Here is a 60948-nt window from a genome sequence, read left to right on the forward strand (position 1 = left end):
GTGACGCGTGTTCGGATTGGTGAATGAACTCAATCCGTTTCAATCCTACCTGTACCTATAAATAAGCGCAGTTCAGTGCATTGATTCACCTGTTTCTAGTAGCCTCAAGATGTGGACCGACGTTCAATCTTCAACCCTTGTGTCAACAATGATGTTCAGGACGGACATGCTCATGTATGTCCGGTCCAAGTGGACTGTTGTTGATAGGATAGATACAAGTCTATGGATGAGGAGAGTTTATATAGAAAGACAAGGATGTCTCAAGAGGGTACTTGTGTATGGACCGGCAGTTAGAAGGAGTTTAAGAAGAAGAAGAAGATGTGACAGATGCCATCTATGTTAATATTAATATTAACATAAACCCAAAGGCCCTTTTCAGGGCCAGCCATATTTCTCGAAAAGAGATAGCCTTTCCATTGCCTACCCCTTTTTTTATTTTATTTTTTATTTTTTTTTTTAAAAAAAAATAGAGACCCTCCCTGTTTCAATTTTACATAGACCCTATACAGTCCCAGGGGTTTTTGGCCATGTTAAATTTACATAGACCCTATATTGTCCCAGGGTTTTTGGCCATGTTAATTCCCATAGACCCTATATTGTCCCAGGGTTTTTGGCCATGTTAATTCCCATAGACCCTATATTGTCCCACGATTTTTCTCCATGTTAATTTCCCTTGACGCTATATGTTCCCACGATTTTTCTCCATGTTAAATTTCCCTTGACGCTATATGTTCCCAAGGGGGTCTGTAATGCTAATTCCCATTGACGCTATAATATCCCCCTTCACTACTTACATGTCATCCATTATTTCACATCAGAAATGCACACTATATACACCTTGGATGGTAGCATCAACTTCAGTTGGGTGGCTAGATTTGTATATTTGGGTGTCGTCAGCGTACAACTGGTGAGACACTGGATAATGATATATCACACCTGAGAGCGGCTGAGTGTATAGAATGAGAACAGGTCCAAGAACAAACTCTTGTGGAACACCACAACACAGATAAACTCTGCTGGAATGTATTTCATTTGCAGACACAATTTGTGTCATGTAGACCAAGCAGGACTTGAACCACAGTAAGGCTGTATCATGAATGCCAAATACACGCTGGAGACGGTGAAGTAATACATAATTGTCTATTGTGTCAGATGCTGCAGACAAATCAATAAGGGGCGAGGACTGTAATCTTTCCGCTATTCAAAGCAGAATATCATTAACTACCTTTAGAAGAATAGTTTCAGTACTGTGTCAAGTGCGATATGCAGATTGTACTTTGCTAAAGAGAATTTTGGATTCAGATGACATACAGGATGGGATAGAACAACCTTTTCTAAGATTGTTTTCTATGGATGGGAGATTAGAAACTGGGTGGTAATTCTTTAAATCGTAATGGTCGAGTGTTGGTGTTTTCAGAAGAGGCTTTACAATGGCAGTTTTGAAAAATGATGGGAATTCCCCGGATCAGAGAGAGGTATTAATAACATCAGATAGTGAAGGCAATACTGGATCTAAGCATTCAAGCAGCAGTGATTTTGGAATTGGATCAAGTTCACTTGACGTTAGTGCACTCTTCGTCACGATTGTACGTACTAAATCCATAGAGACAGGTTCAAATGCTGCTAAGGGTTGCCCTTGAATTATGTATCCCAACTGTATGGTGACGACGAGTCAATTGAAATTGTGTTGTCAAGCTTATCTCTAATGATCTGTACTTTGTCACGGAAGAATATTTGCAAACATGTCCGGAAGGTCAACTAGAGATAAGGTAGTGGTTAGTGGTGTACATTTGTTCCTTGACATTAGCATGTTAGTAATCTCGAAGAGCTCTTTGCAGCTGGAACTTTCCATGATCTTAGCACAGTAGTGGGCTGATTTCGCTGCATAGACTATGTTTGTGACGTTCTTCTTAGCGGCTTCATAGATTTGCTAATGAATAGTGAGCCTGGTGGAAAGCCAAAGCCTCTCAGCTTTACAGCGGTCTTTTTAGCAGTGCAAAGCTGGTCCCTAACACTGATATACTATGGATAACAATTTTGAACTGATGTTCTGCACATGGTGGCTGGGGCATCTTTGTCAAGCAATGAACGCAGGCAGTTATCAAGTTGTTCTGCGGTAGGAGGTAAGCACGTTGTTTGGTTAGCTTGGATGTCTGCATTAGTTTGGTTCTATTTATCATACGGATGTTTCTCTTAGTAGCAAATAAAGGTGGAGGGTTAGGGACTGATACGTCAAGATGGCATATAATGCAGAGGTGATGTGATATAAGTTCGTGTGATACCAGGGAGGACCGTAGAATATTATTATCAGGTCTATGAAGAATCCAGTTTAAAATGTGACTGTTTGAGGTTGAAAACATTAACGGAATCTAGGAGTTTTGATGTGTTTGGGTTTCCAGGACAGTTAAAGCGAAAGTTGAAATCTCCAAGAATGATCAGGTTGCCACCTATCGAATTTCAATACTCCAGGAGATTCGAAATCTGCTCCAAAAATGAGAGATACAGTGAACTTGTTGTTTCCACTAAGAGGAGGGCGGTATATGCAGAACAAATGGACTGACTTTTGTTCCAGTGTGAGTGTAGTTTGGACTAGTTAAAACGATGTGCGGTAGAAATTGAAAGGTGTGGTGTGGTTAAGACGTTTGATCACGGAGTTCTTTATGATGACAGCAATTCTACCAGCGCGAGAGTGGCGGAGGAACGACTTGATTTAGTAACTGGAGGGTGCTAGATCCGCGCACTTGGGCTCATCGCCTATGTTTTTAGCCATGTTTTTGTCAGGAAAAATACGTCGATATATTCTGATTGTTGATAAAATTAACTATTTTTATGCGCTTTTCCGGTGGTTATACGGATTGGGCATTGACTAATGCAATACGCAGAGGTATCTCTTGGATGGTTGACACAAAGGTTGACGATTTTATAGGGATTTTAATTACTCTATCTAAATTAACGGTCGAATTTTTAAATTGTTGAGCCGGAAAAGGTATAAGGGAGATAACTAAGGGAGAACACTGGAATTCAAATATATATATATATATATATATATATATATATATATATATATATATATATATATATATATATATATATATATATATATGTACACTATGAATATAAATTTTCCATTGTTGAAGGCTATAAGATAAAAGCAGCAATAAAAATGCAGCTTCATACCATTGTTTTGTGTTTCCTTACCCATGTTATATTATCAGCCACTGTCATTGTTTGTCCTGTATTTTCAGTTTTGTGTATCACGTGATACGCATAACACATTTATATGACGCGTCGCCGATCTCTGCTGTTGCGTAGCCGGGTACTGATTATTCACGCTGGAAGATTTACAATAATACAATAACACGCTGTTTGGGTACCAGTTTCACTGAGGTGAATCAGGTCAGAATGAAAGATGGAAGTTGGCCCGACACTGACTGAAAGGTGACCTGGTTTCATATGCATGGTTGGTTAAACTATTTTTCCATTATTTATCAATATATTTTCATTATGTTCACGTCCTGTCTAGGAAGATGACCAGATAATGGAACCTTATCTACCTGAAAAAGTATTTGCTTAATGCTGGCTTCTATTTCATCTGAAACTGATATAAGGTTATCTGTTATTGATGAAGACTCAACCATTGTCTTGATCGAATACCTGGACTGTTCATGGGCTTAAAAAATGCCACATCCACGAGGTCATATGTAGGAAACAAAATAAATAGGTCTTGCTATGTGAAGGTGTTTTCTCTTTGAAAAAGCCCTTCTCCATTGTCAAGTTATAGTTTCAAGATGACTACCTTGTACCAACATTATTAAAGTATCAAAAACTCCAGATAGACAGACAGAATGAGAAAGAGATAGAGACAGACAGACAGAGAAATCGCTGATAGCCCTTTATACGTCTTATCCGAAGAAATCCTGAAAGAATAAATCGTGATTTTGCCAGAATCTAATACGCACTTCAAAATCGTAACACAGCTAAATGCAATGCAAAACATTAAGTAATTAATATTTACTGGTTTCAAGTTTATTTTATTTTTAACTTTCGTTGCAAATCTAATTCCAGCAATTTATTTGGAGCACCAGTCTATTGTCGCAAAATGGTCATTGAATACTATATCTATTTATCTATCTATCTATCTATCTATCTATCTATATGTGTGCGTTTTGCGTGGTTCTCCAGATCTTTTTGTAATAAAGACATAGCGAGAATATGCTGGGAAACATCAACAATGAAACCTTGCAGCTGTTTATCAATGTTTTGAAGACCAGTGAGTATTTTATCAAAGAGCTGCAATTCATTGACGATGTCATTTTTTTAGTACAGTGTTGCTGCTAACAATAGATATGATATCTTCGATTTATAAAGTATATATGAAAAATATGTTTTGGGTCTGTGTAATAATTAGTGTTTATTTATCTCTCAATGACATGGAGTTTTAACAGTGTTTTAAGCGATGAAATCAAATTAAGTTTCTTTGCCTCCACAACTTTGAAGGAAAACCACTCAGATAAGTTTGTTTTGCACATATTTACTTTTAAGAACTTAATGCGTATTTAAATATGTTAAAAGGCACACAAATCACCCAAAAGTTCAGCGGGAAAGAATAATAGTATAAATATCACATATGGCGAAAGAGTGGTGACATGTATTTTTATTTTTCTGCCCAAAGTTTGAACGAAGTTTTCTTTGTAATATGTAGAGGGTAATGGTCACGTTTTATATGCGGGCATATCTTTTTTCGGGGTAATCGGTCGGCTGGATGTTTGATGATCGTTCAATAAGGAGATCATATAACTGTGAACAGTTAGTTTTAGTGAACATTGGACATGTTTTAGAACAGAAAAATTGGAATTAGTGAAACATGTAATGATGACTCTTAATAAACGTTTTGTCCTAAATGGGAGACCTACTCAGATTATCATCGATGGAATGATAATATATACATGGTGGACGGTATGTGTGGTCTTATGAAAGCTTTTTGTAAGGGCTTTTGTCAAGGTAAACTCAGCTGACATGGATTCGACTCACACCAATGCTGGTAGGGGTTACCTTTAATCACCAATTAAGGCGCCAATGATTGTTAAATTCCTATACTATTAATACGTCATAATGGACAACAGAATATCTTTTAATCCGACTGTAATGAATATTTAATCATGCTTACTTAGCTTAATTACATACTGGCATAGCGGAAATCATCTAGCGACAATTAGGTTTAATAATAATTATCTCTTTGTATCAATTTATGCCCTGTCATCTCTCTTAATTACGGATATTTGTAGCCATTTTAGTTATAAAAGAGCCATTTTACATTGTTTACTACCTTAAGTGCTTTTGGTGGAAGAAGGCACGCGAACGCACTATATTGCACTGTTCCAGTGAATCCCATTGAGAAAACCAGCGATGTGTACGAATGAAATAGGAAAATTAATAAATAACTTTCACACATAGGAAGTGATGTTTTCTCTTGTTTCGTAAAGAAAATAGCAAAACGAACAAGGTAAAATGGCGTAGAAGAGATAAATTATATTTCTAGCATGTAGCCAAGTGATCTAAATTATAGATTGACTCGATCACTTTAAGAAAAGTGAAAATAGTCATGGTTTCAATTGCATAGTTTTATCTGATGTAGATCAACCTCCAGCTCGTATCCATCATCTAAAAAATGACTGAAAACATCATCGACCATTATATTATGCATGATAAGACTTGTCATCGAGAAACGTTCCAGGGAATGATGATTTTGTTATCGTCACTATTATTTTACATAAAACATAATTGGAAGGTCGACCAGCTGTTACGTGAAATACTTTATCAGTCAAGTTAGTCATACGACGGTACATATGATTATTATAATAATCTCCATATTTTACTCAACTAATACGTTTACGTCCATACAATCGTAAAAGGCCAAAGAATCATAAGCAAACTTGATCACTAGTTCATTTGTTTACATGATTGTACACATAATAGCTTTGGAATATGTATGGGTTCTCAAGGTTACAAAATGACAGCTTTTGTTTTTAGCTCTCATATTTTGGCAACGTAGTCTTCAGGTTTGTTCCCCCTATGCGTTTGGTCTCTGCATTTTGCATTTTGCAAGATATGTACGAACAGCTTACACCAGTAACGTAGGTTCATGTTGTATTGACCAATTATCATTTGTATGTCGATCGCTTGGCACACGTTTGGAAAAAGCTTGACTTTGTGCGTTCTCCAGCTCATTCTGCTTGAACTTTGTAAAATGGTACGTCTCTGATAGATATGCGATCGCCCTAGGCATCAATATGCTTTTCTATGTTATTTTTAAAAAAATATAAAACTTGGATTCAGAACCATTCTATTTGCAAAAGGATACGAATATTTCTCCTAAATAACTGGTTCAATGATCAGAACGGAATGTTCAATTACTGCGTCACTCGCGTTTTTTGTGGACATTGCGAATATCACGTTAATTCGTATGTTTGTTTGAAAGTTTCTTTTCTGACTCTGTGAACTCGTCCACATCGCTAACTTTATCGTCTATATTTTTAAATGGAGGAAACAGATGCTTTAGTTCTTTCACAAACAAATTTAATCAACCAAAAGCTATATCGTCTGCTACGTCAGTGAATATGGTTTGTTTACAAAGTTGCTCCTAATGCGCTATTCTTTTTTTAGACACACGTGTCGCACATGTGCGTGCAATATCACGGTATTCAGTATCGTATAATACTGCACAATTCTGACAAGGTAAAGTCAAAAGTAAGCATAAAATAATATATTAAAGGTAACTATACAACTAATGTACCAAACTTTCCTCTAGATAAAAAGAAAAGCTATAACATGTTTGAATGTCTGAGTTACTAATGATTTTTAGCCTTCGTAATCACAAGACCCATATACATATATATATATATATATATATATATATATATATATATATATATATATATATATATATATATATATATATGTATCTATGTGTGTGTGTGTGTGTGCGTGTGTTCGTACGCATATATAAGAGGGGTGAAAGCTATTGTAAGAAAGAATGTGAATGAAAACAGAGTAACCGTGCTAAGAAATGAACAATGAGGTATAACGCATAATACAGAAATTTTTGAGGCTGAAACCGCCATAAACAGAAATACAGAAAACGGTGCTTGCTGCATTTCTGGCAACCACAAAAAGATGGGTGGGGCAAAGAACAAAAATGTCTAGCATCAAAGAAAAGAAAATATCAATGTTGACCAAAATTAAACCGATGAATTATGTAGTGCCGGGGCAGTAGATAACACTCATAGTTAGGGTATATCCAGCATTGGATGGAGGATTGGGAAGAAACTTTATATGTGGTTTATGTGGCTGGGTGCAGAATGTTTTTAAGCAAATGGTCAAGCGTATTTTCTAGCTGGGTAAGGTTGGACGAAGCGGAATGCGATGAGGGTGGGAGTCTGCATATCATGGCGTGGAAACTCAAAAGCTGCTGGCGAGAAACGACATTAGCGAGTCAGATAGCCTATACCCAGTATATGTTTCGCCCTGAACAAGATATTTAATTTAAGGTAAGAGAGTAAAATTCTGCGAATGAAATGCATGATTTTTCTGTCCTTAGAGGATTACATGTTTATGGTTTCAACTAAGACTTGATTGTCAGTGTGGAAATATTTACATTTTTCGGATAAGTGTTCTCCCCAGACCTCAACTGCCGGAATGGTGGAGTATAATTCTAGAAACGTTACATTTTGATATGCTCATGTCTAATCCAAAATGCCGTGGAAATAATGTGTGCCTATAGTGGTTGGTGTGACCGACGATTTTACAAATTGTGATTCTGAAAGCCTCCCGAAGACAGAAACGATTTGGACAACGTTACCTGTATCCACAGCTGTACCTGTAAGTGAAGCCATGGTTTCGACAATGGCGCGAGAGACAATGCATGTTGCTGGTGTGTTGTCTGTTGCTACGGAGGGTCCAAGTTGATACCCAGTTGGTGGACCATTTTCCGTGGACGACCTGAGCATAACTACCAGCTTATCAAATTTGTTAAGGATCCCCTGTGTCACTTGGGCGGTGAGCCTGTCGGAGACGTATTAGGGTTATAACATTAAGAAGATGGGGGGGGGGGGGTCCATCCATGCCATTTCATTGGATGTTCCAGATTGAGGGTTGGCGGCCTTTTGTGTTGACAATGGTGCCTTCTTTATGGGCTTCTTCACCGCCTCTTGGATTTTGGACCTTGATGATTTGGACCTTGATGACATGGTTCTCTTCATTGCCATTTCCTAAACCGACGCAGCTTTCTTTGTAGGGTCATTCTGAATAAATTCAGTGGGTAGCAATCATTGCAAATGCATAACCCTTATTGTAATATTATGAACATCACTGTTCACTTTAGTGAGATGAGGCACGAACTTGGTAGTAAGAACAAAACTGAAAAGAGGAACAATATTTGACCATTATGAAAATTACAGGTCATTGTTTTGAGGTGCTGAATGCAACATAAACCCTATACCAACATAACAATTACAGATCAGTGGGCCTAAACGAGCTGGGCAATACATAGCCCTCTGACATGGAACGATATGGTGGAAACAGAAATCATAAAAGACTAATCAAGTGTCAAGTAGTGAGGTGCGGGATGTACCTTACATTGATCAATATAAAGTAAAAGATGATAAAAGTAAAGTGATATCCGTGTAACATGTTTTACACGTCAATGAAATGTCGTTTTTGTGCAATTCATAACATTTTAATCCAAGTACCTAATTATAAATAGCACAGTGAAGAAATTGCAATATCTTAACGATGTCATATTGCCTAAGGTTTTCCTTAACACATTGCTGACGTACAAAGGCCAGGTTGCAAAATCCAAGACAAAGTACATTAATAGATGATACAATCGGGACTCTCTCTCTCTCTCTCTCTCTCTTCGTGTGATCCAATTAACAATAAATTAAACCGCAACAACAACGTTATGGTATATTTACATAATTATGTGAGTTAAACCGATCTAGTTACCAGCTGGTTTGTACAAAAAACGTGAAGATGCAAATTTTCAAACTTTAGGAGGATAATACTAATATGAAAGTCATACAAGTTTAAACATAAGGTGTTGAAAATATATTTTTCGGTTTTGAATATTCTCCAAAAAGCAGCATGAGGAGGAAAACGCTTACGAGTATTGTATACTCCAATACAGAGCCACACCCGATAATTCGTGCGAACTATCAATAGCAAGAACAACAGTAGGTGATATACATAACATTCCACAATATAACTAACTTGACGCTGGATAACGCTTTGGAAAACAGCAATATCGAACATTCTCATTACGAATGTATCCTATCTAAATCACAGTTGGAACAATTACCGGGACAAATCATAAACAAATTTAAAAATGATTTTGACACATAAAGTTCTGCAATGAATGATAAATAAATGCTAATACAAATGCTGTGTCAGTTGTTGGAGAAGAACCACATATAACAAATAAAATAAATGTATATGAAACAATACCCGTATGTCTTCTTCCGTTGTAGGCCGTCACAGAAAGGTTCGTCATATCGTTTCAGCGTAAGTAGCCGTCCATTTGTGTTATCATAATTCTGGCGTGAGACATCGTGAGTTGGTAAGGTAACCAATCAGAATCCTTGCAGGGCCGAGAAAATTTGGCATAGAGAGGGCTTTCTTGGGTCAGCATGAAATCCCTGTTTGATAATGGTGTATGTGTGTGTATGTATGTGTGTGTTTTACCTTGGGGTGGCGATAGGCGCCTAGTATGCTGTACTGTGTGCAAGTTAAAGATGTATATGTTGTTTAGTATGTGTTGTTTTGTGTGTTTTCCACTCACACTCTACACAAAAACACACACAGATGTATACATTTTCCATCGAGTGTGCTCATTACTTCTTCTTGTTTATTATTCTTCTTTCCCTGATCTTCGTTATTTTTGGTGCTTATTACTTATTTCCAGTACAATAACAAAAAACATTTAGCTGCACTGACAGTGAGCAGAATCCATTCCAGAAAAAGCGAGGATTTATATGAAGTTTTTGCCTAGGTTGAATCTTACCTAGAAAGGAAAAAAGGATCATTTCGAGAATAATGAGACAAGTTTTGACTTGTAAGAGTACAATTTCATTTGGTATTATAATGAATAACGAGGATCTATATGTAGTTTTAGCTCAGGTTGAACCATACCGAAAAGACACAAAAAGATCATTTCAGGAAAGATAAGAGAAGTTTTGATTTTTAAGATTACAACTGCATTGGACTATTATATTGACCAGAACAAGTTCATATGAAATAATAACAATTCCAGAAGAGAAACGAATGAGGTTGTAGAGACAATATTTTCAATGCTAAATTTTCTCATGAAATACGTCATCATGAACAGTGCAGGTTCTTAAGAATACATTATTTTACTTTGAACGAAATGAGAATAACGAATGGTCAATATCATCGAGAATATACATGATACTCCTTCTCAGAATGCTCACATTCCTTATAAATATATGCATCTAATCATTGGTTTAGTAAATGTCGAGAATATAAATGACTGTACGATCGTATTTGGCACTTAGGTTAACCTTTACACCATGGACACTGAGATAATTCCACAAAGTTAGTAAATTTAAAAATGGTAAATATACTGATATGTTACCTTACATGGATAGGAAATGAGTCATTATTGCGGAATTATACTAAAGAATTAGTCGATAATGGTATCGCAGCAGTTAACAGACTACAAGAATTTTCTATATTAATATATATATATATATATATATATATATATATATATATATATATATATATATATATATATATATATATATATATACACAGATAAACTGTTCGATGATTAATATATCTGGAATAAACTTGAGAAACGTACAGTTGATATCAATGCCCAAAAGAAGGAACAAACGTGCAGTTCATACATTATCCGAAATAATTATTATAGAATCCCCATTCTGTATACAGTGGCGTAGAAATTATAATTTAACTCATACGACCAAGAAATGCATTTTTGACTTCGACGCGTGTTACGGCATGACACAAAGAATATGCCCGTATGAGTACTTACAGCAACTTAACAGCAACGAAGGTCCGAATTTAGTATTTCTTACATCTTTACTTGTTTGAGGTATATCCAAGTTATCACCTTCATAGGGTGTAATAAATCATGTGATCAGCAGGTCTGTAACACTGGTCAACAGTGAAATCATTACTGACTTGAAAAGGCCCTAATCTGTAGTATTTTGGTGTGCCGAACACGAATATAACCGTGAAAAATTTGTATTGGCTCTCGTTTTGAAGATATTCATATACCTCATTTTCTATGTTTCACTGTGTAAATTTCTCCAGTAGGACTGCAGCAACATCCGGAATAATGATGTAACATTGCATAATACCATCATGCTCACATCATCCACAGTTGATTGCATCATTTTCTGATGCAATGCAATACTAATGCCATGCGGCTGCTGAAGTAAGTTGACGTCAGCAGTGTACTATACATGTGTAGGCCTATTATACTAATGCCAGGCGGCTGCTGAAGCTGACGTAAGCAGTGTACTATATAAAGCCCAATCAGATAGGTTCAGCATTTAAAATATTTTAGACGTTGTGCGAGACAGTTCAAGCTACTGTTACATAAAACTTATTATTTTATCCATTTACGTACAATAAAGAACAGTAATGCCTCGAAAGTGTGTTAATACCGCGGACAATTTTTGCTATATTTGTGGGGAAGTGACATTTGCCAACCAGAAGAAAAGTATCAATTCTCAAGTGAAGAAGGCATATCATCTTTACTTCGGATGCAAGGTTGGTGACCAAGACAAGCCTTGGGCTCCGCATATATGCTGTGCTACATGTACAACACAGCTTTCACAGTGGTTGAATTGCAAAAGGTCATCAATGCCGTTTGCAGTCCCAATGGTGTGGAGAGAGCCAAGCAACCACCTAAATGACTGTTACTTCTGCTTGGTTCCTCCTCTTTCCGGCGGAATAACGAAGCGAAAGAAGTCGAGAATAGTCTACCCAAACATTCCGTCTGCATTGAGACCAGTTCCACATGGTGAGGGACTTCCTATTCCAGAACCTCCAGCAGAATATTCTCTTGATTCATCTGACGAAGACAAAGGTGAGTCGACCTGTTCTTCTCCTGGTCCATCAGCATGCAGTGATCCAGATTTTCACTGTGGTGCATCATCAACCCCACACAGAATAACACAGGAAGAACTAAATGACCTGATTTGTGATTTGGACTTATCAAAGAACAAGGCAGAATTGCTAGGATCAAGACTCCAACAATGGAATCTTCTAGAAGAAGATGTCACAATTACTGCATATCGAAAGCGCCACCAGCAATTGGAGCCTTTCTTCAGAAAGGAAAGTAATCTGATATTCTGTTCCGATATTGAGGGCCTCATGAATGCTTTAAAAATCACTCATGACCCACAAGAATGGAGACTATTTGTGGACTCTTCGAAACTGAGTCTCAAGGCTGTGCTTTTGCACAATGGAAACATTCTTCCATCTATTCCAGTAGCGTATGCTGTCCACATGAAAGAGACATACGATAACTTAAGGCAGCTACTGAATTCCATTGAGTATAACAAGTACAGCTGGCACCTCTGTGGTGATTTGAAGGTAGTTGCCCTTTTAATGGGACTGCAGCAAGGATATACAAAATACATGTGTTTCTTATGCGAGTGGGATAGCCGAGCAAGGGAAATGCACTACATGAGGAAGGAATGGACTCACAGGCAGAATGTAGCCATTGGAGAGAAGAATATCCAACACCCAGCTCTGGTTGAGGCTCAGAAAATCTTGCTACCACCCCTTCACATCAAACTAGTTTTGATGAAGAACTTCGTGAAAGCCATTGACCGGACTTTGCCAGCATTCCGATACCTGCATGAAAAATTCCCTCGACTCAGCGAAGCAAAGATTAAAGAGGGAGTTTTTGTGGGTCCTCAGATTCGAGAGCTTTTCAAAGATGACCGGTTCAACAACTTGCTGGAAGGTGACGCGAAACAAGCATGGAATGCTTTTCGCCTAGTTTCTACAAACTTCCTCGGAAATGTTAGGGCAGAAAACTATAAGGAACTAGTAGAAGACATGTTGATGAAGTATAAGAAACTTGGCTGCAATATGTCTCTAAAGATTCACTTCCTTCATTCCCATTTGGATTTCTTTCCTAGCAACTGTGGTATTGTTAGTGATGAACACGGCGAACGTTTTCATCAAGATATCGCAACAATGGAACAAAGATACCAGGGAAAATGGTCCACTACAATGCTGGCTGACTACTGCTGGACACTCCTCAGAGATGCTCCCGAACAGCTGTACAAGAGACAGGCGAAGAAATCTAAGATGTAGTCAATGACTTGATTTTTTATAGGTAGGCTATGACAGTTGACCTTTTACTATTGGAATGCATTTCGTTATGTAAACATTAATTTCTTGCAGATTACAAAAAAACTAGAGCCAATTTTGCAATTTGACTGTCATATTCGTGTTCAGCACATAAAAATTGATAAGAATTGACTAATTTTATTTCAGTAACATGACTTTTGTAAAAATTTGTTGTCCAGTGTAATCCTTTATTAAAAGAAGACATTCTAAATACATGAATCAAATGATCAACAGGTACATAGTCTTTGTAAGACAGAATAGACAATCCAAATACACGAATCAAATGATTACCGTGTATGTAATCCTTGTAGAAGCTATAGACAATCTAAATACGTGAAACAAGTTATCACCGGCTGAGTAGTCCTTGTTAGAATATATAGTAAATCTAGGTAGTTTGACACAGTATCTTCCAACAGACTTTTAAAAAACATGCTATCTCCATCAATGTCCTTGTCTTTATACATAAAGATAATTCTACAGGGAATTATATCATTTCATGCATTTCATTAAATTGACTTGTTAATTTGTATCGCTTACATATGTTACTAATTTTCTATAGAGCTTTTCCAATATATCTTTCTCATTTTTATCATTTTATGCATTTCATCCAAACTGACTTGTTATTTTGTATCGCTTACATATGTTACTAATTTTCTCTTGCTATTCTAAACAATTCTTTTCCTCTTATTTGTTTTGGAGGTCTGCGATCTTGATATTGTTCCTATTATGAGTCCTTATAGAGATCGTATTTGCTGTGATGATATTACATTATTTATATTTTGTCCCATTGTTGACTAACTGCCTTGCTAACGATAGCATCAAGACGATTTAGTTTGCTTACGATAGGGGTAACTATTTCATTTTAGTTTAATACCTTTTGATAAATCATCTTATCTTCGAAAACCTTATACAGACATTACTGTTAAACCCAAATGAATGTTGAACCATGTTGCTATTTCTGCTGCTGATAAACCAGCTAAATATGGTTGACATGTTTACATCTACCCAGTTTAAAAACGTATAAGTGACCTTATAATTTTTCTTGCACCTGTATCAAGATCAATCAAGTTTAAGCAAAACATTCTTAATATAGTCAATCATTTGTAATCCGAAAGTCATATCACTGTCTAGTATGTGATAGATTGGTTTGAAGAGTGTTTTGTCTCGTTTCTACTATTTATGGACACGAACGTGATAAAGTTCCTTTTATCTAACGTTTTTTGTTCCTGATGTTATTGTTGGTATGTCACGTATGTCATTTACGTCAAAACTTGCAGCTTTCTTAGTTGTTGTTTTGTTTTGAATAGCAGCATAAACCTTTGATCAGTTAGCACCCATTTAAGTTTCCATTATTAGAAACTGTCGGGTAATATCCATTATTTCAAAGGTTAAATGTAAACTCACTCAAAGATATGTGTAGCCAACTTAATAGCTCATTCAGTGCACATTTTGGATGGTGGACCAGGATTAAACTTTTGTGAATCGTTTTATTTAGAATCATGTCGCAATCAACCTACAAGTACTGAGGTAACGCGTACATGGTAGAATGTGTTGGTAATGTTGTGTGTCTCTTTCATTTATTGGGTGAACTTCAATAATTTATGGTAGGAGAATTTCCTATTTCACGTGTTTTCAAGTAGGTGGCGTAGATTGTATTTATTTCGTGGATCCATAATCTCTAATAATATTTGTTACCAAGGCAACCATTATTCCGCCACCCCACCAATGCTATGTGTTTTCAATAGTCGTCCTTTTCTCAACTCTAGAAGATTTAGGCTCAACAAACAAACTCAACAGAGACAAAATAATGACTGCATTAGTACTTGCATGAGAATAAATACTGCAACATTGAAATTGCTTTTTGTTTATATTGTCTTAGTTTTTTGGGTTTAATGTAATTTTTCAGCACTTGATAGGCTGTATAAGGAGGCCTGTATATTTGGTTGAAGAACAGCCAGGGAAGACACTCGAACTCACGCAGACATAGATAAAATGTCAGTGATCTGTAAAGGCGAGCGCCTTAGGCCAATCTGCAACTCAGGCTCCTCCATCAACGGAGTTCTTTTGAGATGTTTATGTTGTACAAGTTAAGAAGGTAACTGAGTTTTCCACGTTTTAGACATTAATAATTTTGAACTTAGTGTATCCTTTGGCTTTTCCAACCATGAACAGCAAACATGTCATCAAATATGAGATACATGCTAATGAGAGGGTAGGCCAAAACAGATAAAAGAATGTCAAAATGCCATTCAAACAAAAGTATAGCTGAGCACAGTAATAAGTTTAACAGAATTAAAACAGACACTTCATCAGAGACGAGGTTTCGAGTCACGTTTTCTGTCGTCTTGTTTTAGCTAGTAGAGTTTTCACAGACTTTACAAAGCTTTAAATCGGTATACAAAACAGCAATACCATTTCAAGCTAATGTTGCGATTTATACAAAATAATCACCCACATAATAGCTGCTAAATTTAATATCTTTTTTTTTGGGGGGGGGGTTGTTGTTGCACGTTTTCAGTTTCGTAAAAATGTTCTCACCACAAATTGTTACAGTTTTTATGATAATAACAGCAGGTGAAACTTTTGATATGGTAACTTATCTAGCATAAGAACTAACTCCTATATCTCTTTAACTAATTTTTTCCCAATCATATTTCTCATTCCAAGTTAATGACATTCCAGTTTTCTCTTCTTAAACAATGTTATTTCACCTTTCAACGCTTGATTGCACTCATCCATCTCATGCGAAGGTTTTCATTGAAGAATCCAAACTTTTTATTCTAATGTCTTCTCTCATTAAGTACTTTTGCATAACTGAATGTGATATAGATTTGCAGTGTTAACTACACAAGAAGGATTTATTCACACTGTGATTTATGTACGTGAAGAATGTTGTATGCATCCGTTAAAAACCATCGCTGTAGACGTTGTTCGATAAAACAGCATAAAGTTAGCTAGAGAGTTTGATTAGGATACTACAGTTTGATTTAGTTTAAATGTTATGAAAACATTAGCCAAATATATAAACATTAATAATGAGGGTAAGTAGTAAATGCGGGATGTTTAGCGTCAATGGAAAATCCAGTGAAAAAGGTACTTTGGCGTCAACATTTATTGAGTCATGGGGAAATCCAGTCAAAAAGGTGTCCGGCACTATAGCGTCAAAACTGACCTTGGGTCAGTATAGCGTCAGTTGAAAGTGGAAGATAGTTTTTGTTAGGATTGGGACAATAGTAGTCAAATAAAAATACAAATAGTAGAGACAAAAACAGTATATATATATATATATATATATATATATATATATATATATATATATATATATATATATGTATATACATGCATAGATTGATGAACATCTTTCTATCACAATTAATATATACAATCGAGTAGAAAGTTTGAGTTTTTAGGCAAGAGAGAAACTCTTTTCGAGAAAGTCGAGTGGCCATGAAAAGGGCCATTGTATTTTTGTTGTTTGTTAACACCATTCCGTTAACATAGAGGGCATAGCATAGGTCTTCTTCTCTTCATCAAGCTTCTTATCACTTCTGAACTGTATATGAAGACTCTTTTCAGACAGCCACATAGATCCTTCTTTTCCAAACGCTCCGATCGGTGATCCGGATGATTGTCCATGATGATTTGACATACATAGGTAAGTCCGTACGGAACAGAATCAACGATACGAGAGTAGACGATTTAAAGTTGGTCCAGAGAAGTCCCCCGTTTGGATCGAGATTAGCAGTCAATTAGAATTAGTACCTTCCAAAGTCAACGACACGAATGAACAAGTGCATAAGTCCAACGACAAATTTCACATCACCGACCTGTCTCTTCCCCAAGGTACCGGACGCACAAAGGTATTATTAGTGAACGATATTATCAGCACCAAAAGAGCCTCGTCTGAATTAATAACCCTCAAGACAAGATGTGCTTTTCCCGTGTCATCGTGGTGGGACGAACGTATGCCGATACGAACACAAGGTAGAATGGAAAAGAGCCTGGGAAAATATTCAACAATCGGACCGAGCCAAACAACAAAGAGAAGCATAATTCCTGTTACAGCAAGAAAGAATATTGAAAGACACACCATGTGGCATTCCTGAAACGCAAAAATCAAGACATACTGGCTTCATGCTACACTTTGAAAGTACACCCTCAAGAATTGCGCGGATCTCTGTTGCTTCGAGGCAAAAAGTTCAGACATGGAAAATACATTGACGTCTATCATCACGATGAACATTTCGATGCCGTTACCAGTATAGCTGCATTCCTGGGATACAGCTATTACTGTGAGAAATGTGACTACGGCTATAACAATCGAGAGCAACACAACATCTCAAGACGCAAGGTTCACAACATAAAAATGCTTGTCAACTGCTGAGATTGTGCCCTACAAAGCATATGTACCAACCGTACCAAGTCACACGTATGTTTAGGAAAGGAACGATGTCATATTTGTCGCCAAATCTTGGACCTGGAACAAGGATGCTACATTCAAACATACCACTTCAAACATGATGAGGAAGATGACCAGAATATAAAAAATACAATTTCATCGTATTCCATTTCGAATGCGGACAATTATTCACATTCCTAATTTCTGCGTGGCTCACCGAGCGCGCGAGAAGTGCATCCATGAGCATATCTTTAGTCATTGCCTTCACTGTAGCAACATTCCTGATGGACGTGAACAAATCTTTCTAGGACCGAACACGCTAGCCGATTTCGCAAATGGATGTTAGATCCCATCGACGAGACGTGGAACCAAAAGGAAATCGCACATTACGGAGACTGTTATCGCTATGCCACGGTCATGGCTTAAAATTTCTCGGGGTACGATGGGGAATTTCTTCTCAGATATTATAGGGCGATACGTACTGAACGTCCTAAACTCACTTTGAACGAAGCTAAATACGTCATTTTGCAAGTGGGACAAGTGCAGTTTAAAGAGTCGACGAGTTACTTGGCCATGCCTTTAAACCAAATGACGAGCACGTTTGGAATGACAGAACTTCCCAAAGGTTATTTTTCCTAACATTTTCAATACCTAAGCCAATCAACATGCCGTTCTATCCCTTTTGCCTGAGGCTTACGACTACGACCCCGAAAACATGCACAATTAATAAAGAAACACTATATAAAGCTAAAGAAAGGGAAATTAATAAAACAATCAGAAAATTCAAAAACATAAAAGATTTACTAATAAAATATAGAGATAAAAACGAACTATGGAATAAAGAAGAAACCTTAACATATAACTGGATAAGGGAGGACGTAACAAAAACTATTAAAAGCACGGCAGAAAAAGAAAATTTATACGTTAACTGGGACAGAGCATGGGGGCACTGGATGAAACTAGGCTCCCTTAAAATTCAAAGCCTCTGCTTCAAATACATGCACACAGTATGGTTGACAGGAGAGGCTGCAGTGAGACGGCGCATGGTCAGAGTACCGCCAATATGTCCACTGTGTAAAAGAGGCCCATTTTCTAAATTCCATGTGATAATACAATGCGAAAAACAAAAATTAATAGGGAAAAGGTAATATCTGAAATAAACAAAACAGATAGATATAAACAACAAAGCATTTTATATCTTGATGGGAATTTTACGAAAAATACGCTATATAAAATTACTGACTATATCTTTACAACAATGATGGCCTGTGGCCAAATAATAGTCATAGGAAAATAAACTAGAGTGAGAGGCATATGTAATGATAAATACCAACGGTAGTTACCCCAATGGGACATTACTCCTGCCAACTCTTGATAAATAATAGTAGAACGTATACCTCTCCATTTATACTTAAGCAAATGTATATTGAATACTAATACCTTTCTTTTATCTTTGAGAATTATAGGACAGAGACCTACACTCACATGGAGCTAGGAAGGAAGGAACAGACATGCGACATGGTCCGGAAAAGTAGACATACAACACAATAGGAACCAATCTATATTAACACCTATACTGTCACTCAACTGTACAGGAAATAAAAAAATTGGCAACCCTTTACGGAAACATAATAAATAAATAAAGGTAGCCAAGGTCGAGAGAATGAAGTAAAAAAAAAAAGAGTAAATATGGAGCTGTGTCGAACACACCTGACCTCAGCATAATATAGATTTGCGAAGAACGACACACACATAGCACACACTAAAACAATAGGTTTTTTTCCCCTAAAAATATTATTACACCGTTACTTCGCCCAAAATTTTAAATTCTTATTCTAAAATCTTGGAAATATAAATATGTACAAAATCTAGCAGATCCATGTTATAAGGATCGCAGGACAACTAGGGAAGAATTCGATATAGACGGCTGTCCTAACACAAACACAACTATAGCACGAACAAACATATAGCACATTCACACATAGCAAACACGGGACGTAGGCGACCTTTAGCCAAGGTAACAAAGATACTAGGAGAGGGACTCCGAGTCAGGTGATCGAAACCGACTCGGAAGAACAATCCTATAGAATACACTAGGAAATAAATACCCCGTCAAAAATTCGTTTAAATATTTTGATCGAAATTCTGTTTAAATTAAAAAACAAAGCAACATATCTGGGGGACTCAGTGAAACATAAAAACACTTTTATTCTTTGGCTAGGTGGAGGTGGGGGCATATGTATGGTGCCCCCCCCCCACCAAAAAAATGTATACTCTGTACAGTGAGATACCGCATAAAAGAAAAACATGAAAGTGGTACCTTTAAATGTCCACGAGACTCATTCTGTTAAATGCCTTACGGTTTTATCTGGATCCTTCTCGATCTCTACGGGGAGAAAAAAAATCGTCAACGTTTAGGTACTGAAGATGTGTACGAAGATGTGTGTGTGTATGTGTACCTTGTACCTCACTGGACAGATGTACTGACTGGAAAAGTTGGGGTTTCGAGGCTTGGACCAAAGAATTAGATGACTATTCCCAAGAACTGTGTTCCTAAATTCAAACGTCCAGTGAAAAACATTTACTTTTAAACCCGTGTTAGTGACTGTCAGAAGAAGAACCCGTCACCAAGGACAACCACTCCCTTCAGGATAGGACTGTCATTGACATTTTCCCGAAAGAAAATTCCGGGAGGACACATGTGTGACTGTACCAACTCTATGAACATTGCACACTGTCACTAGGACACTACATCTTCGTCAACACAAATGTTGAACAGTGACTTGCTTATATTCCACTTTGATCGCTGTGATGTGTATTTAAATGATGTACTTAACCATTTGGCTTTTTTGTATTTTTGTCGTTGGTGTTTTCCATTTTAGAAAATCACTAAATGTGTCTTGTTAAAGTATAAAAACAATTGTTTTGTCTGTCTTCCTGATAAAAGTCACATTTCCTTCACTATGGCTACCTCTGCTGTCTCTGCCTCCTCTTCCTTCACTTTTACAGTCATCAGCGAAAACTTAGATCGAGATAGTTGGGAGGCTTTGTATCTTCGCCATCACTTTTACATGTCATAAGCCGGACCCAGAGGTTCAGGCAAACATAATTTGTCAAACGTTTGATCAAACATAAATATAATTTGATCAATCGTCCACCTCAGCAGATCGTGTGGTGTTACAAAAGGAGGCAATTGGCTGAATTCTTTCGCGAGACACTCAAGGCGATTCCATCGTGTTTGTGGTAGGCATTCATGGCGAAGACGACGGGATCGTGTCTGATCCAGTCAAATACATCTGGTCATCTTCGACGATATGGTAGGCGAAGACGAAGAAGAAATTACACCGTGGATTACTCCCAATGTGCATCATCGTAATGCCAGTGTAATTTACATCACTCAAAATTTGTTTCAACAAATTAAAGCCTGTCGCATATCGCACCATCAATCTCAATGCTTTTACTTGGTGTTATTTTAAAGCTCTAGAGATAAATCGAAAATACAAGTTTTAGTTAAACAGTTAGGAACTCCTTGGTTGACTCATGCGTACGACGATGTCACTCAATCCCCACACACATATCTACTAGTGTATTTAAAACCATACCACCAACAATTAATTGCGATTTCGTACCCAACCGTTACAACACTGGTGCCAAAATATAGGGCCTGTTTAGCTGCAGTGACAGCTGCTTACAAAGTACGTGCCACCAAAATCAAATTCCAAGATAGATCGGTTATGTTACAGAGTTTGCTGGATTTATCCAAGCAAGAACTGTCCCGAATTAGTCCGTTGCGAAACCCTTCACAAAGCGTGATGCCTGTCATCAAGTTGATACGATGTAAGGACAATCAGGAGCGACACATTCCAGCATAAAAATGACCCGAGGCAAACGATGGGGATCAGTGTTTTTGTGCTCCTGAACTACCAAAGATGCCCCCTCAAAGAAATGCACACCGTTACCATCATCGTCGTTCTCTTATCCAAAATGGAAAAGGTAAACAATGACAGTTTCATCATCCTTAAAAACACCGAGCCATGCATCTACGTCAACCGCGGAAAAGACCTTATCGTCCAAAGTAAAGGAAAAGGAGAAACCGACGAAGGGGTGGATTGTTTGGCATAGAACATCTGGTCAATCAGTTTTAACAAAACCTTGAACAAAACCCTTTATCAAAATGAAAGATAAAGGGACGCGTGTCAAGCCTTTGACTTCATTTTATTTTTGTGTATGCTTCTGAACACACAAAGAGGATTCATTGGCGATTTTGGAAAACAAATCGTCACCTTTTTGACGAAGCGATAGTCCAAACAAAAGATAAAAGGGTGTTGCCAAGTCATCGACTTCAGTGTATTTTGGGTGTGTGCACCGGGAACCAGCAAACAAACAAGGATGCCACCCCCAGAAGATACCCTTCCTCACTCCCCAAAGAAAAGAAAAGGAATGGACTTCCTCCTCGTGTAGTCACACATGGGGACATGATGTCCGTCCTGTCCAAAGCTTCTCCACCCATGATAAAAAAACTCATTCAAACGTCCTAAAAAGACGTCGTCGGTACCATATTCAAATGTTGTTTGAAGGTCTTGAAAGGTACGAATCCTTAGTCTAAACATAAGAAACAAGGCTTAGCCAAGCATCGACACGTTCTTCGCTTAATGGACCAAAAGAAAATCTCCATCCGTCAAAAGAAAAAGATGTGGTCCAACGCGTAGGAATTTTACCCCTGTTATGACCTATTGTCAAAGGAATAGTAGGACCCGAGTTGGGACTCCTGTTAGGTATTTGACCAATGCTTCCAAGACAAAAAGAGCCAAGAAGATAAAAGGGACCTCTGGTGCTAAAAGATCTTTGCGAGACCATTGAAATTCGATGGCAGGACGAAAACTGACTTTAGTGCCTTACAAATGATGGATATCATCGTTGGCAAGAACAACGGACCCAGAATTTACCTCTCAATCGTCATTTGACCGAGATGTCCCAATTACAACGTGAACTGCAATCGTTGATGAATCATAGCGATTTGTCAGAAACGGAAAAATCGCAAGGGAACGGTCAACTGTTGAAACGACGGCAACTCTTTCGCTGGAAAGCTTTAGACAAAACAGCAATGAAAACTCGGAATGATCTTAAAACCCTGATAAAAATGTCCATCACCACCACCACTCACAGCGGTCAAGACAGACACAGCCCCACGGATGCCAGGTGAATAAGAGGCACGAACAGTCTTTCAAACACCGACAGTAGCTCCAATACCTGGTAAGATGGCAGTGTCCTTGTTGACCTCTTCCTCCACCACTCAACAAGAACTTAAAGCTTGGGTTGAAAAGATGCTGCCCACTCCTCCTTCAATAGAAATGAAAAGGAAAAATGGAAACCAGAAGTTAGGAAAAGAAAAAAAGGTCAACGCTATTCCATTACCACCACCACCGTCACTACTACCCTCGACTTCTACTATCGTGGCACGTTGGACACGTAAAGCCGTTTCAAAACTACCATCTCGCTCCATCCAAAGTAGTATGAGTGAAGAGTGGGAGATTTTTTAAAGAAATGGAGAAGGTGTTAGACAGCATTTACTACGATCAGTTCTATTCTGCCGGTTACGGATGAATTCAGAAATTGTATCGCGCTGCCAAAACCCGTCTGAAACGTGTCCGTTTACCTCAAGTGCAACAATGGTTACAAGAACAAGCCACCTACACGTTACACAAACCCATTCGACGAAAGTTTTCCAGACATCGAACACGAATGGAGGGCATCAATCATTAATGGCAAGCCGATTAAGCCGATGTCTCTCATTTGACCACCAACAATCGTGGCTACAATCGACGTCTTTTCTAAATTTGCCTGGCTCGTGCCATTGACTTCCAGTTTGAGCACTATGTTAATGCGAGCCTTAAAACTGGTGCTGAAACCAAGTGGTCGTCACCCTCTTTGATGGTAAATCGACAAATTCACCGAAATTCTGAACCTAGTCTTCCAAAAAGAATTTTTCACCACCGAGAATCCCGAAATCAAAGCCAACATGGTGGAAAGTTTTCAACACACCGCGGAAGAACAGTGGGAGAACGCATGTGGAATATTTTACGCATCAACACACTCTCAAGTACATCGACGTCTTCCCACACCTGATCAGAGCGTCCAACCAATCTTACCATCTGAGCATCGGATGTGCTCCCAAGAAGTGACTCCCGACAAAGAAGTGACTGTCTTTGAGGGCCTGTTTGGGACGTCCCCGACGGTTTCTGTTCCCAAGGCACGTTGAGTGTTATCAGCAGAAGATTGGGTGTGCATTGGCAAAACCAAACGCACTTTCGACAAAGGTTACATACCCCAATGGACATACGAATTGCTTCGTGTCACTCGATGAGTAGTGCGTGGCCGTTATCCTGCCGTCTATAAATTGGAAGACGTGAACGGGGAAGTGTTAAAATGAACGTTTTGCTTGCCCGAGTTACATCGCGTGACTCAAAGAAGACGAAGAGTACGACATCAGAAGCATTCTCGAACGTAAAGTGGGAAAATGACGTGTAGAAGAAGTTAAAGTACGTTGGAAAGGATATCCTACCAGTTTTGACTCTTGGATCGACGCTTTGCAAGTCATCGACTATAAAAAGAAGTGACCATCATTCAACAAAGCCTCACCTTCCATAGTGACCACTCTTTCACCCTGTTGTTCTGTACAAGATCTACAAAAGAAACCATTGTGCGTGTGGTGTAGAGAACGTGTGCTTAAAACACAGATTGTCTTTTTCTGCCAAAACTTTGTAGTGTATTGTGTCATCGTTACCGCCATTCCCAATTTGAGTTTGCAAGAAAGAGACAAACAATTGTGGACCATTTTGCTGAGCAGTTGCATCGGTTACCTTCTTCCCAACCCTTCCCTGAAATATCCCGCTAACGGTAACAACGGGAGTCTTGAGACCAGCGTCAGTCACCCTTTCAGCAGTCACCAACCAAACAACAACACTCCTCTCACTTCGGGGTGAACCCCGGAGAGCAGAACTCTGGAATTATGAACAACCACTTTTACATGACGTTACCCAGTGACAGTTCCATAGAGGTGTTTCCCAACAACACCTTGTGCTCTTTCACGGCCAAATTACCCCAGACCATCCAATTAGACCACGAAGCCCATTGGGAAGTGGCTTTGGGGAAATCATTCACCCTACATAAATCAAAAACATCACTGAAAAGTACAATACTTTTGAGGTCGAAACTAAGGACGAACAAATGCAAGATTACTTAGATAGAAAGGAACTGTATGTGCCTCTATAAAACGAAAAGTGTCCCTCACTACTTCAGTGTACCTCTATATGTTTAAAACTCCTGCAGTCTATTATTTGAGCGGTCAACATCTGGTGAACACGATTGCTATCAGATTCGATACGTTGTATGGTAAAACCGTGACCAAACAGAAGAAATCTTGATGGATGGAGACAAATCTTATGACGGAAATTAGGAAACTATCAAATAATGTTATATGGTGTAACAATCGGGGCTCCATGCATTTCTTACCATCTTGGACACCACACAGCTGACTATATTATCTCGTGTTTGGTAACTTTCAGATAAACAAGTCTGTTATAACGCCTGTCAATGGTGACAGCACTAAACATGAACAACAGCAACCAGCGATTCAGCAATGATCGATAATAATAGTCCGACATATACAGGGCTTAAGTTACCACTTTCAATGGAAAACGATGTGTGTCGGGTGGTATATTTGAATAGGTTTTCAGGGTGACAAGTTTTGGAGCTACTTCTCCAACCATTTGGGGCGACTTCTCCAACCACTCTGGGGCGACTTCTCCCAGGGCGAGTTCTCCATATGCCCAAGTAGCAGAGAGGGCAAACCAACCAATTTTTAGAAGGTCCTTTTTTGAAACTAAGGCCTTCTACGAAAACGAAAAAACATAAGGTCAGTAACGTCAAACCGAAGCCTCTAACTAAATGAGATTTTCTCTCAGTGGGTTAGTTTGTTTTTGTTACTATATTTTTGTCGTCGTCGTTTCTAACGCTGGTGCCATTATTGATATAACAATGATTTAATTATAGCAACAGAGAGGGCGCGACCACAAATAAGTGTCAAGGCGGGTAAACGCGAGTGCATACTTGCTAAAAAAAACGACGACGAAAAAAATACAGTAACAAAAATAAACTAACCCAATTAGAGAAACTCTCGGTTAGTTAGAGGCTTCGGTTTTTGACTTTATTAACCTTATTTTTTATTTCGTTTTCTATGAAGGCCTTAGTTTCCAAAAAAGGACCTTCTAAAAATTGGTGGGTTCGCCCTCTCTGCTGCTACCCATTTCTTGCTCATGTTGTCATTCACCAAGCGACAAATTTCTGGTTCTCCCACAGACGAAGAACTCTCAGCCAACAATAACAACAAAAATGGCGGCATTCTTGAAACGGCTTGTTAGAAACACGTGAAAGTGCCGATAATTTTTGTCTCCAATACATTTTTATAGCATATAAGGTAATCTAATATAAAGGGTTAAAACTAGTTTTTTGCTTAATTAAAGGATCGCCTTTTTAACGTGTTTACTTATCCTGCCTAAATATCACTGATTCGCACACTTGATAGGCCCAGTTCGCTCTTGTGTAGAAAGTGCACACTAAATTCTCATCTGGATAGTAACTAGGGATTTTTTCTTCTTCAGAATTTAGATTTATAAAAGTGGAATGTATTTAGCATAATTTGAGGGTGCATAATTAAAAAATCAACTCGTATTTATGATATCTATTAAAATAAATTAACAGCAAGCAGTCAAACACATGCGCCGTCCACCATTTTTAATATTGGTCTTGGGGGTACTTTTTTGTACAAAATCTTGACCTCATGTTAATTCAAGCTGAAATTAGCATATCTCATACCTTTATATAGATATGTTGTGTGAACATTCAATTGTAATAATAAACTGACTGTTTCTATGTTCCATGTACTTCTGAAACCTTTCTGTGCCTTTTTAAGTTTTATCATAATCAAGTTCCACCTCAGACATTTTTGCTGGCAATACTATATTCTTGAGTAAAACAAAAATTGAATTTATATGTTGCTCATACAACTGAATGTTTTATGCATAATTTTAGTGTGAGGAAATCAGCAATGATCTCACCTTTGTGATAACTTATCAAATAAATTTACAGGAAGCAGTCAAACACATGCACCATCCACCATTTTTAATATTGGTCTTTGGTTCCATTTTGCAAACTCTTAACCTCATGGTTATTTCAAATTTAAATTTGCATATTTCTTACATATAATTATATAGAAATGTTTTGTGAACATTCAGCTATAAGAATAAATTAACTTGTTTTTATTTTTTCTGGTATTGTTCCTCATTTTGCCATACTGATGAATCATGCACAAGTTCAAGTTATATTTTACTCGTAAAACTTTGTAGTGTACATTCATTATAGTGTTCATGTCCATTTGTAAATTGATATAAAATCACAATTTAGTGAACAATTGCCAATTTAGAATTTATTTATGATAAGCTAGTTTTTGGTCAGTTTCATGTCTATAAAATAAAATCAGTGACCAAAAGATGGTTGGTTGGTTGTTGTTGTGGGGTTTAATGCCATTTTTCAGCACACGATAGGCCATATATGGCGGCCAGTATTAATGGTGGAGGAAGAACCCGGGAAAACCCCGGAAAGAACCACCGACCCACGAGAAGCTACTGGCATGCTTTCTCACATATCTACATTGGCTGAATCTGAGACTCGAACCGGCGCAGACAGAGGTGAGATGGCAGTGATCCGTAACGGCGAACGCTTTAGACCACTCGGCCACTCGGGGCCCCGTGACCAAAAGAGCAAACAGACATAAAAATAACTTACTTTGAATAATTACATATATCTGGAATGAATTGCCCACTGAACTTAGACACAAAAACACAGTGATCACATTCAAGAGTGCTCTCAAAACTCACTTATTTCAACTACAAGAACAAATAATGTTTCCTACCTTAAATATTCTCAGCATGTTTTTTTCTGTGTTTTCTAATTTCATGGTGTTTGTGTTTGTAATCATATCATTATACATGTTTTTTATCATATAGATGTTGTCTAATGTTGTAAAGCGCTTAGAGCTTCTAAAGATTAGGCGCTATACAAAGTCCTCATTATTATTATTATTATTATTATTATTATTGTTATTATTATTATTATATATGTAGATGCTCAGTAAACAAATTTGTCATTCCTGTTTATGAACAGTCTGTGGAATCACTTACAGTTGTATTCCGATACAATTCTACAAGGTTTTGGATTATAACATATTAAATTATGACAATTTAGACTATCTTACTATTGGAATTTATTTTGAGCATTCTGTACTTTTTGTGCTGAGGGGTAGTGCAAATGTAGGTGAAAACATATTTGCCAAAACTGTCTATATTGATCAGAGTGGTTGGTTCTTCACTGCACTTTGTGTTGGCAAGGTCTCCCACATATTTCCAATGTGTCACTCCAGAAAATTCATAGGTCTAGTTAATAGAGTATGTTCTGTAGGTGTTGTCCATTAGGAAACATTTTTCTTGGCCATAAAGAATGCAATTGCGATTCTCTCACTTCTGAGGTTGTACAATTTTTGACAAACCTTCCTTACCTAGGTATCAATATCATGCACAATGTACTGTTCATAGCCTTGCTGTGCAGGCTGCCAAAGAGATATATATTGTCCAAACAGATCAAAAGTCAGAAGCAGGTTGTCTTTTGGAAATATTGAAAACCAGTTTGCTGTCATCTGCATTCTCACAGAGCACATGTATTGCAGCAGCCATGTTGGCACATGTCCGTACTGTGAAATGTTGTGTCTGCAGTATCCATAGTTGTGTAATGTGTATATATTGCTAGTGAGGCAGTACAAAATTTTGTAAGGTTTAGAATGCTCATCATGATTCCGATGGCTAGTTGGTGTATTCTTGAGTGGGACAAAGTACAAGGTCAAGCTGCTATGGCTTTGGTTGTGCAGTGCATGGTAGTCTAGATTATACAAAAGTGGAAGCCTGTGCTACATGCCTCTTACATGTAACCCAGTGCTGTACTTTAAAATTGTAAAATCATACTTGTGACAAATATAGGTTATTAAAACCTTCTCCATACTCTTAAAAAAACACTGCATCCCACCACACTGTCCATGTACTGCTTGGAAAAGCTTGGATCTTGCAACACAAAAACTGGTTTGGAACAGTGGAAACTTTTGGAAACATCATCCTTCATGCTACCCAGTTGGGAAGTTGAATCTCGGGCCTGGGAACGATGGTCATATGCATCCTATTTTGTTCACAGGTCAGCTGTGGTGTTTATGAAAAATCATCAAATTCAACCTAGTGCTGTTGACAGGTAGGCCAGTCACTGAAAAAGTGATAGCATCAGTGTTCTCACACAGGTTGGGAAATCTTAAATTTAGTTATTACAAGTGTCTTAGTCGGAAACTGGTAATCTGAATGTTCTTTTACGTTTTGGAGAAGTTTTAATATACAGACTCAGAACTCCTCTGGAAATTTAATTTTTGGTCTGGAAAAGGTATGAATTTTTCTTTTTATTTGTGGCAGGAACCCTGTAACATGCATGACAAATTAGTTCGCAAGCCAGAATGTTCATCAAAAAGTCACATGTGAGCCATAGTGTTTAACAGGACACATAGTTTAAAAAATAATTGGTCTTGTTCCAAGCTGGACAGACCAATGTAATATAGTTAATTTACATGTTTGGTAATTCTTTCAGGATTTGCAGTTTTACAGCTATCTCTCTTACAGCTGTTACTTTTGAAAATGGGAAAATCATCAAAGGATAAAAGAGATGTGTACTACCGCCTGGCCAAGGAGGAAGGATGGCGTGCCCGCAGTGCTTTCAAATTACTTCAGATAAATGAAGATTTTAATTTATTTGAAGGTTTGTTACCTTTACTTTCATTGACCCGTTAACTTCATTGATATGGTGCTCTTTTCAGTTTATGTGGATGAAATTTTTGTTCAGACTACTGTAAGACTGAATATGACAATATTAATTTTTTTAGATTTAATCTTCAAAGATATTTTTTAACCACATAAGAAACCATTCATTCAGATTTTACATTAAATCTTATGCTTGTCTTAAGGTACTTCAAATTTCTGTATTTTGCATTTCTTTATATTGGTATTTCATTTCTGTATTGATTGGTAGACCTATATTCATTTCTGTTGATTGGTAGATCTATAGTCAATTATGTTGACTGTTAAACATATTTGATTCTGTTGGTTGGTTGTCATATATTCATTTCTATTGATTTGTAGAAATATTCATTACCTTTGATTGTAAGACAGTTTTATTTCTATTGATTTGTAGATATATATTCATTTCTGTTGATTGGTAAACATTTATTTTATTGATTGGTAAATATATTATTTCAATTGATTGGTAGACCTATTCATTCTTTCGATTGGTAGACATATATTCATTTCTATTGATTGGTAAATATATTCATTTTTTTTGATTGGATGACATATTCATTTCTATTGATTGGTAGATATATATTCATATTTATTTCTATTGATTGGTAAACATTCATTCTAGTGATTGGTAGACATTCATTTCTATTGATTGGTAGATATGCATTCATTTCTGTTGATTGGTAAACATATTAAATTTATTGATTGGTAAATATATTCATTCTGTTCATTGGTAGACATATTCATTCTTTTGATTGGTAGACATATATTAATTTCTATTGATTGGTAGACATATTCATTGCTATTGATTGGTAAACATATTCATTCTCTTGACTGATTGACATATATTTATTTAATCATTCATTTGAAAATTATCTTACAATTCAAGTGCTTAGAACATTTAAAATGAGGGTCTTGGATTTTATTTACATTCCTTCTTTGTTTTTGTTAAACTTTGTAGCATCTTTTTTTCATCCTTTTTTGAGGTTGGGATGAAACCATTTAAGTTTTGTGTTAAACAGTATCTCAAAAATTGTGATTAGGAACAATGATGATTACCAGTTATATCCATAAAGGTTTAACATATATCAAAGTTTATTACTAATACTGCAGCTAAGTATTGTAAAATATTAGATCATTAGCTAATAAAAATCTTTTTGTTGTATTTCACTTTAAACAGTGCTGCAATGTAACATTTCAGTTTGTATTGTCAGGTGTGAAGAAAGTGGTTGATCTTTGTGCTGCACCAGGCAGCTGGAGTCAAGTTTTGTCAAAGAAATTGAGGTTAGATATTTTACATTTATTCCTTAGTACATTGTATATGTTCAAAGATTATTGACTTGTTAGCTTCAAGTCCTGGTTCATGGGAGATTTTAGCTCTGGTCTCTGGAGCAGCTTCTTTTGATTTTGCACTTGCAGCTGCAGTTTCTGCTTCTATCATTGTTTTACCTCTTACCATCACCAGCCAACCTTGTGAGGTGGAAGCTCTTAAAAACCCATCATGACAACTGTGTCAAGGATGAATAGCACTCGCTCGCATATTATCAGGATACCAGGTTGCATTGGTCCATGGTTGCTATAGATGGAGACATAACAAAGTACTTAAGAAGATGGCTGATGTACTTGAAAGACAAAGGCAGAAGGAGAGAATCCCAAAGAAAACAGTTAACCAATTTATCAAGTTTGTTAAAGCAGGACAACATCAAAAGATCTAAGTGGAAGAGAATACTGGACTGTTGCAAGAAGCAAAGTCATGGGAGATGTCAGTCAGCTTTGGCAGACATCCTTCTACCCTGACATTGTCGCCTGGTGACCAGCTGTAAAGAACATGATTCTGGTGGAATTAACTGTGCCATGAGAAGAGAGGACAGAAGAGGCTTATGAGAGAATGAGGACAAAGTACCAAGATTTGGTAGAGTCTTGCAGAGAATGGAAAACATGGTTATTTTCTGTGGAAGTTGGTTGTGAAGGTTTTCCAGCCCAGTCAGTCTCAAGGATTGTTAGTGCACTGGGAATATAAGGAAGGGCACACACAACAGCTGTGCAAGCTCTAGGCAGGTCCACAGAGAAAGCATCTTGTTGGATCTGGTTCTGACATGAAGACAAAATACGGCAGCCATCACAGATGGGCAGTGGTTGATCACTACTGCCACCCTGCCATCTGGAGTGTGTTCTAAGATAAGGGGTGAAACATATGTAAAAAGATGGGCACTCAGCTGATGATGTTGTGGAAAGTAGTTTCACCAACTGTGTATCTAAACTATTTGCTTACACATTTCCCTGTAAGTGATGACCTGAAACAACTCCATGGATAGTTTTGTCACTGACACCACACATATTTCTGTTTCTGTCATTGATGAGGGATAGTTTGTTTTTAACAAAACTTGGCCACCCTCACTTACCACCCCAGCTGATTTCACCTCTCAACATTTAGGCAGACATCCATAAAACTTAATAGCTGACCACAAAATGTTTGCCATCCCCCTACCATGAAAAATTCCTGCAGGCACCCTTGATTGTGTGGGAACATGTTAAGCAAACAATTTAAGAGTGACTAACAGAGTGAAACCTGCTAATACTTTCATGTGATTTCCTTTTTTGTTGTTGTTGTTTGAAAGCAGAATCTCTATCTCTCATGCTAAAAGTACTATAGATAAACTTTGTATATTTCATGAAACACCTAAATTGTCTCACTATTCTTGCTCAGAAATCTTTATTGTCTTGCAATACACATACATTCTTGCGCTTTAGTCTTCAAATATTAAACAGCATTGGTTACAACTAAAAGAGCAACCTGTACTATGAACTGCAGCTGCACCAGGAGGTAAGTTTCATGTCCTGAAGTGGATGTCCACCATTACATAATTATATTGCTGTCACTTCTAATAAAACTTAATCCATTCACTTCAAGCCATAATGTGGAAATCAGTAACAACCATGACTTCTAACTGGGGCAATAAAACTTAATCCATTCACTACAAGCCATAATGTGGAAATCTATGACAACCATGATGTCATGACATCTAAGTGAGCCACTAAAACTTAATCCATTCACTACAAGCCATAATGTGGAAATCTATGATAACCATGATGTCATGACTTTTAACTGGGACAGTAAAACTTAATCCATTTGCTACAAACCATAATGTGGGAAATCTATGACAACCATTATGTCATGACTTTTAAGTGGGACAGTAAAACTTAATCCATTCACTACAAGCCATAAGGTGGAAAATCTATGACAACCATGATGTCATGACTTTTGACTGGGACAATAAAACTTAATCCATTCACTACAAGCCATAATGTGGAAATCTATTACAACCATGATGTCATGATATCTAAGTGAGCCACTAAAACTTAATTCATTCACTACAAACCATAATGTGGAAATCTATGACAACCATGATGTCATGACTTCTAAGTGGGACAATAAGACTTAATCCATTCACTACAATCCATAATGTGGAAATATATCACAACCATGATGTCATGACTTCTAAGTGGGACAATAAAACTTAATCCATTCACTACAAGCCATAATGTGGGAAATGTATGACAACCATGATGTCATGTCTGTTGCGGATCCGTCATGAAAAGGATTTAGATCCACCATGGGAACATGGATTTTCTGAAAAACATTATGGTTTTCTACAGTATATTTCAGTGTTTTCTATACTGAAAGGGGGCATGCTTGGTAATGCTATATCTTGTTGGAGGTGGTCATTCTGATGGTCATTTTGAGTCCAAGGATGGCTGCAACATATAATAGAATTTATTAATAACTGATATGATGCCCATTTAGGAAGTCAACTTTTCCACCAATCTGTCCATTAGGCTTACTAAACAGCTGGCTACTATTATAATCTGCATGCAATACCTTACTCAACCTGTCTTTGTTCACTTTGTTATGTATATTTGATTTAATTTATTTGTTCGTAAATTTTAAATTCTTATTTTATTTTTCATTACATGCCACTGTAATGTAATTTTGTTTACTAGGAATTTGATATTTTCCAGAAAATTCAGTTTGACCTCTTTTCATGGATGCCTAATAACAGAAACACTGTTTCTAATTTCAACCTAGTTCCTGGCCTTGATTGAGGATCAAGTAAACAACTTTTTTAAAATTCATTTTTAATGTGTGAATGATAATGGTGAAATCAAGGCTGTACTGGATATTTTCATTTTTATTCAAATTATTTGGATTCTAAAAGACTAATTCTTTTTCCTGGAAATATTGAGTGCACATACAGAATTCTTGGACAAAGACATTTACTTAAATTTTATTCAGAATTAAAAAACCAGAATATTGTTTTCTGTTGTTCACAAAGGACTGTACACATCAGCTCTATGATGACTACAGTATAAGTCATCGCCTTCCATTTTGGATTTTTCTTCGGGACTTGAACTTGAATTCATTAGAACATTTCCTTACTAGGACTTCTCAAATTTAATTCATGGATTTTTCTTGGATTAATTTTGGATTTGATTCTTAAAATCATAAGTTCTTTTATTTTTCGTCATGTTTACAGTGTTTTTCCAGGAAAATACATTAGTTTTTAAATTTTTTAAAGCTTGTTGTTTTCACTGTTTCTTTTATTACTGTTTATTAGAGCCTAAACAGGTAACATAAGAACTTACTGTTTGTCATCTTCACTAGCCAAGGTTCCGATATGTTAAATCAATCAACACCTTAGCGAATTGAGTAGAGATTTCTGTGCTTTAGATGTGTGAATTTATTTGATGTGGCAGCAAGTCACTGCACCCAATCAAAATTAAGTTGTTCAAATCTGAACACAGCTCCTACATGATTGAGCAAGCAAAGGGAGCACACAACTTGAATTAACTCGTAAATAGGCAATTTTCCACTGCCATGTTTGTACATATAATTTAACTCTGTCTGGTATGTAGTCATACTTTTGATGTTCAACTTTCAAAGTATCCTTTTGAAGTCAATTGCCTCCACTACCTTCGGCCAACATACAATGTACCGTTGCACACTATTGGTTAGTTGGCATAACATGCTAAGGGAGGCAACTCATGAATTCCGACAGATGTCACTAGGACAAAGCACAGAAATATCTGCTCGATCAGCCATGGTGTAGATAGGGTTATGACAAAATTCAGTAGGTAAAATACATATTTGTTGAAAATATCTGACAAATGAGGAAAAACCTCCCTGGGATCATCATTATATTGTTTCCTAAGTACTGCTACATACATGTACAGGGCTGGAAATGACTGCTAATCTGTAGATCTGTGGTTAATAATCTTTCTAGTGGTTGATTAAAACCCAGCCATCACTAATCTGTCTGTTGAAGAAGTGAAAATTACCACCAGTTTCTATCATAATAGTTATATGATCTTGCATTAGATGTATCAGATAAAATAGGAGTCAGTGTTTACCTTTAATAGTTAATTATGTATTTATTGTGCTACCTACCAACATGCTGCACTTGATTAGTACTGTACAAATAAATGTTTGTGACTCACTTGGACAGGTGTTCAATTACTCATTTACTCAGGAAGTAAATAGAGGTGATTATTGTCAAAACAGTCTTTGTACATGTGGAAATCGACTGGTGTATTGGTCTCAAGTCCTGATTTTATTACTGATTATTACAAAAGTACAGGGTGTCAATCTAGTATTGACAAATCAGAAAAAGTAATTTAGAATTTTATGATCAAACCTCATGTTATCAAATAAACTATTTTGTTTATAATCCAACCTGATGCTACCACCCAGACTACTGTATTTATAATCCAACCTGAGGTTACCACCCAGACTACTGTATTTATAATCCAACCTGATGTTACCACCCACACTGGCCTTGATTGGCAGAGTGGTCTAAAGTGCTTACCGTTACAGATCACTGCCATCTCAACTCTGCATGAGTTCGAGTCTCAGCCTCGGCTAACGTTGGTATGTGAGAAAGCCTGCCAGTACTTGCTTGTGGGTTGGTGGTTATTCCTGGGGTTTTCCAGGATTCTTCCTCCACCAATTATACTGGCCGCCATGTATAGCCTATCTTGTGCTGAAAAATGGTGTTAAACCCTACAACAACAACCACCCAAACTACTGTATTTATAATCCAACCTGATGCTACCACCCAAGCTCTTGACTGCTCCAGCCACCTAAAAGGTTAGAGCATCCACCTTGTATTTGGGAGGTCGTGGGTTCAAATCCTGGCTGAATCATACTAAAGACTTATAAAAATGATATTTGCAGCTGCCTTGGTTGGTCCTCAGAATTCAGAGGTTAGTATTAGGACTGGTTGGCCTGGTGCTAGGTTAATGTGACTGCGTTGGACATGATGCTACATATCTGTGGCATGATGTCCCAGTGCTAGACATCACTATGAACTGCCACAATGCAGATATTGTAGCAGTATGACTGAAAAATTGTTAAAACTGCATTAAAAATCCAAATATCACACAGACACACACACACACACACACACACAATCCATTGGAATGCTATCACCCAAACTCTAGAAAGTACAGTCTAGCCCAATGGGATGCCACCACCAAAGCGCTAGATAGTACTTTATGGGTGTGTAACGTTTTAGAACTAAGTTTTACAATAAGTGTACAATTCAAAAGTTTACAAGCAATTTATATTATAGCAGTTTTAGAAATTTCTTATTAATTTTGTTTGTAACTTCCTTCAGAGGGGAGTCGGGTCATAATGATGATGATGTGAAAATAGTTGCAGTTGATCTACAAGCCATGGCACCTATTCCAGGTGTTATCCAGATACAAGGGGACATAACTAAGGTAAGGGGCAGACAATCTACAGTCAAAATGACTTTTTACCTGTAGTACAGAACCTGCTGCTAATTATTTATCCATGACCCACATGAAAACAGAATCAGCACATCTTAAATACTTTTGCTATTATATTGAGTTGGGTGGAAAACGTCACTTGAACAATGCAGCAGAACACTGATGAAACTTTTAGGTGCTTCTAGCTTAAATAGTGAAATTTGTTTTCTAGTGCACAGAATTTAGACATGATCTATGCAGAAATGACTAAAATATATGCTTCTTTATGCATAATATTGGATGAAATTATTATGGTTGTAATCAGAATGGATGGTGTGTATCAATATGAACCATTCATTCTATACATGTATGTACCTATGCATTATACTTTACATAAAACAAAATATTAAATACAGAGTCACTATATTTTCACTATTTCTCATGTAATATTCATTACGATGGTAGCTGTACCACCAAAGCACAAACTTGGTGCCTAGACTTATGCTTGCCTACCCACCCACCCTCATTTATACAGCCATTCTGGCTTGTCATACTGTTGCACTGTATATTTCATAGTGTGATGGTACTCTTTAGACCCCAGCCATCACATTATATTGGAGTTTTTAAGATTAACGTAAAAGTTATGCTATCTGTAAAGTAAAATGAAATATATCAAACTTAACAGTATGAGTTGTTTTGTTTTTGTTAGTTAATTGATTTGGTTTTCAGCCACCCATGCAAGGAGGAAATTAGAGGAAGTTTTGGGCTTGGGTCCCTTTAGCAAAATAATTTCAAGCATGTCATAATTGTGTGGTTCCATGTAGGTTTTTCTTATTGTTGTTATCTTGTAAAACTAGGTATATCTTGTAAAACTGGGTAGGTCTTGATGTTTTTCCAGACTCTACCATTGGAATTGTTTGTTTTATCATTATTGTTATTTGAGTAATTCCAACACAGAGTTTTCTGCTTCTGTATTTTTACCTACGACTTCGCAAACACTGGGGCAGAACATGTTACATAACCTTAGAAATATATGAAACATATATACAGTATAATTCTTTTAAACGTTAGCTGCCATGGTTGGGTTTGATTGGATAATGCATTTTTACATTATATCATATTCATACAGTACTAAAAAATGAAATGGTCCTAGGTGGCCAAGTAGTCAAATGCTCACCTTGCATGCCACCATCTCGTCTGTCTATATAGGTTCGAGTCTCAAGGATGGGTATGTGAGAAAGCTTGCTGGTAGCTCTGTATATTTTTTCCTGGGATTTTTCCAGGTTCTTCCTCTGCCAGATATACTGGCTGCCATGTATAGCCTATCATGTGCTGAAAATGGGGCTAAAGCCCCAAGCAAGAACTAAGAAATGATAACACTTTAGAGATGCAACTTTTTACAGGAGAAACACGTTTTAAGGAACTGTTGTGTACAAACAATAACTAGAAATATGTAAAGATTAAATGTCTGATTTACCCTCTGATGTTATATTTTGACATAGTAAATCAGGTTATTTCCGTTTTTCAGATATGGTTAATTTAGTTCTTTTAGTCATAAGCAGAAGTGCTTATGCCTTGGCCTTTTGTCCAGCATCCTGTTAATACAAGTTTGTTATGTTTGCATCCTGACTGCATCTGATTGTTGTGATGAATTTATTGGAACTGTGCAAATCCAAGTCATAAACATTTGAGATCTGAGATATGTCTAGTCCAGTCATAAACATTTGGATTTGAGATAAGTTCAGCTCAGATATAAACATTTGGGTATGAGGTACGTTTTATGCTTTAATGCCAGAAATTGTCACAAATTCAATGTACTACAAATCGGTGAACCTGGCAGATCTGTGTCTGAGACTACCTGGTCCATGCTATATTCAGTCCTTGCTTAGACATTCACTATGGCGACTTTGTTCCATCTTAGAAACCTTGTTATGGCTACTTGTTCTGAACAGATACTCATGTTGACATGTGTTATTCACTTCAAGACTTGTTATAATGGCGCTGATCCAAGATTGAATTGATGCAGATCTGTCAGTCCAGTATGACTGCTGTGCCTTGGCAGAACGTATCGTTATCATTGCTTCTTCTGAATAGATGGTTATAATCAATGTGGGGATTTTACTACAAGGCTTCTTATACTGACCATGAATGAAGTGATCCCCTTTTGACATCCGGTATGACTATCACAGTGGCCATATTGAAACACTTTGTATATCTGTTTCTCCAGAATGGGTGGTCGTATATAAAAATGTGGTGTTCTTATTTTATGATGTCTAGTTGGCCCTCAGTGAAAACATGTCGATTGGATATACCCTTTGATAACCCAATATAGCGACTGTGGCAGACGGCTTGAAAGTTCTTTTATTGCAAATCTTCCTGAATGGCTGATTACTGAAAGACTCCATATAATGTCTTATAGGGCGTGATGATTCAGTGAGACCTCAATGAGGAAAAAAAATCTTATTATTATTTTTCATGAATGGATGGTAGTATTTACATGGGATATTCACTACAAGACTTCTTATGTCATGTCAGTCATAAATGAAAAGGTAGCAGTCTGACATCCACTATAATTGCCACAGTGGACATCTTGATAATATTGTTATCACTACTCTTGAATGGGCAGGGAGTTATTACTAAAAAGCTTGGTACTAAATACAATAGTTAAGTTATTTATCTACCTTCCCTGACATTTTTTAAATATCATTTTGCCCAGTCTGGATATATCTTAACAATACCTTGAATGATGTCCGTGCATTAACTTTTTCTACAAAATTTACATTACTGACAGATTTTGCAAAACTTAGCATGTAGTTATACAGACATCATGACATCATCTGAGACAAGTTCAATGAAAATGTCTATCAATGATATCAAGTTCAGGGTCAAAGGTCATGACAAAGAATTGTTAATTTGCAATTATATCTTGTAAAGATGTTAACTCAGACATAAGAAAATAGTTTTCCTGCCAAATTTGGTACAAGTTTTCTTGCCCAGTATGTCAGATAATTTCAGTAATAAGCAGTTGAAAAGAAGAAACAAACTATGTAAGAAGTTAAAATGAAGGAATTAATTTATCGTGGATTGCTGAAACATTGTTTTTAAAATTATTTCAATGTCTTTTTATTAATTTTTCTTTGTCCAGCTAAGCTTTCAACTCATCCATCCTACTGAATAGTGCATTTGTCCTACCCACATGGACATGCCATCAGTTCTGTGGCAATGTTCAAGACCACTGTCTTTGTTTCTTTTTCAGAAATCCACTGCAGAGGAAATTATCAATCATTTCAAAGGGGAAAATGCTGATCTGGTGGTTTGTGATGGAGCTCCAGATGGTAAAATTCTAAAGTTTACTTCAGAAAAATATTTATTTTCTGTGATATTTATCTGCCTTCTGCAGTAAAGTAGGATGAGGGCATACCTTCATATTCACGAGAGTATTCACCATAATTTTTTATTCCAACACATCATTAAACGAAAAATCAGGCCTTCAGAATTGTTATGGCCAAATTATCTTTGTTACATTCTAAGCTATTTTACCAATTTTTTAATATATTTTAATCAAAATATATATAATTGAATTATTACAGAGCCGCACCATGTATCCAGGTCTTCTATGATGAGCTAAATTAACTTCCTTTCTCATCTTGCTGGTGATAATGGTTAGGCACTGTTTTAATAGGAGTCTGTGTTCCTCAGATTGCTTTTGTTTTATATTTACTAAGTTTTGAACACTATTCGTTTAGATGGATATTAGATAGTCCAGTATGTGTTCATGAGAATTCTGCATTGTTATAAACAGTAAATCACTTCTTCTTTACCCATAAATTATACAGACTCCATAGATGGTCCACTTTTCTCAGTAAAATCTTGTATATCATGCTGATTAAACCAGAGAAGACAAACTGTTTTTATGCGATTAACTTCTGGCCTTTAGACAGCTATGGTAGCCTGTGGCTAGAGGCTCCACCTTGGATGTGGGAGGTTGCAGGTTCAAAACCTTTACAAGTCATATCAATAGCTGGCTCATTAGGCACTCAGCATGAAGAGGCTAGTATTAGGACTGGTTGACCTGGTGTCATGAAAAGGTGACTGGGCGGGACATCATGCTACATGTCTGTGGCATGATGCCCCAGTACTAGACATCACTATAAACTGCCACACTGCAGACACCTTATCGATATGACTGAAAAACTGTGAAAGCAACATTAAAATTCACAATGTCTACATACACATGTTTGGACTTAGAAAGTTATTTAAAGATGTAGAGTGTAATATTGACATTTGTGTTAGTATTATTTGTTACTTTACTGAATGTATCATTTATTTAAATGGGCATAGAACCTGTAGAAACTCTAAACAATATTTTAGAATTTCTTAAAATCATTATTACATTGGAAAACATTTTCAACATCGTTGTTAAGGGTAGTTCAGATAGCTCAATTTTGAAATCTTTCCACTTTTTTACATACTTATTTTAGAAACATTACTCCATACAGTTAAAGACTAATTTATATTGATATTTGAAATAAACTGAACTCCATCAATTAAAGACTAATTTAATTGATATTTGAAATAAAATTAACTCCATCAATTAAAGACTAATTGATATTTGAAATAAACTGAACTCCATACATTTAAAGACTAATTAACTCCATCAATTAAGCACATATTATAACTTAACCCAGAATTTCTCTTTAATATTAAAATTAAGTCAATGGTTTTTTTTTTGGTTAACTGGTTTATTGCACTATTTACACTGAGTTCTGACTGAAGAGCATGTATGAAATGTTGTGATCTGAGAGAAGAATTCAGTGAGTATTGCCTTGTCTGTTTTAAAGTTTAAATTCATTCCCCCGTCAGGCTTAGGTTAAAATCAACACAGTTGTTGCAGCTTCTTAGGATGAGCTGTTCTGTTTAAACACACATGGTACTCAAGGAATGTACTTTTTAAAACTATATGCCAGGTTACTCAGATTATTCAAGCAGTCCATTATAAAAACTATACATAATTCTAAAGTTCATCTATCGAAGACACTTCCATTTTAAAAATGCCTTCCCAGGGTCCCATCTATATTTGTCTGGAACAGCCATTATCCTTCCATCAGATATATATCTGGTAGTGCTTAGTATGTTTGAGTTATCTCCCCTGTTTAAGCAATGTCAACTGTTATTGATTCAATAAAAATGGAAGAATTGTAGATTTTACAGGTGTTTAGTGAAACAGTCATAACTATCAGATAAAGAAATCTGTTTAATTCCATCAGTGTCATTAAACATGGTTAGAGTAAAAAAAAATAAAAAATAAAAGGATTGCAGTTATACCTTGCTGCTTCATTTCTGGTGCATAGTAAATTAAGTAGGATGCATTGATTTTAGATAAAAACATTTGTATTGTAATTCAGCATATAAATTTAGAAAGCAGTGATTTTCTAAAATTGCTATTACTCTTATTCTAGACTAGCATGGATTATGACAAGCAGTCCCAGCATGCATTTTACTTTTGTTTCTTTTCTTTTTTTTTAGTTACAGGTTTGCATGACATAGATGAATATATCCAGGCACAGCTACTTTTAGCAGTAAGTCACGTTTTGTTGATCTTACTTACTAATTGTACATGATTGAATGACGTTGAATATATCCAGGCACAGCTACTTTTAGCAGTAAGTGACTTACGTGACATTCATCAAAAAGGAAATTACTTATGTCAGTATTCATGAATAGTCTGCAATAACCATTTAGAATGTTACTTTAACTGTACATGATTGAATCACTATTTTTTAAACAGTCATAGTGATCTACTTCCAGAGAATTCAATTAGCCATTTTTTTCAAAAATCTTTCAAGTTAATTTCTTCCTTGGTAAACTTATCAGTCAAGAGAAAATCTTTTTCCAACACATCATGTCTAAGCAGCCCATTTATCTGCTGTATATTCTTGTTTCCAGTCAAAGCTTATATCATTCGTACTTTTCAAACAAGTGTACTGCAGAAATTTTAGTATGGGGGTAAGAGAGCACAAATATGAGGTAGCAACAAAATATGAACCATCATTTAGGTGTTAGGTACATTTTCATTATTAGGCTCAAATGATAACATTATTTTAAACTATCCTGATATTAATTACATCCTAAATTGTCCAGTATTATTCTTATCTTCAGTTAATGAAAGCTTTGTGTTGTTGTCCTGATGAGTACTGTAAATTGTAGGATACTGATTTTCATGAGTGCTGTAAGTTGTGGGATACTGATTTTCATGATGAGTACTGTAAATTGTGTGATACTGATTTTCATATGAGTACTGTAAATTGTGGGATACTGATTTTCATGATGAGTACTGTAAGTTGTGGGATACTGATTTTCATGATGAGTACTGTAAGTTGTGGGATACTGATTTTCATGATGAGTACTGTAAGTTGTGGGATACTGATTTCCATGATGAGTACTGTAAGTTGTGGGATTCTGATTTTCATGATGAGTACTGTAAATTGTGGGATACTGATTTTCATGATGAGTACTGTAAATTGTGGGATGCTGATTTTCTTGGATTATGTGGTTGTTTAAAGATCAAGTCAACAATGATTGTTATGTGGAAGCCAGTCTCTAATCCATGAATTCTGGTACATTAAAAATGTTAACTCTTTGAAAACAAAACAAAATTGCTATATTTTGCTTTATTATTTGTAGACCGTTTAGAGTTTGTCAGTTTGCTGAACATTTGCAATGGTTATTTTTTATGGAAAATATTCCAGGTAGACTTCAATATAACTTTTCGTACAATTTTTCAAGGAATGCGACTTTCATGATGTGTGCTTAGTATGCAGTTCCTCCAAATTGTTGATTATTTTGTCTGTCATAGCTATTAAGGCACTACTCTCTCTTCTGGCATGTATGTGTAGCATTTCAAACTATGTCACATATTCATTACAGGCTCTTAATATTACAACCCATGTGCTGAAGAAAGGAGGGACCTTTGTTGCCAAGGCAAGTAAATTTACTTTAGCTGCTTAAGATTTTCCTCTTTTACCTTTGCCTTCTTGAACTGCAAAATTAACTTTTTTATAAACATGATAAAGTCATATTTCATCAGACTAGCTAGTTGAAATGTCTGTTTTAGTTGTTTTTCAAATTTGAAGGACTAGTGTAATTGAATAAAAACTATGTACTAATCAGGTCAGTGCAAGTAACAGGTCTTTATTGAATGGCCACATGAGTTTAACTAAAACATTACTGAAAATCTTATAGCTTAAGAATATAAGAGATGGTTTCATTACAGCACATGTTAGTTTAAAAAAAGAAATGGTTTTATCTTGGAAATTCTTTTCAGTCTCACAGATGGTCTCTTATTTATAATTTGCTACACTTTTATACCGTTGTTGAGTATCAGCCCAAAAAATAAACCATCATTGGTATAAATATTGTAATCATCATTGCTTATTATCATTATTTCTTTTTAGATATTTAGGGGGAAAGATGTCACTCTCTTATACTCACAGCTGAAGATATTTTTTCCCCTGGTTACTGTTTTCAAGCCTCGAAGTAGCCGAAACTCTAGTATAGGTAAATTTTTTCTTTGTACATGTTGTAACACTATTTTTATTACTGGACAGCATATTGGGACATTTTTTAAACAGAATCCACTTTCTTGTACCCTTATTATAATTGGAGAGGTCCACAGTGTTGTCCATACATCCATCACAAACTTTGTTTCTGCCTAATAACTTCTGAAAACCAACATGTTTGAAATTAAATTTTCTATTTGGCTTCATGTCGGGAACTCTTTGGTCAAATGCTGTTTTAACCGTTATTGTTTTTGGACATAAATGAGAAGAGCTTATTAGATGAACTGTTGTCAGTTATCTATCTGTCTGTTAGAACAAGTTTGTTGTCATTACTTCTAATTTTTTTTGTGGAATAACCATGAGCTTTACAGATATATTTATCTCCAGAACAAGTTGGACCTAAATAAATTTGGTGATGTCCAGACATCCAATGTAGCAATTACACTGACCATTCTGAATATCTTTTTATCGCTACTTCTCCTGAACAGATGGTTATGTCAGCTTGGGGGGTTTGGTGAAAGACCAATAATGTTCAGTTTGTCCTATATGAAAATTATGCTGATCTGAGATCCAATATGTCCACCATGGCAGCCTTCATTAAAATCTTGTTTCTGCTACTTCTCATAAACAAAACATCATATTGAAATGTTTTTTTTTATTATCAAAAGGTTTCGTGTGGTGTCTAGTTGGTTCTAATTGAAAAAGATGTTGAACTGACGCCTGTTATGGCCAACATAGTAGTTATCATGAAAATTGTGTTTTCCTGCTACTTATCCTGATGGTCAGATTGACATGGAATTTTTCATAAGACTATGTCCTAGAATGTCTAATTGGTCCTAATTGAAAGTGACAATGACCTTTCTTCTCATATCTCCACAATGACAGCCATCTTGAAATTCTTTCCATTGCTACTTATCCTGATCAGATGACAATATTGATATGTGGTTTCTACCTAGAAACTGCTTGCAATATCTTGTTGTTTCTAAATGAAAATGGTGCTGATCCTGATTGTGTTGTAAATATTGTTATATCATTTGGTTTCAAGACTCGTCAGTTAAATAGAAAATATAATATTTATCTTGCATTCATGGAAATTCTTTTTAGCCTCCAGACCACTAGTCTCTTCTTGGTACTCTTGCTTTCTTTAAAATAACATTGAACTTAATTACTTCCAAATCACTTATAAGTTTGTTATTGCATTCAAAACTCATTTCGACTTGATAACTTTTGAATGATTTTGTGGACTGAAACAAAACTAGGCATTGGGGTTAGTGGTAATATTTAAAAGGTTTAAATGTGTCAAAGAAATTCTTTTATCATTCATATATTTTATTGTAATGAGCTGACCCAGTTTCATTAGGTGTTACCCATGAATCTTGAGCCTTAGTTTATAATTATACCATATCTATATAAGCATCTGTGTCCTCTGGATGCATTATTTTGTAGTTCCAAATGTCTGATTATACTATCTCTGTGCAGGCTTATGTGTCCTTTAGATGTACTAGTAGTTCCAGATTTGTAATTATACCATATCTATGTTTTTATCTTTGTCCTCTTGTTCCACATTTGTAATTATACCATATCTATGTTTACATCTGTGTCCTCTTGTTCTTCCACATTTGTAATTATACCATATCTATGTTTACATCTGTGTCCTCTTGTTCCACATTTGTAATTATACCATATCTATGTTTACATCTGTGTCCTCTTGTTCTTCCACATTTGTAATTATACCATATCTATATTTACATTTATGTCCTCTTGTTGTTCCACATTTGTAATTATGCCATATCTATGTTTACATCTGTGTCCTCTTGTTCCACATTTGTAATTATACCATATCTATGTTTACATCTGTGTCCTCTTGTTCCACATTTGTAATTATACCATATCTATGTTTGCGTCTGTGTCCTCTTGTTCTTCCACATTTGTAATTATACCATATCGATGTTTGCATCTTTGTCCTCTTGTTCTTCCACATTTGTAATTATACCATATCTATGTTTTTATCTTTGTCCTCTTGTTCCACATTTGTAATTAAACCATATCTGTGTTTACATCTGTGCCCTCTTGCTGTTCCAGATTTGTAATTAAACCATATCTATGTTTACATCTGTGTCCTCTTGTTGTTCCACATTTGCCTTGCAGTTGTACTGATTTATCTTATGTGCTTATCACAAAATTACATCAGTGTTATATCAGTGATATGACTTATTTCTGATTCTTCTCAAAGAAACTAGTAATGAATATTTTAGAAAGAACTTTAGTGTTCCTTTTTCCAAATGATTCCGTTGTACAACAATACAATTTAACCTGTTTCAGGAAATGTTCAACATATGTCATTTTTAATGGCAGAAGGTTGTGTTTTCTTTTATGATGGATTTATGTGTACATCCTTTGAACGTTTTACATATATATGTAGACTTAAGTCATATTCTTATACTTGCTTATAAGTCATGTCTCACTGTAAACTGCACAGGTCCAGATCTGCCATTTCATAAGGCACATTCAGAAGGTATTTGCTGTTTGCAGTAGGTCTCGTCTTGTATGTGACATGTTTGGTACTAAAAGAATGGCTTTGTGCATAATAAGTTGTGTGTTGAATTTTATTTAAAAATATTTTCCAACGGTTTTTTGTAACATGGCTGTTTTTCTTGTACAGTTTTCAAGTTTCTGCTGATAGAGGTTGGTTATCATTGATTACTAGGGAGTTACACACAACACATTTCAGTAAAAATGACCAGTCTAAATCATTATCTGTTCCTAATTTCAGAGGCCTTTGTTGTGTGTCAGAATTACAATCCCCCAGATGGTTACATACCCAACATGGCTAACCCTCTTCTGGATCACCATTATGGTAGGAAAGCACTCTAATGTAGACTGCTGGGAAAATGTTAACGCTAGTGGTAAGGTGGGGTATATAATATTATGATGCTGTCTGGCTGTCAAGTTTTCTCTTACCAGATTTAGCTCTGCACAGTAACTTGAGTTTTCACCCCAATCTACACTACAGTTTCATTACATTTTAATTATTTGTAACTTTTAGTTTTCATTACCAACAGTGTAATTACTATAACTGTATTCAAGTTTTCATTAGAATATTGTAATTATTTGTGACTTTCCTTGAGTTTTCATTAGAATTATTGTAATTGTGTATAATTCTTGATATTGCTGTGCATCCATGACTTATACATTTTGGAATGATACAGTCACCACCACAACATTCTAAAACCACTACATAGCTGAATCATCCAAGAGACATATGCCCATTGAATATATAGCTGCCCGATCATACGATTGACTGATTCAGGTTGTTGGTAGTGTCACATTAGCTGGGGTCAACATGTCAGGTAAACATGCACCAATGCTCATTTCATGCTTTCATCTGCAGTATAGCTTGTAATAAGCCGTCGCATGACTGGGCAGCTATCATGGCAATAGTTGTACATGAAATCACTAATTTAAAAGACTTACCAGGTAAGCATGGTGGATTTTTATTATATTTTAAATCATAATACAGTAAAACAAGTTTGAAGTGTTGTGGACCACATTTTGTGTTCAAGTTAATGACTGTTTATAATTTCCCAAATGTGTGGACAGGAAATGTTTTACACCTGGTAACAGAGTAATTTATTCAGATGATGCCTAATATTGATGTATATTTGAGTTATCTTTAATGTGATTGACATTTGAGTTAACACAGTTTTACAGTATTTATTTGATTTACAGATGTAGATTTCAACCAACTGGAGGGACCAAACAGGATTATTGTACCTTTCCTTGCCTGTGGAGACCTGAGTGGTTTTGACTCGGACAGGACCTACCCACTACAGGTACATGTAATGCTATGCATGAAAAAGAAAAATGGAGTCTACATGGGCCTGAGATTACTCACCTGTTGAGGAATGCTCACCTAACTGACCTCTAACAATGAAATGCAAAGAGCAGTTGGCTGAGAAATAGGGCAAGCACAAGCTATGTGCAAGCAGTGTGCTTGCACAGGGTGCCATTTTGAGAGATGCCCCAAATCAGGGAAGAAAGGGTGCAAAAACCAGATAAGGGAGCTAAAAGTAAACAAAACATTTTTTCCTTTGTATCAAAATCTATTTTGGCCATAACTTCTGATTCTTGCCAAACATCTTTTAAGTGAATATTTTAAAAGGCGGGGGGGGGATGTCTGTTTCATACATGGTGCTCTATTACTTCATGCCAGCTCTGTCAATAAATTTGTGTCAGGATGATACAGTCTGTATATGCTTCTTAGAGTGCTTTTGATTGGCATATATTATGAATACAGTTATTTCAAGGTTTTTGTATTTTTCATCAGTATTAATGGCACAACGGCATTGTTTTCTCCAATACAAGAGACGCCATTATTCAAGCATGATTTCTGTAAAAGTTTGTCAATTCTCTTCATTGATGGTTTCATGATGAAATTGCTTAAATATTTGTTTCCTGTAATAGTTACCATATTTGATGGCAGGTTGTCATTATTTATAAAACTCTTAGAGGCCCTAATGCCTGGATGCTTTCTGTCTTTTTCTGTTGGATGTTTTTGTAGCATCCATACTTAATGTTGAATTGGCATAACTTGTACAAACTTAAAAGCCATCATGTTCAGAGGTATATACAGTCTAGCCATCATGTTCAGAGGTATATACAGTTTAGCCATCATGTTCAGAGGTATATACAGTTTAGCCATCATGTTCAGAGGTATATACAGTTTAGCCATCATGTTCAGAGGTACAAACAGTTTAGCCATCATGTTCAGAGGTATATACAGTTTAGCCATCATGTTCAGAGGTATATACAGTTTAGTCATCATGTTCAGAGGTATATACAGTTTAGCCATCATGTTCAGAGGTATATACAGTTTAGCCATCATGTTCAGAGGTACAAACAGTTTAGCCATCATGTTCAGAGGTATATACAGTTTAGCCATCATGTTTAGAGGTACAAACAGTTTAGCCATCATGTTCAGAGGTATATACAGTTTAGCCATCATGTTCAGAGGTATATACAGTTTAGCCATCATGTTCAGAGGTACAGACAGTTTAGCCATCATGTTCAGAGTTACAAACAATTTAGCAATTATGTTCAGAGGTACAAACAGTTTAGCCATCATGTTGAGAGATACAAACAGTTTAGCCATCATGTTCAGAGGTGTATACAATTTAGCCATCATGTTCAGAGGTACAAACAGTTTAGCCATCATGTTCATAGTTACAGACAGTTTAGCCATCATGTTCAGAGGTATATACAGTTTAGCCATCATGTTCATAGGTATATACAGTTTAGCAATTATGTTCAGAGGTACAAACAGTTTAGCAATTATGTTCAGAGGCACAAACAAATTAGCCATCATGTTCAGAGGTACAAACAGTTTAGCCATCATGTTCAGAGGTACAAACAGTTTAGTCATCATGTTCAGAGGTATATACAGTTTAGCCATCATGTTCAGAGGTATATACAGTTTAGCAATTATGTTCAGGGGTATATACAGTTTAGCCATCATGTTCAGAGGTATATACAGTTTAGCAATTATGTTCAGGGGTATATACAATTTAGTCATTATGTTCAGAGGTACAAACAGTTTAGTCATTTTGTTCAGAGGTATATACAGTTTAGCAATTATGTTCAGAGATATATACAGATTAGCAATTATTTTTAGAGGTATATACAATTTAGCCATCATTTTTAGAGGTATATACAATTTAGCCATCATGTTCAGAGTTACAAACAGTTTAGCCATCATGTTCAGAGGTACAAACAGTTTAGCCATCATGTTCAGAGGTACAAACAGATTAGCCATCATGTTCAGAGGTATATACAATTTAGCCATCATGTTCAGAGGTATATACAGTTTAGCCATCATGTTCAGAGGTACAGAGGGTTTAATGCCATTTTTCAGCACATGGTAGGCTATACATAGTGGCCAGTATTAATGGCGGAGGTAGAACCCAGGTCATCCCCACCATATCTGTCGATTTAAATTTAAAATAAAATTTTCCTTAGTCCTATTAGACTAATACCAAGGTACAGATTTTAGTCTGTAGGGAAATCTACTGGTCTCTGACTAACAGGCTATCGTTAGTTCCCAACTGTGAAAATGTCTACATAAATCCATTATCAGAATCCTGAACCTAAGTCTGATAATTATTTTAACAGTTTTAATTGAAAATAACATCTACAGATTGGTAATTTAAATAAGATAACAGTATTCTTTGGTTTGGTATTTTAGTTAAAATAACATTTATCTATAGTTAGGTATTTGAATTAAAATAACATTCTCTATTTTGGTATTTTAATTAAAATAACATTATTCTATAGTTTGGTTGTTGTTGTAAGGTTTAATGCCATTTTTCAGCACATGGTAGGCTATATATAGTGGCCAGTATTAATGGTGGAGGTAGAACCTGGGACAACCCGGAAAGAACCACTTACCTACGAGAAGCTACTGGCAAGCTTTCTCACATACCCACATTGGCTGAATCCGAGACTCGAACCCACGCAGACAGAAGTGAGATGACAATGATCTGTAACAGAGAGCACTTTAGACCACTCTGCCACTCTGGACCCCCTTTATAGCTGGGTATTTGAATTAAATGTAAATCCTCTAGGCCATAATATATATATATATATATATATATATATATATATATATATATATATATATATATATATATATATATATATACTGTAGTATCATTTTTTTTGTTAGGCTCAATTTTCGTGGTTTGGTAAAAAAAAAAAAACATTTTCGTAGGTACTTAAATTTGTGGTTTTGCCTGTCAAAATTTGCATATTAGTAGGTATTTAATTTCATGGTTTAACCTCTACAAATACCTAAAATAAATACAAAAGAATAAAACTATGCCAATGCAAACGGTGGTCACTTTAATGTTCAAACCAATACTACCACCTGTATGAGCACAAATTAAAGACCTGGCAAGTTCAATACTTACACCGTGTTTTCAACCAAATGAATAACTTCAGTCAAAGCCAACGCAGTCAACAACACTAAAACAATACTTCCATCTCTATGAGCACAAAAAAACGTCATGATTAATCACTTTTGCCATGTTTTCATTTGAGTGCTCAACATCAAAGGAAGCTGACACAGCCAACAACACCAGGCCAATCAGTTATTAAAGTACATATGAATGATCTCTTACTTACACCACTGTCCATCAAGTTGCACCATCAGTACTTTCTGACGATCATGACGTTAACACAGTGGGTTATCCCTTTACCTCATAGAGCAGGGGTCGGCAACCTACAGCACGCGTGCCAGACTTGGCACGCAAAGTGATTTTCAATGGCATGTGGAAGACCCCCCAAAAAGGTAATAAGTGGAAAAAATGATTTTTTTCAATGCAAGTCAAAACAACGTACGTCAGCATAATGGTTGCTGTGTGCACTGGACGGCGCCATATCATTTTCTTAATATTTCTTGCATTAGCTAGGTGTCGCCACATGTCCGCTTTCACTGGCCAGCAGCAGGCTATATTAGTGTGGTGCTGAAGGCGCTACACCAGTCACTGCATGCTGCACGCTGAATGAATTAGAAATCCTACTTTGGCACACTATTATCAAAAGGTTGCCAACCCCTGTCATAGAGTACATGGCTTTTTAGCCCTTCGATACACATGTGGCAAAGTTACCCAGTGCAGTGCACTATAAATAGAACACCTGTTACCTATTTGACTCATACACATAGGGCTGCCTGTTAAATGTTAGGCAGTGTAGTGTATGTTACATTTAACGGCAATTTTAACCATTTTACATTTTTGGTACACTACTATTATGTATGGAAAAACTTAAGAGTAAAGTCCAATCGTTATAGCTGTGTAAATATTTTTCACGGAAGAATTTTTTATGTGCTTTAAAATCTTGAGAGAACTCGTTCTCCAACAAGTCAGTGAAATCATGTGGCCAACTGTAGCTGCCATTTCTCATACTCAAAATTTTCAAGTTTTTTGTCTGTGTCTACATCACTAAGTCATCTGAATTTGATAATTTATAAAAACTAATTGCTGCCTAAACTAAGTTAATGAAGCTTTCATAGTTGTGTTTCTAATTGTAAAAACTGAATGAAATCCACGACTTCCATTTTAGAGAGTGGAGAATACAACCTAGTTACTTTACATAGCAGATTTCGACCAGAGTATAAACTGTGACCACTTTATCAGACGTAGTGGTCATTCACAGAAATGAATGTAGTATCTAATAGGGCATTTCCCCCGAAGGTGGCACTATGATAACCTGCTTAAAATTGCTGATGTTTACAGCAGGCATCAAAAGAGGCTTGCATGTGAATCAGGTAGAGGCATCCAAAGGTGCTTGTATGTGAATGGAGTAGAGGCGTCCAAAGGGGCTTGTATGTGAATGGAGTAGAGGTGTCCAAAGGGGCTTGTATGTGAATGGAGTAGAGGCATCGAAAGTGGCTTGTATATGAATGGAGTAGAGGCGTCAAAATAGGCTTGTATGTTAATGGAGTAGAGGCATCCAAAGAAGGGGCTTGTATGTGAATTGAGTAGAGGCATCCAAAGGGGCTTGTACGTGAATAGGGTAGTGGTGTCCAAAGGGGCTTGTATGTGAATGGAGTAGCAGCATCCAAAGTGACTTGTATGTGAATGGAGTAGAGGCATTCAAAGGCGCCTGCATGAGGTAAAGGGTTAAGGGTGGTAAAATTCAATAGAGAAAAAAAATTCAACTTAGACACCCCCACCCTCCCTGCTGAATGGATAATTGCAACTTGCGCGACAATAAATGAAAGAACAGACCTAATTATCAGTAGTTTTGAGAAGGCTGGACTTGTTTAATTCATCAATTTGGGGATTATTTACCTGAGAAGCATTTGTGAGTACCACGAGACTTGACTGGCGTGATGTTGATACTGTGGCTTTGTCCAAAAATATGTGAAGTGTGAGCTTTAATACTCTGATGTAATTAGTGTATATACATAGTGTTTCATTAATAATAGTGTTTCAAAAAATAGTTATAGTATTTTACAGGCTTGTTGTTCTTTTGGATTAAAAATGCATGGATAAAATGAAATGTGCTTTCAGAAGGATTTAAATGTCTCAACAACAGTTGTAATCGAAAGAAGAATCGATCTTGATAAGTATTATGCTTTTTCTCTATTTTCTCTCTATCCTTACTGACCTCACATATTGATTTAAGACAGTAAGTGCAAAATTACTGCTATTGGATACCTTATCAAACGTGCATGGAAACAATATAAAATGATTTATAATTCTTGTGTCAAAAGCTTAAAATAAAAAATAAAACAAACATGTAAAAGCTAATATTTAATTACCAGATTACAGTATTGACCTCGATTTATCAAATACTGGTAGCTGTGTAATCTTAGAAATGAAACACTGTAAGAAAATGGCGGGTGGGTCATCATCCTATGTGGCTCATTTTTGTTGGGAATTTAAATTCATGGTTCTGGGCAACAACGAAAACCATGAAAATTGAACAGTACTTCTCACGTTTTAATATTTGCTTGTAAAACTCACAGCAGTGAAAGCCTGAATTTGGAATTGCAAGATTTTGCAAGATAACCTGCAAGCATTATTTTCAGGTATTGTGAAATGGGTCCATTCTGGTAATGCCCCATTTTTTTTACACCATCTGGACTGATTGCCTTAATGCCCCATTTTTGTTACCCTACCCTGACTGATTGCTTTAATGCCTTGTCTTTTATCCCACCAGGACTGATTGCCTTAATGCCTAGTTTCTTTTACCCCAAAAGATAAGTGAGCTTACAGTGTGGCCCTGTTTTTTTTCCATCTGGCCAGAATGTTGGCTATTTTCAACTTCTTTTCTGAAAAACCACTAGAACAATTTCAAAGAACCATGGTAGAGAGCATTGTGGCATAAAGGGATTTAAAATTTGTACTCAATCTGATTTGCTGTTAAATATGGCCACCATTACTAACAACAGAAAACCTTTAAATGACTTGTCAAAACACCCAATAGACTGACCAAATTTGACTGAGAAATCTTCAGGAAGAGGTCTTTAAAGTTTCTGTAAAAAATGAAAATATACCAAAAAAAGACATAAAAAGACTTCTCAACATAATTTGATAAAATTTGACAGAAAGCATCCTGGAATTAAGAACTACAAATCATGATCATCCACCATTAAATATGGAAGCCATTAGCCTAGTCAAACTTTTCAATAACTCCTCAAAAACTGCTCAATATAATTTCAATCATGTCTCACGCCAAAACCGCCCTCAGAATTAAGGATTTAGTTTCTTCCAAAGTATCAAGTACTACTTTGAATACTCATTTTATGAAATATTTTTGCAGTCTACTTTGTATCTGTGCAGTTTATTAAGGAGTAATCAGTTCAACAAACAACATAGACCCTGATCTGTTGGTGCATTATGTGACGCAGATCAGGATCTTTGTTGTTTGCAGTTTTATGAAATTTATAAGTGAGTATTTATAGTATACAAAAGAAAATGAAGATCTTCTAAATTTTATACAGTTGAATCTGTCTTGAAAGACCACCCCTTCTGCTCAATAATAATGGTCCCTCAAGACAGGTGGTCTCTCATGACAGGTCATAACATTAGACTGAATAAATCCATGCATTGAGAATCTGGTCTCCCAAGACAGGCGGTCTCTCTAAGCAGTGGTTTTTCAAGACAGGTTTTCCTGTATAAATAATCCAATTGCCCCAATTATAGCTATTGTTACTAAAAATAGAATGGCTTTTAAATGACTTCTTTTCAAAAACCACTCAACAGAATCTGATAAAATGTTTCAGAAAGCATCATTAAGACTTTTAAGTTTGTGAAAGCCTCATTATTGATACTCATGAATGGAGAGACATGTTGCCATGAGGGTTTCATCAGAAGACTTCCTATGATGTCTAGTTGTTAGTCCTAAATAAAAATGGTGCTGATCTGTTGGCCAGTATGGATGATGCAAGATGAACAATGGACCATGTTAATAGTTCACTTGGCCTTATGGCCACATTGTTAAAGCTTGAAAGAAAACAGGTCTAAAAAAATGTCTTTTTCTTTCAGTTGGCAGAAGGAAGAGCCTATGAATATCACGCACCCACCCATAATCCTATAAATCCACCATACCAGGCTGCCTGCCAACTCCGCCGGAATGATCTGTTGGTCAAGCCCCGAGAGGGGGCAGACTACCCTGCTGGTGCAAGCCCCCATACAGTGACCCATAGTGATGGAGCAGGAAATTCACAAACAGAGGATACAGTAGGATTAATGGAAGACAAAGGGAAAGAAGCAAGTGAAGAGCGTGGAGCTCTCTCTTGATAAAAATTGAGTGGACACTAAACATCATTAAGTATGATTCATTTTCTGCCCAAGTTTCCAGTCTAAAATAAACGCCACAACTGGTGTTTCTAGAATTATTACTGAGTAGTATCTTAGACTGTCGACATGTATATAAAAACCTGTTCCAGAATTAATTTTTTTTTAAACGGAAAGTAAAAGCCAGAAAGGGAAAATGAAGACTATGTGTTTTAAGCTGACCAGGCTAATAAAATTTTATGGATGGTGCATTGTTTGAAAAACTAATGTACTCCATTACATTTAATTCTGAAACAGTCTTAGAAGAAATGATGTTGATGTGGAGACATTTCATAGGTACAGATTTTTTAGTATTAGTTTGAAAGTGAATTTTGTTATTTAGATATTTCAGTGAGAACAGTGACTCATCATAAAAGAGAATGTAACAAAAATGGTCGCTTTCATTAAACTTGATATCACATTTTAAATATCACCCAAACTTAGTGGTGGTATGTAGGCAGGCATCAGTTTGGCAATCTGTCCATAACACTTGTGTTTTACTTAACATCTCCAGAACGCTTCAATTTATTGTCATGAAACTTTTGTATAATGAATAGTCTTTATGTCTTGAAGAAAAGTCTTAGCAATATTTTTAAGAGTAATCCCTTTTTTATTACAATATTCCATCCATCCATCCAACATATACTTCTCTGTTCAATAGATCCTGAACCCTTCAAGATATCATAATGGAACTTGGTGTCCATTTGTACATGATGTGTTTGTTCCCAAAACTTATAACATCTGCATTTTTTTCCAGTGCCAATTTGAGTTATTTTCTGCCACATAGTCCCTAAAACCCAAAACTTATAGCATCTACATGCTGTTTATAGATTTTTTTCCATTGCCAATTTGATTTATTTTCTGCCACATAGTCCCTGAAATCCTTTCATGTACCATTGGTGGTGCAAGTACCATACTTTGGGAGACACTGCCATACAGAATTTGGATTTTTTAAATAGTACCTTTTAGAGTTGTCTCCCATTAGTGTACTCTTCACATTTCAAACTTGTGAGGTATTTGATAAAATTGGGAATGCTCTTGTATGATGACTAGGCTGAATGGCAAAAGAAGGGTTATCCCCATTTGTTGATAAGTATATCTGCCTCTCTGCCACAGTCTCAGCACAATTAATATCTCCTGATTCATATTATAGTACAAGATACACGGGTCATGTAGGCATTCAGCACCAACTATTTCAGTAATGGGTGTCATTTTCTAGAATTTGATTCTACATATCTTAAAGTGGCAAGTATTCACTTCATTTGGATTCGTATACATCTATAATCCTTTGGGAGGTCATTAATTAGATGCCACAAGAGGTGCATAATGCAAAATCAGTGTTTAAGTACGTAGACATTTTTGGACAAAATAAACCTAAAGGTGAGATCCAGTACAATCTGGATTGAATGTCACGTGCTGTGATGTCACAATGAAAGCTATGCATATTGATAAACAAATTCGTACTACCCTTGATTGTGATGATTCCACTCAGTGCGCTCTTATTTTGACCCAAGTTTAGTATTTGGCTACCATTGAAAAATTCCATAGCGATAGATAGTTTTCATCAGGAAGTTTCATGGTAACAGTTAAAGTGCAGAGCGTTCAATAATCAGGATTGAATATACTTTTGTTAAAGAAAATTAGTGTTAAATTTAAAAAGAATAATTTATATTTAATTTAAAATGAGTAAATATGCATACATCATCCCATGTGACTTGTAGATCTCTTTCATGAATTATCCATGCCACACAAGAATGGGTTTGTCAGATTATTGCTTTTAGGTGGGGAGGGGGAAGGTATTCTGCAGCACACACTGACTTATCTAAGTATACTCGGGTGTCTGGTCTGGGTTTTTGTATGACCATTGGCATCTTGTGTAGAAATTTGGACATTTATGTTAGAATAGGAAGTCAGAGTGCCTGACCTGCCAACCCTGACGAGTCCGTCTCAGTAAGGCAGTTGATTTTGTCCATAAGATTGTCCAGTTTTCAGTAAGGTGTTGCAAAATATTAACAGGGTTCCCACGCTATTAAGAAAAAGTTGGGAGAAATGAAATTTTTTTCCCCAACCATGAAAAGTCCTGGAATTTCACAAATATTGATGAAAGCCAGGAAAAACCAAGGAATTTTCTGCCACCATTTGATGCCCCAAATAACCGTGTAATTGAGTCGTAACTAAACTGATCAGCAGTTATGTTTATCAAGTTCTAACAAGAATATTCGGAGGGTGCAGTATGGATCATTTAGGTGCTTTCAGTAAACATATATACTAAGTTAATCCAATTAGATTCGTGAAGTACACTTTTATTTTCAAAGTCAGCTCGATGTCTGTATCTTTCTTTACGTGAAAGGTATGAAAACCACTCTAGCATCACAAGAGGCAAACATTGTGGTGGCAAAGTGTAGCCACTTACTGGATGGTCTAGCAAACTTTAAATGTTCTTAGATCAAGTGATACATGCATGAAATGGATATGAAAATAACTTTTTTTCTCAGAAATTGTGAGTATTAAAATCGTTTATGTCTTTAATGTGCTGAAAGACCAGATAAAACTACGGCATTGATGAAATGTGACCTGGTACTTGCGACTTGCATTGCTAGCCGCATGAGAACAAAACTCTAAAAAAAAAAAACATTTTCAAATGTTGTAGAGAAAAAATAAAACAAATATTAAATGAAAGTTGTATACTGTTTGTAATAAAAATGAAAAAGCAAAAGAACATAAAAGTTTCCATATTTATATATTTCGGGAAAAACTTCTTTTGTTGTATCACGTGACTTTCACGTTAAGGTGTGCTCTCTGCTTGATAAATCAGACGGGTCAGATTGCTGGTTTTTACAAAAAGTATCTGACTTTAATTTAATATAATTGAATTTCTCCACAACAACATAAAAATGGAGTTTGTTGTTGATACCACATGACTAATGGACTTCCGATGTCATTTTTTGAGATCTGTGAAGTGACTAGTAATGCAAATGGTGAGTACCAGGTCAGGTTTCATCAATGCCATAGTTTTGTCTAGTCTGTCAGTGGATTAAAGGCATAAAGATTACAATACTTGCCATTTCGGAGAAAGTAAATCATTTTCCTATTGATTTCTTGCAGGTATAAGTTGATATAACAAAATTTACATTTTCTAGGCCTGCTGGTAAGCAACTACAATATGTCGCTACCACACGGTGGCGGCAAATAAAAAATGTTAGTATGCAATTGCAATTACCTCACACCCCAACCTAAATGTCCAAATATGAAAAATGGGTTGGGAATAATCGTTGGATGAAAAATCTTGTTTGGAATTTTATTGCCACAGATAAATTCAGGGTTAAGCTCTGTTACAACACAAGATTATGATTATTTGCATTTGTTTTTTAAATACTGTAATAGGAAATTTTTACTTTATATAAGATGCATATATTTATTGCTGTAGAATGCTTTAGAATTAAAGGTTTGAAAGGAAACAAAGCTAATGTTCATTGTGTTGTTCCCACTTACTATACATGATCATCTTTTCTGGCTTAGACGTTTTGGAGAGTCTTGAAAAAGAACCATCTTTAGATTTAGAAAATGCATGTTTTATAATCTCAAATGTTCTTTAATTCCATTCCGTAATGGTCATATATGAACCTTGAAAATTTTAATTTCATCCTTTAGAAATCCCTGGAAATTTATCTTTAGAAAAGCATGGGAACCATGCAATAACTGCTATTGTAAAACTGGACAACGTAATTAAAAGTTAAACGCATCAACAATGAACATTATGTTCAAAAGAAAAGTTTGTAAAACATGCACAGACTTTATTTACCACTAGTACAGTTGCACAAACTCTAGTTCCAAACCCCATGCAGCTCAATGGCTTGTTGCTATCTCTCAACTTGACATAATTCTTGGAAATTCTTTTCCATTTCACATGACAACGGCAATCATATCTCATGCCACGAGACATTCTCAAATTGGCCTTTTTATTCTTCTGTGTTGATTATTAACACTTTTCTAGAAGCTTATTTTCCCTTTCGTCTTAAACTTGCATTACTTTCTGGATGCCATTTTAAAAAATTCTATCATCAATAGTTTGATCATGCAGACACTTCTCATGAACAAACAGGTACAGTTTAAAGCATCTGGGGTGCTGCTGTAAATTTAGTCTGGTTCCCTGACTAATTTCATTAATTCTAAGATGAAACCTGGATCCTAATAAAGCATGGATGAACCATTTATCCATATTTTTTGGCAATCATCATTTTTCAGTAGTTTTTGCTAGTATGCCTTAAATCAGCATTTTAAGGGTAATTTCGTAAGACTTGTGGCAAAATCATAAGAGTTGGCAGGTCTGGAGTGCATCACCAAACAAAAACCTGGAATTCTCCGAAACCACATGGTAGCAGCATTGGTAGTAATTTACACAGGACATGGCATGATTAAGAGAACTAGGATAAAAACCTATCAAAAATCAATATGTATGCAAGTTAGTTTTTAATTTATAACAACTGAAGCATGTTATATCTTTACAAATCTGACACACAATGCAGAATTTCATTTTCTTACAAACTGGTCCTGATCTACCTACATTTATTTGGTGTTGAAGGTCTAATGACCATATGATGCAAACAATATATGGATGGAAAAAGCTAATGATAACTGGATAACCAACTGGACATCTTCATCTCATGCTTGTACATTGCTCACATTTCTTGGCCCTGTGCTCCAAAATTTCCTGACCTTCATTTTCCTTGATGCTGTGATTCAAACATTTGCGTGATACATGTTGGGAAAAGGCCAGTGATATTTGGTCAGTGATAGTAGTCATGTGAGTAGGCATCGTTGTATCACAGAGTAGAAGTTGTCTATAAATATAGGATAACTGGCTCGTGTTTGTTAAGTTACTAGATAAATATTTTGTTAAGTTTAGCAGAGTTGGTTCAGTTCAAGGCTGCTTACTCATGATATCGCATCTGGTAAAATGACTGCTACACATGCTTTTGGTGAATGCCATCTTTTGGAAAGGGAATTTTTTCACACTCCAATGTAACTGTTCAGATATCTAACACAGGATGGGATGGTAAAGATCAGAGGAAAGTTGGCCAGTACACTCTAGGTGTATACATTTATATCAATGCACAGTAAAGCAGCAATGCACAAAACCCATATGTATTTTAACAAATTCCCAAGTCTCATCTATCTTTAATTTTTTATCAGTTTTATGGGCTTAGTCTGTTGAAATGAGTGCAACTTCCCCAGCATTTGTATCAAGAAATTTTAGGGAAACGAATCAGAAGTTCAAGAGCCTGTAGGTTTTGAACAAATTATTTGCAACAAGTAATAAACACATTGTTTTCTATGTTATATAACTTAAAAAAAGAAACTGGAGATGGAATCTTTAAGAAGGCATAAGACTTTAAGGCACTTGAAAAACTTGATGACATGCTTATGTAATATGGTAACATTGTGTTAAAATAATAATAATAATGAGGACTTTGTATAGCGCCTAATCTTTAGAATCTCTAAGTGCTTTACAACATTAGACAATACCTATAAGA

At 36.1% G+C, this 60948-nt stretch overlaps 1 protein-coding gene across 2 annotated transcripts; it reads left to right on the top strand.

The window, feature by feature from the left end:
* Positions 1-26189: 26189 nt before the first annotated feature.
* LOC149772777 (tRNA (cytidine(32)/guanosine(34)-2'-O)-methyltransferase-like) lies at positions 26190-58876 on the top strand. 2 transcript variants are annotated; one of them, XM_089947318.1, is made up of 11 exons: positions 26190-26285; positions 29543-29710; positions 30960-31029; positions 36420-36525; positions 39770-39848; positions 42040-42092; positions 43441-43494; positions 43968-44070; positions 46846-46929; positions 47802-47905; positions 55124-58876. In XM_089947318.1, exons 2-11 carry the CDS (start codon positions 29590-29592, stop codon positions 55376-55378), a joined length of 1029 nt encoding a protein of 342 aa, XP_089803444.1. In that variant the 5' UTR covers positions 26190-26285; positions 29543-29589; the 3' UTR covers positions 55379-58876. The 2 variants fall into 2 exon arrangements, with proteins under 2 accessions (XP_089803444.1, XP_089803445.1); XM_089947319.1 differs by having other exon boundaries at positions 29575-29710.
* The last annotated feature ends 2072 nt before the right edge of the window (positions 58877-60948 follow it).

Source organism: Sinohyriopsis cumingii, unplaced genomic scaffold (assembly GCF_028554795.1).
Source record: "Sinohyriopsis cumingii isolate HCF-2022 unplaced genomic scaffold, ASM2855479v2 utg001176l, whole genome shotgun sequence".
Classification (NCBI taxonomy): Eukaryota; Metazoa; Mollusca; class Bivalvia; order Unionida; family Unionidae; genus Sinohyriopsis; species Sinohyriopsis cumingii.

What these genes read in the sequence shown, in the direction of transcription:
- LOC149772777 (XM_089947318.1), top strand. Translation starts at nt 29,590, where the DNA reads ATGGGAAAATCATCAAAGGATAAAAGAGATGTGTACTACCGCCTGGCC. An exon ending in AGATTTTAATTTATTTGAAG is followed by an intron (nt 29,711 to 30,959) that starts GTTTGTTACCTT and finishes TTGTATTGTCAG; the next exon opens with GTGTGAAGAAAGTGGTTGAT. An exon ending in GTTTTGTCAAAGAAATTGAG is followed by an intron (nt 31,030 to 36,419) that starts GTTAGATATTTT and finishes AACTTCCTTCAG; the next exon opens with AGGGGAGTCGGGTCATAATG.